General features: G+C 43.0%; 3 protein-coding genes across 9 annotated transcripts in view; 1 reads left to right on the forward strand and 2 right to left on the reverse strand.

Moving 5' to 3' along the window:
- abcc2 (ATP-binding cassette, sub-family C (CFTR/MRP), member 2) overlaps nt 1-6543 on the reverse strand; it is a 130884-nt gene extending 124341 nt beyond the window's left edge. The window contains exon 1 of the mRNA XM_041209599.1: nt 6501-6543. Coding sequence (XP_041065533.1) covers nt 6501-6542 — 42 coding nt within the window. The 5' untranslated portion in view covers nt 6543. The remainder of the gene's footprint in view (nt 1-6500) is intronic.
- A 10105-nt stretch (nt 6544-16648) lies between these two features.
- cutc (cutC copper transporter homolog (E. coli)) lies at nt 16649-41419 on the reverse strand. 4 transcript variants are annotated; one of them, XM_041209523.1, is made up of 9 exons: nt 41217-41419; nt 32696-32771; nt 30332-30391; nt 26698-26907; nt 23379-23414; nt 22397-22530; nt 21270-21297; nt 18098-18203; nt 16649-17142 (listed from the first exon to the last, which is right to left on the reverse strand). In XM_041209523.1, the coding sequence occupies exons 2-9, from the start codon at nt 32763-32765 to the stop codon at nt 17031-17033; spliced, it is 756 nt and encodes a 251-aa protein (XP_041065457.1). In that variant the 5' UTR covers nt 32766-32771; nt 41217-41419; the 3' UTR covers nt 16649-17030. The 4 variants fall into 4 exon arrangements, with proteins under 4 accessions (XP_041065457.1, XP_041065455.1, XP_041065454.1 ...); XM_041209521.1 differs by having other exon boundaries at nt 41140-41226; XM_041209520.1 differs by lacking the exon at nt 41217-41419 and adding an exon at nt 40496-40619.
- On the forward strand, nt 41302-59468 carry LOC121289766 (cytochrome c oxidase assembly protein COX15 homolog). 4 transcript variants are annotated; one of them, XM_041209517.1, is made up of 9 exons: nt 41302-41441; nt 44057-44238; nt 48520-48642; nt 50316-50502; nt 52350-52517; nt 54007-54088; nt 56467-56621; nt 57497-57610; nt 58472-59468. In XM_041209517.1, exons 1-9 carry the CDS (start codon nt 41376-41378, stop codon nt 58601-58603), a joined length of 1209 nt encoding a protein of 402 aa, XP_041065451.1. In that variant the 5' UTR covers nt 41302-41375; the 3' UTR covers nt 58604-59468. The 4 variants fall into 4 exon arrangements, with proteins under 4 accessions (XP_041065451.1, XP_041065450.1, XP_041065452.1 ...); XM_041209516.1 differs by having other exon boundaries at nt 41367-41447; XM_041209518.1 differs by having other exon boundaries at nt 41378-41472.
- The last annotated feature ends 5036 nt before the right edge of the window (nt 59469-64504 follow it).

Raw genomic sequence — 64504 nt, forward strand, 5'->3', positions numbered from 1 at the left:
GACAGTGAGTAACTGAAACACATACACCACGAACATCCCACATTCTATTCCTGGAGTACTCACTGCTCTCAGCCAGGATCGCGGTCAGATTGCTAGAACCCACTCTGAGTTACTGGAGGAGGAAATCAGCCAAAGTTTACACTCGTAGAAATCAGGGTGAAGACAGGATCGAAGTCAACTGTAGTTCCTCCTCTAATCCAACAGTCAGCCAACACCTCAACCTGGTGTGATCAAACCATGAGAAATCTTCCTGAATCCCTCTCATAAGCCTGGTCTCAGTGAAAGAGACGCAGTAGAATTGGCCAAAATAAAATGACAATTCTATGGCAGATGAAAAACTGCTTCCCAAGAAGCAGAAGGAGGTGCTCATCATGCTAAGTCCAATGTGAAAAGACATCTTTATCAACAATCACTAAGTGAAGTTTGCTCTGGTGCTATCACTATTAGTTAGCCTGATAGTTTGAGGAAGATAAATTAGTCATGCATGTTTCTACTTCACTGGATTAATGACTATTAGTGCTTATTGACAGTCAAGCTCAATGAATCATGGAACAAAAACAGAAAATGCTGGAAAAGCTCAGCAGGTCTAACAGCAACTCTGTTTCTCTCTCCACAGATGCTGTTAGATTAGCTGAGTTTTTTCAGCATTTTCTATTTTTGTTTCAGATTTCCAGTATCTGTAGTATTTTGCTTTTACCAATGACTCATGGGCTGAGCACAAATACCATCAAACGTCAGAGACTCTGGTGCTTAATCAAAGGCACTCATGACGATTGAATGTGGACATCTGAGCAGTACAATCGACAATGGGTCCTCCAATAGAATCTCTAGAATGGATTCTGTAGTGTGGGTTAAGCACTTCAATTATCTCATAATAACGTCACCTGCTGATCTCTGTCAATATATTTGATGAAGCAAGCAGGTTTAGGTCAGACATAATGCAATTTAATGCAACATCATGCTCCGTCTACTTAACAGGGGAAGTATCGGAGGAGATCTAATAGAGGTATTCAAAATCATGTGGGATTTTGACAGAGTAAATCAGGAGAAACTGTTTCCACTAGCTGGAGGTTCAATAAGCAGATGACACTGATTTAAAATCATTGGAAAAGAGCCAGAGAGAGAGAGTTAAGAAATTTTTTTAAGCACGAAGTTGCTAACATTTGGCATATGCTGCATGGAAGGGCAGTGGAAGCAGATTCAATAGTAACTTTCAAAAGGAAATCAGGTGAAGACTTGTAGGAGAAAAAGTTGCTGGGCTTTAGGGATGGGCAGTGGAATGGGACTAATTGGATAGCCCCACCAAAAAGCCAGCACGGGCAAAATGGGCTGAATGACTTCTTTCTGCACAATATCATTCTATGATTCCATACATCATGGGGGATTTGCACCATTACCCAAGCTTATACTCTACTGCAGCACTGAGGGAACACTGCATTGCCGAGGAAATGGTGTTTTTAAAAATGGTCCTATTTGCTTTAACTGGTGGGTGTTGAAGATCCCTTGGCACTGGAAAAAAGAGCATAGAGTTCCTCCAGCCCCGTGGTAACATTCCCACCTCAACTAAAAAACTGGGCATTCATCTTGTTGCTCTTTGTTGTTACCTGTGAAGAATGGTTGCTGCATTTTCCTACATATCAGCAGTCACTACACATCAGAAACGTATTTCTCATGTGAAATCCTTTGGGATTTTACAGCATGTAAAGGTGAGACTTTTCTTGCTCAAGGAGCAAAGATGGGTAAGTTGGGTTGAGGTACAGATCAGTCAAGATCTAATTGAATAGTGGAACATTCGGGGGACCAGATGTAATAGCATCCAATTCTTAGACGGACTTGAGTTTTACAGAGAAAAATATTGTTAATTCAATATATGTATCAGGTTTAACAAGCGATACACATTGGGGATGTAATAGGAACATAGGAGCAGGAGTAGGACATTCAGCTCATCAAGCCTCCTCCACCATTCAATATGCTCGTGGCTGATCATTCACTTCAATGCCTTTTCCCCCACACTGTCCCCATATATCATTGTGCCATTGATATTTAGAAATCTGTCAATCTCTACTTTAAACATACTCAGCGACTGAGACAGCCCTCTGGGGTAGAGAATTCCAAAGATTCACAAGCCTTGGAGTAAAACAATTTCTCCTCATCTCCTTGGTCTTAAGTGGCTTCCCCCTTACTTTGAAATTGTGTCCCCTGGTTCGAGACTCCCCAACCAGGGCAAAATCTTACCTGTGTCTACCCTGTCTATCCCTATAAGTATTCTGTAGGTTTCAATGAGATCACCTCTCATTCTTCAAAACTCTGGAGAATACAGACCCAGTTTTCCCAATATCTCTTCATAGCACAGTCCCACCATCCTGGGAGCAAGTCTGGTGAACCTTCGTTGCACTCCTTCTGTGGCAATAATATCCTTCCTAGGGTAAGGGGACCAAAACTGCACACAGTACTCCAGGCGCAGTCTAACCAAGGTTCTATACAATTGAAGCAAGACTTCACTACTCCTGTACTCAAATCCTTGTAATAAAGGCTAACATTCCATTAGCCTTCCTAATTGCTTGCTGCACCTGCTTGTTAGATTTCAGTGACTTATTGACAAGAACACCAGGTCCTTTTGTACATCTACACTTTCTTACCATTTAAGAAATATTCTGCACATCTGTTCCTCCTACCAAAGTGGCTAACCTCACAATATTCCACATTATATTTCACCTACCATGTTCTTGCCCACTCACTAAGTCTGTCCAAATCCTATTTGAAGCCACTTTGCACCTTCCTCATAACACACATTTCCACCTAGCTTTGTGTCATCCATGAACTTGGAAATATTACATTCGGTCCCCACATCCAACAGCTGGGGCCCAAGTACTCATCCTTATGGTACACCACTGGTCACAGCCTGCCAATGCAAGAATGGCCCATTTATTCACACCTCTGTATTTTAAAATTCCACCAGCTGCCATGGTGGGATTTGAACCTGTGTCCCCAGGGCATTAGCCCGGGCCTCTGGATTACTGGTCCAGTGACATTACCACTATGCCAGTGTCTCTTACTCGCCGGCCCACCCTACCAGCTTTTGTAAGAGGACAAAGCTGGTAATTTATTCACACAATTTACTAGCTACGCAAAGGACAATTGCCTCCTCAAAAGGTTCCACATGTAAGTCAACAACGTGATATCTGCCATCTCCTTCTTCTGAACAAATCTTTCTTAATTGAGGCAAAGAAGTAATGTACATATGCCTTTTAAAGAGCAGAGGGGGATATTTTCATACCTCCCCAGTTAGAAATGTCACCTAAGGAGAAATCATCTTTTATTCAGTCATAAAAGACTTGGCTGTTCAAAGGTGCATCAAAAGAGAGACCATCTCCCTAAGATGTGGAGTTATCATTTTCGGGTAGGGCCTCCATGTGCAGGTGTTGAGCACAGCCACAGATACTTTACCATGGGAGAGGAAGGGTAGTCCAAAGGCAGACATTAGAGTTTCTCCCTCACTCTCCTTCCAGATTCCCAGTTAACCAAAGCACAAGCTGAAGGTTGGCAACTGCAGCTTCACACCATCCCAGCACTGCAGTTAGCAAAAGAAATATTAACATTTCTCCTTTCATAATCTCAGGACATCCCAAAGTGCTTGACAACCAATTACCCTTTCGAAGAGCAGTCACTATTGTACTATAAGAAAACATAGCAGTCAATCTGCACGCTGCAAGATCCTAACAACAGCAATGTGATAATAATTAGACAATCTGTTTTTGTGAGTCATATGGACTCAAACTGTTAACTCTGTTTCTCTCTCCACAGATACTGCCAGACCTGCTGAATTTTTCCAGCATTTTCTGTTTTTATTCCAGATTTCCAGCATCTGCAATATTTTGCTTTTATCTTACTATTTTTGTAATGTTGGCTGAGGAATAAATAATGGACCAGGACACCAGAGAGAAAAACCCCCTGCCGTTTTTCAAAATACTGCCATTGGATCTTTTACACCCATCTTCAGGGCAGACAAGGGTTCAGCTTTAACATCTCACCTGAAAGACGCCACCTCTGAGAGTGCAGCACTCCCTCAGTACCTCAAAGGAGCAAAGAGAAAATTATTTTGAAAACAAAGGCTTTAGAGAGGGTACAGTGCAGGTTCACTTGGATGCAGCTGGAGATGAGGAAATATAAAAGTGTGAAAAAGTGAGGGTTTTTTTGTACAAACAACACAGATACAGCAAAAGAATTTAACATTCTGAAAGGATGGTCGATAGAATCAGATTGCTTCCAAGAATTGAAAGATTTAAAAGTAGGGGTATTGATACAAGATTAAATGCAAATGATTTAGAAGAGAGGACAGGATAAACTTCTATACATAGTGAGTGTAGAGATCAACTGTGGAATTCATTTCCGGGCTTACTGATTGAGGCAAGGTTTGTGTCAACATTGAAGATTAGATTCGATAGGAGGATGAAGGAAATGGGGATTAATGGATCTAAGAAGAGGGAAGTAAATGTGATATTAATTATTTGCTCAGATGGAGGGTAGCCATAAACAGTGACTGGTCGGATTGTGAGCTGTCTCCATTTTATAATGTTCAAGTGTATAGAAACTAAAAATACAAAAACCTATGGTGTGATTTTACTTTCCTAAGAAGGTAAAGGCATAGTTAAAAAATAGAAAAATGTTCAATGGGGAAAGTTCATCCAGTATATCAAGTCCATTGCTCATGTATAGTCTACACCATCAGAAACCCTACTCCTTCTAGCTCATCTCCCAAGGTAGGGCACAGGATCTATGAAGGAGTTCATTAATTGCTATAAACAGACTGGTGAAGGAAATTTAAAAAAACAGAAAATACTGGAAGTATTTTGATTCCCATGCTTTCTCAGTCAAACACAGGAAATGAAGGATGAGAGATTGCCATATGGTCCATCAATGCTTCACCTATGCATTTGATGATGTAACCTTGTGCACCACATCCCTCTGCGCCCAACACAACTGCTGGTTCATCCAACAAATCCTGGAGAAGGGAAAAGCTTTATGAATTGCTCCCTGCCTCCAGCATGATGTATCATTGGATATACTTCATATACCCTGTACATCCGTACAGATATAGGACTATACAGGGTAGGAAGAAAACAGTCCAGTACAGTCACTTTTCTCATCCCTCCAGAACTCAACCCTTGCCTACAGAACAACAGTGACCACACTTCACTGTAATGTGTTTTGGGACATTCTTTCCTCTTCTCCTTTGCGCCCCTGTCATAGATAACATTCTACCCCAACCTCTTAGAAACACAGGAACCATTGTTTTTATGGACTATTTGATTATCTCAGTCCATAGCCATGGCTCGTTCTCACCCCTGAATGAAAGGGGAGCGGGTGCAAGTTTCACTCTGGAGATCTGGGCATATAATCTAGGCTGATTGCTCCCAGTACAGAGTACTGCTGTACTGAGGGACTGTGTCACCATCTGAGATGCCATCTTTTGGATGAAATGTTAAATTGAGGTCCCATCTGACCTCTCAGCTAAATGTAAAAGATCCCAAAGAACAGGAGTGTTCTCTCCAGTGTCCTGGTCAATATTTATTCCCTCAACCAACAACACTAAAAAATGTCCGTCCTTGGCCTGCTGCAATGTTCCAGTGAAGCTCAACGCAAACCGGAGGAACAACACCTCATCTTCCAACTAGGCACTCTACAGCCTTCTGGACTTAATATTGAGTTCAACAATTTCAGATCATGAACTCTCTCCTCCATCCCCACCCCCTTTCCGATCCCCTTTTTTCCAATAATTCATTCTTTTTACAACTATTTTTTTCTCTTCCCTATTTTTAAATTTATTTCGATCTATTGTTTCATTTCCACCTTTTAGCCCATTTCGATCTCTTCCCCCCACCCCACCCACACTAGAGCCATTTGCCACTAGCTTGCTTCCCTTAATGTCCCCATTAGCACATCCTTTAGATAACATCACCAACGTCAACACCCCTTTGTCATTTTGTCTATGACATCTTTGGCAGTCTCTTCTTGGCCTCCACCTCTCACTGGCCTATCACTATCGAGCTCTCCTGTCCCACCCCCTTCTACCAGCTTACATTTCATCTCATTTCCATATGTCTTAGTTCTGATGAAGGGTGGTACGGACTCGAAACATCAACTGTATCCCTCTCCGCAGATGCTGTCAGACCTGCTGAGTTTTTCCAGGTATTTTTGTTTTTGTTCTAGATTTCCAGCATCCGCAGTATTTTGCTTTCACCAAAAGAGATGATCTGTTCATTACCACATTGCTGTTTATGGGAGCTTGCCGTGAGCAAATGAGTTCCCACATTACAACAGTGACTACACTTCAAAAAGTACTTAATGGTTGTAACAGGTTTTGGGAAGTCCTGAGTGGGGGTGAAAGATGCTATAGATATGCAAGTTTTTTTTTAATATACCAATCACTGTGACCCCAACCTAACATTTAAAGACAGGAACTGACAGGCAAAGAAATACGATGCAAAGTTGGTACTCACCCAAAACGTGGAGCCGCAGTATTTATCCAGTGTTGATGACATGTCTTGCTGTCTCTCAACAGTTCGCTCAGAATGAATACTTCACAGTGTGGCACCCCAATAAAATGATTCAACATCAAAAACAAGAGCAACCTATATCGTGACTCAGCAAAAACAAAAATGAGCAGGCAGTGGAGATGGGGTAATGAAGAAGGCAGCAGTAAACATCCAACCTGAGTAACATTGCACACTGTCTAGACAATAAAATCTACTCAGGTCCAACCACCTTGTTAATATTTAATTGCAGCCTCTTAGTATTATACACCGATCAACCATTTTTTGGGGAGGAGAAGTTAATTGGGTGGGACTAACGGAACAATCACATTTTAGTTTGGTTCCCAATACTCAGCAATGAAATGGTGCAAATCGCTTTCTTGTATTTTTAAGTGGGCTGTTGATGGACTTTGTGGGTCCAAATCACTCTAGATTGATTTTTTTAGTTCAAAGCCCACTCCAGCAGTGACTAAAACAGTAATCTATGGTTAATTATTAGAAAGTGTTATCATTTTCTTCTGGAGCTAGTTTCTCTTTGTAATCTACCATAATACGCACTTTCAACTGGACTTTAAAACCATGTCACTTCAAATTGCAACATTTGACTGTATATGGCCAGGTGAACTTTCTGCCTTATAACCCAATTCACATCTTTCAATAAATTAAGATTTAGAATGAGGTGAAGTTTGGGATCTTCATGTGGAGTTTGTATGGAGTTAGATGAAGCAGGTTGGGAGGCTTGTATAACAGACAGAGGTCTTTGGACCAATTCAGCTTGTCCATCATCTCAAACTCTATAGTGTAAATAGCAAATAGGCAGGAGGGAGGAAGCAAAAATAGTGAGGTCACCTGTACAGAAAAATAAACTCAACTGGAAAATAAAGAGGAAAATGTGACTCAGAAACATATTGTGCATTCACATTTTGTTTGCTGCATTTCGCAGTAAAACAAGGGTTGTTCAAACTACAGCTCATATGCCATAAGCAACACCCAAACCTTGACAGGCAAAGCACAAATAGGTTCTGAAACTCCTCACCCACTGGGTTTGCCCTATTTTGAATGGTGAACATGGACGTTTAGTTGTCTCATTGATGAAGGTACTTGTAAACAAATGTGGCCCAAAAATCTCAATGGCATGACCATGATAAAAAGTTTAGTCATCTCTATTGTAAGAGATCAAAACCAGTTGGAATTCCCTCTCTAAATCTGTCTCCTCCTTTAAGGCGCTCATTAGCCTACCTCCTTTACCAAGCTTTTGGTCATCTGTCCTATGGTCTCTTAATGTGGCTTGGTGTCAAATTTTTGATGGATAACACTTCTGTGAAGTGCTATGGGGTGTTATTTTGTTAAATATGTTATATACTGTAAGTGCATGTTGTAGTTCAGCAGTGAGACTAGCACACCATGAATGTAGTGGCGAAGATGAAATCTCCTCTCTTGTTCCTCACAAAATCCCAATTTGTCATAGAATCATTGAACTGTAGAATGATATTCAGAATCTTAACTTACCTGATCTCTGAGCAGAGGCCAGGAACTACAATCCCAGCCTGCCCCGGGGGTTTCCATGCACACGCAGATCAGAAGCGGACTGCGCTTCCACACAGTCCAGCATTTTAGAGATCTTCGAGCTGGAGACAAGTGCCCAATGCATGAAGATCCCTGTGTGGGGAAAAACTAAGCACAAATCCAACCACGGGATCCAGAGATGTGAGGGGCGCCATAAAGAAAGGAATCTTGAGACAGGGGACAGGGAGAGAGGACAGGGAGAGGTCCCAGAAAGAGGGAACTGAGGATGGAGCCACTGGGAGGAGGAGAGCACTGGTAGGAACCACCAGGGGAGCACCAAAGAAAAAGGGTCTAAACAGAAAAGAGGCTCCAAGCAGTAAAAGTGCTGTGGTTGACAGGCTTCAAGTAGTGAGGACTTGGGAGAAGGCATGGAGAACTGAGACGGCAACAGAAGATTTTTTTTTAAATTCGTTCTTTCATGGGATGTGGACGTCACTGACAAGGCCAGCATTTGTTTCCCATCCCTAATTGCCCTTGAACTGAGGGCCTTGCTAGGCCATTTCAGAGGGCAGTTAAGAGTCAAGCACATTGCTGTGAGTCTGGAGTTACATGTAGGCCAGACCAGGTAAGGATGGCAGATTTCCTTCTCTAAAGGGAATTAGTGAACCAGATGGACTTTTACAACACTCAAATATAGTTGTAATGGTCACCATTACTGAGATTAGTTTTATAATTCCAGTTTTTTTTTTATTAATTGAATTCAAATTCCACCAGCTGCCATGGTGGGATTTGAACTCTTGTCCCCTGAACATTAGCCCAGGCCTCTAGATTACTAGTCCAGTGACATTACCAGAACACCATCGTCTTCCCCCAAGGTTAGTGATGCAATGCTGCTGTTGTGACACGTTCTGTTCGGAGTGATCGAAGAGTTGAAATTGTGCTTGTGAGCTAGTGCTAGAGTGCAGCCCAGGAATCCAGGGGAATATAGTCTCACGAGATGAGATTGAAAACCTGGGAGGTGAACAGTCATTGAGGCAGTCTGAGCTGGAGTGACTTTTGGAGGGAATTCCTAGGCTAGATCTTCAAAAGAGTGAAGACTTGCAAACCCTCATAAGGGAGACAGAATTTCAATGAGATTGTAAAAATCACAGTGGATACTGATGTCTGGGTGGGTTGCAGAGAAATCCGTGAATTCTGTCTTGATTGCATCTGCCTTTTATTATGCAGTGTGGTGTGTTCGACAACAGTTTGCCTGTTAATTCACATGTACTTCATGTTGATTCTGAACGTTAGTGCATAAGACAGATCTTGTAAATTGTTTTACTTTTCTGACCCTATGTAATAAAGTTTATTTTGATTGTTCAAAACCCGTGGAATCCTGTACCTTTATTCTCCTAGTAAGTACCTGGGATCTCAAATTTTGTCCGCTTTAAACAAAAGGTTACTGGTCCCTAAATGGGTCGTTCCAAAATTTGGGGGTCTGGTCCGAATGATTACAGCAGAGAAGGAAGCCATTTGGCCCATAATGTCCAAGTCGATTCTCTGTAAGAGCTACTCATTTAGTCCCACTTCCCCTTCTTTTCAACGTAGCCCTGAAAGTTGTTTCTTTTTAGATAATTATCCAATTTCTTTCGATATCCACAATTGAATTCGCCTCCACCACACACTCAGGCAGTGAGATTCCAGACCCTAACCACTCACTGTGTGAAAACGTTTTTCCTCATGTCGCCCATGGTTCTTTTGCCAATTGCCTTAAATCTCAACCCTTTTGCCAATAGGAACAGTTTCTCCCTATCTACTCTGTCCAGCCCCCTCATGATTTTGAACACTTCAATCAAATCTCCTCTCAACATTCTCTTCTCTAAAGAGAAAGCCCCTGCTTTGCTAATCCACCCACGTAACTGAAGGCTCTCATCCCTGGAACCATTCTCGTATTTTCTTACCCTTCCCAATGCCTTTCTAAAGTGTGATGCCCAAAATTGGACACAATACTCCAGTTGAGGCTGCCCCAATGCTTTATTAAGGTCCACCATAACTTCTCAGTTCCTTTGCCCCCGTCGCATCTGTTCTGATGATGCCACTTTCAAAAGCAGTTCCTCAGACATGTCTTCCTTCTTCCTTAACCAGGGTTTTCCATCCACGGTGGTTGACAGGACCCTCAACCGTGTCCGGTCCATCTCCCGTGCATCTGCCCTCACACATTCCTCTCCATCTCAGAACCATGATAGGGTTCCCCTTGTCCTCACTTATCACCCCACCAGCCTACGCATTCAAAGGATCATCCTCCGCCATTTCCGCCAACTCCAGCATGATGCCACCACCAAACACATCTTCCCTTCACCACCCCTGGCAGCATCTCGCAGGGATCATTCCCTCCGGGACACCCTGGTCCACTCCTCCATCACCCCCTACACCCCTACCCCTCCCACAGCACCTTCCCATGCAAGCGCAGTAGGTGCAACACCTGCCCCTTTACTTCCCCCCTCCTCAACAGTGAAGCAGCATTTCACTTGCACTTGCCTCAATTTAGTCTACTGCATTTGCTGCTCCCAATGTGGTTTCCTCTACATTGGAGAAACCAAATGCAGACTGGGTGACCGCTTTGTGGAACACCTTCGGTCTGTCCGCAAGCATGACCCAGACCTCCCTATTGCTTGCCATTTCAACACACCACCCTGCTCTCATGCCCACATGTCCGTCCTTGGCCTGCTGCAATGTTCTAGTGAAGCTCAATGCAAACTGGAGGAACAGCACCTCATCTTCCGACTAGGTGTCTTACAGCCTTCCGGACTGAATATTGAGTTTAACAACTTTAGATCATGAACTCCCTCCTCCTTCCCCACCCCCTTTCCGATCCTCCTTTTTCCAATAATTTATATAGATTTTTCTTTTCCCACCTATTTCCATTATTTTTAAAAGTATTTCCATCCATTGTTTTATCTCTACCTTTTAGCCTATTTCGATTCCCCCCCACCCCACCCCAGCCCCCCCCATTAGGGCTATCTGTCCCTTGCTTGTCCTGCTTTCCACCCTTAATGTCCCCATTAGCACACTTCGTTGATAATATCGCCACCGTCAACAGCTCTTTGTCCTTTTGTCTATGACTTCTTTTGGCAATCTCCACCTATCACTGGCCCTCTATCCAGCTCTACTTGTCCCACCGCCCCCCCCTCCCTTAAACCAGCTTATATTCCAACTCTTTTCTATTTTTCCTTAGTTCTGATGAAGAGTCATTCGGACTCGAAATGTCAACTGTGTTCCTCTCTGCTGATGCTGTCAGACCTGCTGAGTTTTCCAAGGTATTTTTGTTTTTGTTCACCATAACTTCTTTCCTTTTCACAGAAACACAGAATCTTAACAGCACAGAAGGAGGTTACTCAGCCCATCGTGTTTGCACCGGCTCTCCAAATGAGCATTATAACTTAGTGCCATTGACTTTCCTTTTCCCCGTACCCCTGCATGTTGTTCCTATACAAATAATCATCTAATGTCCTCTTGAATGCCTCGATTGAACCTGCCTCCACACTTTATGCCTCTTTAAAGCCCACTATCATGTCTGTACAATATTATTAACTGTTTTCTCAACCTCAGTTCCTGCACTCCCTCTGGAAATGTATCCTTTATTTTATATTGTCTGTCCTCATTCTTCCTACTGTTAGAATCATATTTCTCAAGACTGAATTTTTCTTTTACAAAATGGAAGGACATGGCATGATGTGGATATCTGGATGCTAACCTGGGATTTTTTTTAAAAGGTCAACTGTCAACAAGCAGGCCTCTTCCAAGAAATCACCTGACCTTCATTGTATTTGAGGAAGATCTGGTTGTTTGTTTTGAACTGCAATCACCTTAAGTGATGGGGGGGAAAAAAACTAAAAAGGAAGGTTGATAATTTGTTGGAAATCACATGGGAGGGAGGAGAAAAAACTTAAGTTGTGAGCCCATTGGTTTTGAAGATAGTCTTGTTGGGGAGAAGCGGGCCCCACCGCCATTTTATGTGGGCGGGCCAATTAAGGCCCGCCCAGCATGACGTCCGGCGGGAAGCGCTATGTGCTTCCTGTGCGAACGGGGGGAGGGATTCCCCAAAAGTGAGAGTGCACTCTTTCACGCATGTGCTCGGAAGAGCGCACATCTCCCTGAGGCTAAGTGCTGCCTCAGGGAGTTCGCTTACACGTTCAAAAATATGAAAAATAGAAAAAAAAAAATTCCCTAACATGTCCCCCTCATGTGACAATGTCACGTGAGATGGGACATGTCCATAATGTACATTACAACTTTATTAAACTTTTTAAAACCCTACATGAAACCTCATCCTGCCGGTGGATGAGTTTTCATGTTTTATCTATTAGCCGCCGGGGCTCCTGGATGACCCGCCGACCATAAGGTTGGACGAGCAGGTCCTTTAATTGTGTAATTGATCCTGTCAATGGCCTCAATTGGCCATTGACAGGGCGACGGGCCCACAGCTGATTTTGCTGCGCCCCCGCCTTCCTGAAAATTTAAATGGGGCGAGATGATGCAGGGGATTCTGCCCAACGTCGTCCCGAGTTGTCGAGCAGGCCCCGCCCCCTGCTCGCCGACAGCAAAATTCTGCCCTTTCTGTTTGTCTGTGTGAGTGTGTGTGCGTTGAGGCAGTTCTTTAGGAAGAGGTAGATTGTTATATTTCCTGACTACAACTATGTGTTAACCAGTTATTAAAACTTGTTTAAAAGGAGTTTCGTTTTAAAATAATTTAATCATTCTTAGTTTTTTGTAAGAAGCCTGATCAGAGTCTCTTTTTTTTCTGGGTACGAGAGATATAGATAAACAATTGGCCGTTTTGGTGAGAAAATTAAACATTTAAATTAATGGTATGGCCTGCAGAGTGGAGGGGCTTGATAATTCGCGCACTCCTCCCATCCCAGTCGTAACACCACCAAAACATATTACTTTGCATTACTCTGCATTAAATTTCATACATATCCGCCCATTCCACCAGGCTGGCTATTCCTCTTGAAGTCTATCATAATCCTCCTCACAGGTCACAATACTTCTAAGGTTTGCATCATCTGCAAACTGCTCACCCAAGTCTAGGTCATTAACTTAGATCAGGAAAAGCAGTGTTCCTAATAGCAACCCTTTGGAGACCACATTGTATACCTTCCTCCAGTTTGAAAAGCACCACTACACTCTGTTTCCTATCACTCAGGCAACTTCGTATCTGTGCTACCACTGTTTCTTTTGCTCCATAGGCTTCAACTTTGCTGACAAGCCTGTTACGTCAACATTAACGTTTCTGTTTTCATCCTCCCCAATCACCAACTTAAGTTCATCCTCTCCTTAATCTTAAAATCTAGAGGGTCTGAAACCCCAAACCAGGGTTGCTTCATTGTCTTAGCGAATGACTCCTACAACAAGTGCTGCTGCTGAGTTGATAGTTCTTGAAATCATAGAATAATGGAATCTGGTCTGTTCTGAGTTGGATGATCTCAATTAGGGCAACAAGTAAGGTAAAGAGCAATAAATAAGATAGTTCCTCCTCCTGATAGCTGGAAATGTTAGTTAAGGATGGGATGGGGGAGCAGGGTCAAACTTTCACTATCACCTGTACTTGAACATCCTTGTCAATATTTACTGTCTGAGTGCACAAATGATGAATGGTCATACGTGTGTGGTACTGGAGGGTTGTCAGAGCCCGAGATTCTCCTAATGGTGAAAGCAGCAAAGAAAGAGTTACAGAGCACAAAGATCGGAGGTTCAGTTTTCAGACAATGTCACGGTTGCCAATCTCAGCCAGGTTTGGCAACAAATACAGTTGTACCCAGCGCCTCAGGAAGGGGGTCAAAAAAACCACCAGAGCTCAAGCTAGTAGTGGGAACATTGCCTTCAGTATAAGTTGCTTCTTTGACCATCTGCAAGAGATCTCTGAGGTTTCAAGGGGGATTCCCTGCATACTTTCACTCCCCTCAACTAGAGCTACCCAACTGAAGTCCACAACAAGCCCCATTAGTGAGTTCTCCATGGTGCAGTTTGAATTGGCACCTATTCCAGTCACCAACTCGCTGGTGTTAAAACGCGTCAACTAAAGTATAACAGCCACAGTAACACATCCCGTGGCACCCCGTTACCCTCAGTAAGCACTGGTATCAATCTTCTTAGACACAGTCTAATCTCATTGCCTACTTTTTAAGTTAGAATAAGTAAAGGGGGATCAGGTGGCCCAAGGGGTTTTAGAGGAGAAGCTGCTTTTCTCAGAGTGGGACAGTGTAGAAGGAGTTTTACTCTGCATCTAACCCTGTGCTGTACCTATCTTAGGAGTGTTTGACGGGAACAGTGTAGAGGGAGCTTTACTCTATATCTAACTCCGTGTTGTAGCTGCCCTGGGAGTGTTTGATGGGGACAGTGTAGAGGGAGCTTTACTCTGTATCTAGCCCCGTGTTGTAGCTGCCCTGGGAGTGCTTCATGGGAATAAATTGCTGTTGCACTTTCTCCAATGCCAGTTTATCCTTCGAAGAGTGGGCCAACCTATACGCAACACAAAAGGTGCCTAAGCTCTCAAACATGCGCAATATTAATAAATTTAACAGGGTCAAGGCCCCCAGCCAATCTATGGGTGGTCGGGCCTCTGCTAAATTGGTTGCAGCAGTTGGCGGTCCCAGGTAACAGCCTGAAATCTGCCCAGGAACCTTGTGTCAATTTTGAAACAACGTTCCTGCTCTCAGTTCAGACCCAGGTTGGTAACAAGTTAGTGTTCGAGTCAGAGATTATGATCTTTAAAGGGACCATTGGGAAGCAGATTTTAAAAAAGGCCCAAGAACTTTGAAAATGTTTGTATTTTGTGGAATTTGATGGAGCAGCAGCACCTCCTGCTGGTTTCACAAAAAATGCAGGTCACTGCTAATACTCCTCAATTACCCCATTGATTTACCTCTGGGTCTCAGAACAGGACTAAATTGGTAAGCCGCTGATTGGAAAACCTGGTTGACACTGAAGCTCCCCAATTTATTTCAGTGAGGCCGGAGGATGGGTTTAACTCAGTCCTCCCCATTCCGATAATCATGGAGTAGAGCCCCAATGTTCCAAGTGAATGCTGAACAGCATTCTGTACCATGCCAGTAGAACTTATGATGAAGCCCAAATCCCCACTCATCTTTTTGAACATATTTTGCACTGTGAAAAGGTTGCAGGTTGCATTAAACCTTTACAAAACATGGGTTAGGCCCAGGGTGGAGTATCGTGTTCAATTCTGGGCACAACACTTTAGGTAGGATGTCATGGTCTCAGAGAGGATGCAGGAGAGATTTAATAAAATGGTTCCGGGGTGAAGGACTTCAGTTATATGGAGAGACTGAAGAAGCTGGAGTTGTTCACCTTAGAGCAAAGAGAGCAAAGAAGCACAAGGGGACATTTAATAAAGGATTTAAAATTATGAATGGTTTTGATAGAGTGAATAAGACAAAAATGTTTCCAGTGGTAGGAGGCTTGGTAATCAGAGGGCCACAGATTTAAGGTGACTGGCAAAAGAACCAGGGGCGACACGAGGAAACATTGTCTTACGCAATGAGTTGTTATGATCTGAAATACATTGCCTGGAAGGGCAATAGAAGCAGATTCAAAAGAAAACTGGATAAATATTTAAAGGAAAAAGTTACAGGGCCATGGGGAAAAAGCAGGGGAAGGATCGTAATTGGATAGCTCTTCCAAAGAGCTGGCAGAAGCACAATGGACTGAATGGTCTCCTTTGCTGCATCATGTTATACATATTTATTTTTATATAAATACATGAAAAAAATTGACTGTTAAATCCCTTTACTCACCTGTTTCTCTGTTTAGATTGTATTTCCATCTGCCATTCTTACATCTAAAGTATATCAGCTTACACTTACGTTAAGCAGTATTTCACATCATTTTATCCACTCACTCTTTTGCTACTGTGTGCTGTTCTCTGTGATTAACTGGTCCTCCTATCTGCTCCATTTCTATGTAGAGCAATTAATTATGGAGGGGCCGCCTGTCTTGCAAAGTCTCGCTTTTCTCTTTTGGAATGAATCGCAATCAAGATTTTTTTTATGGAGACAATCTCACCATCTGGGCAGAAAACGTGAATGTTTAAGAATGGATGTTTACTTTACTTCCTTCAATTTTTAAATAGAATATCTTTGTTTAAAAACGATTAATTAATATCAAGGAAGGAGGATCTGGCACAATAACAATGCTTCCCTGATGGCTCAGTGAATTTATCATTCAGTAGTGGAGTCAAACAGGACAAGAAAGCTCTAGATTTGGTCTATGTTGAGTTTCCTGATCTTAGCTGGAACAGCAGTAGGAGTGCTACAGCTGATGACAGTGGCCATGGGGTTGAGAGAAGAAATTGGTCAAGGTTTCCAACTCCTGGCCACTATTCAGTGATCTGGACTGGGAAGTACAGGATGTGCAGATGCCACATTGAAGGGAGAATTGAGCGTTGCAATGATGCACCCAACGTGGGCCAACACTCAATGTCTCAGTTCACATTTGTAAAGATTGGCCACTTGAGTCAGATACCAGATAGTGACCATGGAATTATACCCAGCAAGGGATCAAACATTGAGGAGAGAAGAACAATGGTAGTGAATAAAGGAACTGGGGCATTCAGTTAACAATTTTTAATTGTTATAAAAGTAAGCTGTGAGCACTGGCGGTCGATCACACTCCTTGTAAGGAGTGCATGTAGAGCTCCTTCTTCACACGACCAGACACTACAAATAAGGATCCTGGTTGCACTGCTTTGAAAATAGAGCTGATCATTTACAAATTGTACAAAAATTATGTAAAAAGGTTCCTCAGCCAGCTTCCTCTTTAAAGAATTGTGTTCAACCCAAACATCTTGCTTGTTCCTCTCCCAGTTAATAAACAAGTCACAATTGTTGAACTGTACAGACCCGTACTCGATCAGGTAAATGCTTCAGTGTATCTTCCATTTTAGTAGCAGTATTTATTCCCTGGTTTTCTTAGCTGTAAGATTCTTGGTATTTATACAGTGTCCTTGGCAATAGTGATTATTGTTTTTATCCTGCAGATGTCTGCCACTTTCACACTGTACTCTGGCGGAGTGAGAGATGCTCCCATGGAAACAGAGGAGTTTCTAACAAGAAAAGAAGAAGCACACACATATCATCCCACCACAGCTCTGAGCGTTAGAATATTTTTTTTCCATCAGACCATGCTGTTAAAATGTCCTTGTGACGCACTGGCTCTTTCTGTAATAGTTTAAAACAACTGAATGGCTTTTTAGGCCATTTCAGAGGGCAGTTAAGAGTCAACCACATTGTGTGGGTCTGGAGTCACATGTAGGCCAGACTGGGTAAGGATGGCAGATTTCCTTCCCTAAAGGACATAAGTGAACCAGATGGGATTTTTAGACAATCCGATAATTTTAAGGTCACCATCACTGAGACTTGCTTTTAATGTCAGATTTATGAATTAATTGAATTTAAATTCCTCCAGCTGCCATCATGGGATTTGAACCCTTGTCCCAGGGTATTAGCCTGGGCCGCTGGACTGAGCCAGTAACATTACCACTACATCACCATCCAGCCTTTGACATATAAACTGAGCTTACATGTTTTGTTTAGGAACACATTGGGAGAAGCAGACTCTCAGAGAGTACAAAACCTGTAGACCTTACAGTAGGGCTCAGTGGTCAGTAGTTGCTACAGCTTTTAGCACAGTCAAAGGTCAATAGTCTCGTGATGACGGTCAAGCTTAATCGAATTGAAGCCCACGAGGAAATGAGGCTGTATCAGTTGCTTGTCATTTAATGTAATATTGAAGTATAGTTATATAAGAACAATACTATCACTAGTCAATACGTTAAAACTGATTGTTTAAGATAACCACCTAGGCCTAAGTCATGCGGAATGTATTGTTGCAGAACTAATATCCTTTTACTATAGGAACTACAGGAAGAAATTTACCAAGACCGAGCAAAAAGGAATAAATAAGACGTGGATATTTTCACTAATTATTTGTTAGAAGTTGATGGAGATGATCTTCCCATTCCCCACATCGCCTCAAGTCAATCATTCTAAATGACCTACCTAAATTTCATTAAAGAGTCTCTAGAGGATCGGGCAGAGCAGTGAAACTCCTGGGCTCCGGAACCCTCCAGAATCCGCTGCACATTTCTCTCTGTTATTCCACCCCCTAAACAACACACAGGAATAAAAGGGGCACTTTTGTTGAAAAGAAAGAAACTTGCATGTCTATAGCACTTTTCATAATCTCAGTTGCAAAGCTCTTCACAGTCAATGAAGTACTTCTTAAGTATAGTTATTGTCGTAATTTCGGAAATGAATCAGCCAATTTGCACACAGTAAGCTCCCACAAACAGCAATGTGATAATGATCAGATAATCTGCTTCAGTGATGTTGATTGGGGGATAAATATTGCCCAGGGCACCAGGGAGAACCCTCTGTTCTTCTTTGAAATAGTGCCATGGGATCTTTAATCTGAGAGAGCAGATTGTCTTAACACCTCATGTGAAAGATGGCATCTCTGACAGTGCAACACTCTCAGTACTGCACCGACAGTGTAAGCCTAGATTGTGTGCTTAAGTGTTTGGAGTGAGACTTGAACTCATGATCTTCTGACTCAGAAGAAGGAATGCTACTAGCTGATCCATGGTTGATTACTATCAATTGAAAATCTCAGTTATACAATCTATATATTGACACACAAGAGAAGTTACGTTATCTAGCACATCGGAGGGGACACTTTGCTGTGGAATGAAAGGTTTGGAATAACCAAGTCACCAGGTATTGGTTTTACGAGGAACAGCAACATCATCAGCACAGAAATGAAGATAACTAAGATGCCACAAGAGGTTAACACACAAGATAAGGGTTCATGGATTGAGGGTAATATATTAACATGAATAGAAGATTGGTTAATGGGCAGGAAGCATAGAGTAGGAATAAACTGGAGATTTTTAGTTGGCAGGCTGTAATTAGTGGGACTGCCACAAGGATCAGTGCTAGGGCCTCAGCTATTTTCAATCTATATTCATGACTTAGAACAAGAGACAGAATAATGTATCTAAGCTTGCTGATGAAGCAAAATTAGGGGGAATGTAAGCTGTGAGAGGACACAAAGAGCTGAAAAGAAATACAGATAGACTAATGAGTGGATAACAAGTTGGTGTATAATATGAGGAAATGTGAAGTTATTCACTTTGGTATTGAGAATAGAAAAACAGAATGTCTTTCAAAAGGGATGGAACTTTCAAATTTTGATGTCAGAGGGTCTTGGGTGTACTTGTACAAGGAGTATAGGAACTTAGCATGCAGGTAAAGGGAGCAATCAAGAAGACAAATGGTATGTTGGCCTTAATTGCAAAGGGATTTCAGTATAAGAATAAGGAAATCTTGCTATAATTATATAAGTTCAGATCACATCTGGAACACTATGTGCAGCTTTGGTCCCCATATTTATTTCTTTTTTGATTCATTCACGGGACATGGTCAGCATTTATTGCCCATCCCTATTTGCCCTTGAGAAACTGAATGGCTTCCTGAGCCACTTAAGAGTCAACCACATTACTGAATCTGGCCAGACCAGGTAAGGACAGCAGATTTCCTTCCCTAAAGTGAACCAGATAGGTTTTTATGACTATAAAAACAAAAAAACTGCGGATGCTGGAAATCCAAGAGTCAACCACATTACTGAATCTGGCCAGACCAGGTAAGGACAGCAGATTTCCTTCCCTAAAGTGAACCAGATAGGTTTTAAAAACAAAAAAACTGCAGATGCTGGAAATCAGACAATGGCTTCATAGTTATTATTAGACTTTTAATTCAAGATTTTTATTGAATTCAAATTCCACCATCTGTCATGGTGGGATTCAAACCCGGGTCCCCAGAGGATCTCTGGATTACTAGTCCAGTGACAATACCACTAGGCCACGACCTCCCCCTAAGGAAGAATATATTTGCATTGGAGGCGGTACAGCAAAGCTTCACTAGATTGGTCCCTGGGATAAGAAGGCTGTCTTATGATGAGAGACTGAGTAAATTGGGCCTGCACTCTCTGCAGTTCAGAAGAATGAAACATAGAAGATTCTGAATGGGCTTGATATGACAGAGACTGGGAGGTTATTTCCCTTGGTTGTGGAATCTTGAACATGGGAGCACAGTTTCAGGATAAGGGACAGATCATTTAGGACTGAGGTGAAGAGAAATTTCTTCATTCAGACGGTTGTGAATATTCCATTATTAATATATTTAAGGCTCAGGTAAAAAGACTTTTGTTATGTAAGTGAATCAAGTGATATGGGGAGCAGGCAGGAAAGTGGATTTGAGGCAGGTCTAATGAATGGCAGAGCAGGCTTGAAGCACCATATGGTGCACTTCTACTTCTATTTCTTATGCTCTTAAATTATATATCTTCTTCAGACTTGATGTTTATTGACGAATCATGCAAAAATATTGTATGGAACATTGTAGGATTGGCTATCAATCAGCTGCTGCATCATGCTCTGTTCCTTTGTTTCAGTTCAGCTCCTGGTAGGCAAGGGCCTAAAGCAAATAAAACTACTGCTAATTTGACCAATAGTTGGGACTTAATCACTCAGAGAAGGCACAGGATGACTGAAAATAAGAAAATGGTCACAAGTGATCTTGTAAGCTTGTTGCACTGCAAGAGAAGATTTAGTTTGGGTGTAACCTTGCTGTACTTCAGAATGCTCCCAGTTTGTGATCTTTATGAACAATATAGGTGTGTTTCACGAGGCCACTTTTAAAGTTTAATGCAAAGCACTCTCCTCTCTCCTAGCCTTCCTCCCATGCTGCACCTGACCTGGGAGTGCATCAGATTGCCATTGGTTGTTCATGTGCAGGTCTTGTTCACCTGTCAGCCCCTCTACTCACTGCCCTACATTGGTCTAGGTTTAAAGAACATCAACGAAACAGAATGTGTGTAATGTGAGGCAGGAGTTGATTGATAGTTAATTCTAGAGCATCCCATAAACTTCAAAGTATCAAAATAAGCTGGACCACCTTCTATGGGTGAACCTAGTTTTTAACACTGGGTGTACCAGAATAGAGAGAAAATGATCAAAAAATGGTACAATGTAAGGAAAAAAAACTCAATTTTTGGAATAATCTCCTCCTATGCCGATCTGTATCATACCCCTCCAGATTCTATTGTCCACAGAGCAATGAACAAAACTTGAAATCACAAAATAATTGAAAACATAACAGCAAACAATATTACCTGGTACGACAATAATCCTTTGTTTTGCCTAAATGTTGTAAATGGGAAATAAAAAGACCAAAATTAAAGGCTTAAAGAAGAGCATTAGTGCAGGACTTCAGTTACTGCTATACATACACAAAGTTAAGTGCAAGAAATTTAGAACAGAGGGCTTGAGAAACATCTTCATGAGGCTGTGGAACACTTACAGGGTCAGTGATTCAGCTCAGAAATTATAGTAACATTAAAGGTTAGGTTGGATAGGTGAAAAAGTACTACCACATCCTTCTAGCACACTGTAAAACTCTGATGCCTCTAACTTAACTCAAACCAAGACACCCTCAGCCCCGTGCTCATTGAGCCCTTGGCTCCCTCTCTGGCAAAACCTTGATTTTAAGATCATCATCATTGTTTTCAAATCGATCCATTGCTTCGCCCCTCCCTATCACTGTAACCTCCTCTATTCACCAGTCCCTGCCTCCTATTCCTTAGTCAGTTGTACACCCAAGTTACCACCGTTCCTTTACTACCAAGTGCTTCCATTTTCTTAATAAATCTGTTATGTGGTGCTTTATTAAATGCCTTTCGAAAGTCCATATGTATATCATTAGCACAATCTTCAGCTCCTTTATCAAAGAACTCACTCAGGTCAGAGAGACACAATTTGTCCTTAACAAATCTGTGCTGGTTGTTCCTTATTAACCCATACTTCTACAAGCAAGAATTAATTTCGGTCTTGACAATGCTTATCGAGTTTCCCTTTAAAGGCATCTATGTTTTTTGCCTCAACTCCCCTTGTGCTTCATATTCTCATCACTCTCTGGGTAAAGATGTTTCTCCTAAAATCCCTATTGGATTTATCAGTGACAGTCTTATGGTGATGGCCCCCAATTCTGATTTTCCCACCACTGGTATTAGGCTCACTGACCTGTAATTACCAGATTTATCCCTCTCCCCTCTTTTCAACAGTTGAGATCATATTTCGTTGCATTGAATCATATTTACAGCACAGAAACTGGCTAGTTAGCCCAGCGGGTTCGTCCTGGTGTTTATGCTTGGCAGTTTGTAATCAGTCTTTCTCAGTGCCAGCGGCTCAATAGAAAGCTGTGTGCATTCAAAGAAAAAAGCTGCCCGCACCACAAACTTACTTGTTCTACCAGGCACTTGATGGTAGGCAGCCCCTCAAGTGCCGTGCTGTCGCACCCGCTGGTGAGAACCCGCTCAAAGCCCAGCGAGATGAGGCACTCCAGGGCCGTCATGGGGTCATGCACCATATCAAATGCTGTGGGGACACAAGCAACAGCTGGTGTCAGATGATCAGTACAACTACCAGAAAGAGAGAAATCAGGGAATGTCAACTTGGCAAGTCAAAGCCACCTCCTTCTCCCAATCGCGAAATCTACACGATCATGGACTCTAACCCAAACCTTTCACTTTCTAAGGGAAAATACTTGTGAATACTGTGAAGTTCAAAGGCAAAACTCCAGAATATTCATTCATCTCCACAGCTTCACTATTCAACCATCATTTGCCTTCCACAGAATTACAGCACAGAAGCAGGCCATTTGGCCCAACTGGTCCATGCTGGTATTTATGCTCTACACAAACTTCCCCCCATCCTACATCATCTCACCCTATCACCATATCTGTCCATTCTTTTCTCCCTCATATGTTTATTTAATTTCCCTTTAAAGCCATCTAAGACTTTTGCCTCAACTATCATTGAGTTCTACATTCTCACCACACTCTGGATGAAGAAACTTCTCCAAAATTCCCTATTGGATTTGGCTGTCTTATAATGATGGCCTCTAATTCTGGTTTTCCCTACAATGGAAACTCTCCTCCTTTTCTGCCCTATTGAACTCCTTCATAATATTAAAGACCTCTATCAGGTCACCTCTCACTCTTCAATCTTCTACAGAGAAGAGCTGTTCAAACTTTCCTGATAATTATAACTTTTCAGTACTGTTATCATGCCATTAATCTTTATGCACCTACTCTAGTATCTCTCCAGAAGCAGTATATTCCCCTTCTCCCAAACGTACCCTTGCATCCTTTGAAGTATTTGATCACCTCAGGCTATACCTATCTTATCCACAACAGTCATTCTCTTTATTCAGACGTACTCACCTCTGTGAAAAGTCACGGACAAAGGTCGTGATTCAGCTGCAACAGAGGAAGGAATATTTAAACATCCTATATAGTTATCAGTTGACTTAAAAAGAAAAAAGTTTACACATAAGAACTGCTGAACAAACCTTTATTGTTGATCTTAAACCCAACTCCCCATCATCTGATCTATTCCTTCACTCTATAGAAACACAAATCTAATAATCTTATTTCTACATCATCTTTCTTAACCTCAAGACTGTCCAAAGCAAATTACAGCAATGAAGTACTTTAGAAGTGTAGTCACTGTTATAATGTAGGATATGTGGCAGCCAATTTGCACACAGCAAGCTCCCAAAAATAGCACTGAGATAACGATGAGCTAATCTGTTTTTAGTGATGTTGGTTGAGGGATAAATATTGTCCAGGAAATTAGGGATAAACCCCCTGCTCTGCTTCGAAATAGTATCATGTTTATGTTCACCTGAAGGACAGATTGGGGTCTCGTTTTAACTTCTCCTCCAAAAGGTGCCTCCAACAGTGCAGCAGTCCTTCAGTACTGGAGCGTCAGCCTTGATTTTTTGTTCAAGTCCTGGGGCAGGATTTTTAGGTTGGTGTGTGGGTGTGATCGGAGCACCTGGGAGTGGCTGGGGAACAGACTGCCTCCTGCGATTAACCCCCTCACCCCCCCGACCGTGATTTCATGCTGGCTGGCCAATTAACGGTCAGCCACTGTGAAGCGCGCGCTGAAATGCTTAACGGTGCCAGGGTGGGGCAGGAGGAAGACATAAGTGTGGGCATTTGGGGGGGGGGGGTGGTGGTGGTGGTGGTGGTGGTGGAATGAAGCTCCCTAAAGACAGAGAGCTGCCTCAGGGAGCTGAAGAATTTTAAACCAATAAATAAAGACCTTAAAATCCAGCATCAGAATCAGTCACCTGAACATATACATGATGAAAATTCTGTCCATCCATTTTTATTTTTTTAAGCTTAATAACAGAAACCTCATCCTGCCCTTGAATGAAGTTTCATCAAAAATGCAAAGTCCGCCTGGCAGATTCGCCCGTCCGCCAACCGTTTTGGATGGACCATGAAAAATCGTGGACAATTGGAACTTTAATGGGCTTAATTGCCCTCTTAATTGTCGGCGGGCATGCTTCCCACTTATGCGCTCACCCGCCAACCGAAATATCACATGAGCACGGGATGACGTCAGGACACTTGCCCAGCGTCATCACAGGTTATTTTACGCTCAACTGGGTCGGGTCGTGCCCACACGCCGAGCTAAAAATTCTGCCCCTGGAATGGGGGGTAAACCTGGAACATTGTGTTTTAGAACTTGCTAAGTATAAATTGGTTGTAGCATTTCCTACATTACACTAGTGACTACTGTTCAAAAAGTACTTCATTGTCTATGAAGTGCTTTGTGACATGTGGTGGTCGGGAAAGTGCTGTAGAAATGCAAATCTTTCTTTTTTTTTTGACTGGCGACTGGTAATTCAGTTCCTCAAATCTGTTCTCCTATCCAATTAGATTTTGGATAGGTTGCTGTGTAACAATATACAACAGATGGTCTCAAAGGTAGGTCCCAATCAATGGGACCTCTGGGAAGCATTACCCCAGCACAAGTCAACGCCTCAGGAAAGAGGGAGAACACTGAAAGAGGGAGAACACTGGAAGAAAAGCAACAGGGTAACTGTTTACACCAAAAGGCACTCTTGAATGCCCTGGAGTCCTGAGGAATATACTAACGGAGGAGTCCATTCAACCCCCTTGAGCCTGTTCCATCATTCGATTAGAACATGGCTGATCTGTATCTTAACTTCATCTACCTGCCTTGGTTCTGTAGTCCTTAGCCAATGTAAATCTATCAATCTCAATTTTGAAAGCTCCAACCGACCCTCAGCTTCAACACGTTTTTGTGGGGTGGGAAGAGTTCCCGATTTCCATCACTTTTTGTGTGATGAAGTGCTTTCTGACATCTTCCCTGATCAGCGTAGCTCTAATTTTAAGATTATGCTCCCCCACTTATCTGGATACTCCACCAGATAGGGTTGCCAACTCTGCTTGGAATTATTTCTGGAGGTTTCATCACATGACATCCACTCTGCCCTGGCTCCCATTATTGGTCACTGGATACAAACACACTGGCACATTGGCCTTCCCGTTTTATTGGTAAAGCCAACAAGCTCCACATTATTCAGCTGGATGACGTTTGACTGTTGATCAAATAGTTCTTTTAATCCCATCCCAACCGTTTTGAAACTAATAAATGTTGAAAGAAGATGAAAAACAATAATCACACAACATTTTTTTTTTGCCCCAAGACTTTCTCCCTGAATGGTTCATAGCAATGTTCTGGAGACTGGTCCTGGAACCCCTATCACCAGAGGAAATTTTATTTTTATTTTTTCACAGGATGTGGGCATCAATGACAAGGCCAGCATTTGTTGCCCTAGTTACCCTTGAATTGAGTGGCTTTCTAGATCAGTTCAGAGGGCAGATCAGAGACAACTACATTGCTGTGGATCTGGAGTCACATGTAGGCCAGGCCAGGTGAAGATGGCATATTTCCTTCCCTAAAGGACATTAGTGAACCAGATGGGTTTTTATAACTATCAATGATAGTTTCATGGTTACCATTAAAGAAACTAGCTTTCAATTCTAGATTTATTGATTAATTGAATTTAAATTCCACCAGCTGCCATGGCAGGATTTGAACTCGTGCCCCCAAAGCATTAATAATAAAAACATTTATATATTCTGCTATTAACATCTACTCTGGACCAAGGCAAGGATTTTCTGGTCCTGCCCACAGTGGGAATCTTCACGGGTGGACTAAAAATCTGACGGACCAGCCAAAGATCCGTTGATTTCAGTTGCCGAAGGATCGGAAAATCCCAGTCCAAAGCTTTAGTCCTTAATACTATTATTATCTCTCCCTTTGGCTTGTGTTCCATGACATTTTTGTCATTTAATCTCCCTCTTCTTTTGACCTATCCTTGACCTATTTTGCTCCACCTGCCACCGCTCCCCTCCCCACCCCTTTTCAACACCATAAAATCCATCACAATTCTACCTCTCTCCAGTTCCAAAGAAGAGATTTGTTTGAATTGAAAAGTTAACTCTGTTTCTCTCTCCACAGACGCTGCCAGACCTGCTGAGGCTTTCCAGCATTTTCTGTTTTTATTTCAGATTTCCAGCATCCGCAGTATTTTGCTTTTATCCCCAAAGCATTAGCCTGGGTCTCTGGGTTACTAGTCCAGTGACATTACCACTATGCCACCGTCTTCCATCTTATACACTTTGAGCAGATCACCTACATCTAATGTGAGGCTCATACCAATTAAATCCATGCACACTTCAGCGTTGACTCTTCCATCCTCTGTCAGAACCCCAAACACAGTGCCGTCCGCACCGTTGGCTTTGGCCATCTTGATGTCAGCTTTCATAATTTCAATCTCGCTGTCAGAGTACAGGAAGTCCCCTCCCCGCGGGCGTATCATGGCAAACACTGGAATCCTCACGTACTGTTTCACCACCTGCAGCAGACCTGTCGTGATCAACCAATAACAGGAAATAAACAAAATAAATGAGAGGAGGCCACATTGAACCTGAATAGGAATTTTCTCCATTCCCCTAGTCAGATCGTGAAACAAATCCACCCTGTCCATCCCCAAATCTCCACTTTTCAACCCTGGCAGCTTATGTTCCACAGGTGACACGTCCCAGACAGTCACACAATTCTACAATGCAGAAGGAAGCCTTTTGGCCCATCATGTCTGTGCTGGCTCTTTGAAAGAGCTGTTCAGTATAGTTCTACATCCCAGCTTTTTTCCCTATAACAGCTGCAATTCATTCTCTTCAAGCCTATATTCATTTACCTTTTGAAAGTTCTTATGGAATCTGATTTCACCACTCTTTCAGGCAGTGCATTCCAGATAGTAACAACCCTCCAGGAGAAAAAATTCTCATTTCCCCACTAGTGTTTTTGTCAATTATTTTAAGTCTATGTTCTCTGGTCACCAACGCACTTGCTAGACAAAACAATTTCTCTCTACTTGCTCTATTAAAAGCAGGACCAGAGAGAGAAATCAAGGGCCCTGATGTTTCTCCTGCTTCAGGCCCCTTAGACATCCGTCCGTTTCAGAAGACAATGGACGATTCCAACGGAGAGTCATATTCAACTCAGAGCATTAACTCAGTTTCTCTCTCCACAGATGCTGCCACACCTGCTGAGTTTTTCCAGCACTTTCTGTTTTTATTTCAGATTTCCAGCAGCCACAGTATTTTGCTTCTACGATTCTGGTTTAACAGGTTGGTTTTGAGAGGTGTTTAAAGGCAAGGAGAGAAACGAGGCAGCTTTAAAAGGAGGAGGTTCCACAAGATAGGGCCTGAAAACCCCTCCAGTGATTTTAGGGTGAAGGGAAGGAGAATGCATAGGAAGGCAGGAATTAGAGGAACAAAGATCTTGGGACAGGAACAACCACAGAGGAAGTTACAGTTTACAGAACAGAGCAAAGATTTTGAAATCAGTGAGTTGGGGGATAGAAGTCAATGGTCAATGTATGACCGTGAGGATTGCAGCATTGGGCAAACAGGATGTGGCTACATCAGGATGGAGGCAGAATAATTTTGAATGAATTAAAGAATTGATACAGGGTGTATCTTGGGAAGCAGGAAAAGGGAGCTGGGGGCATTTCAGAAATCATGCTGATGACGGAAGCATGGATTAGTATTTGGTTGGGGTGACAGTGAGGTGAGCACAGAGATGGGAAACATTATGGAGAAGAAAATAAGTTGTCTCGGTGTTAGCTAAGAAGTGGGCTTAGAAACTAAAATCTGGGTTGGGCAGGATACCAAGGTTGTGTGTTAAATGAGTCTAAAGCCAGATGGTGAAGTGAAAAACTGGACAAAAATCCCCTTCTTGATAGTTCCTTTATTACAGAAGACAGCATTGCCCCATCAGCCTCCTACCCACTAACCCAGTGTTTCCACCAGTCTTCCTTTATACTCTTTTGGTTAAACAAAATTAGACTAATTAACCAATTACAAAGTTAAATTAAAGTGATAGCCCTTTAAAGAGACATTGTACCAAAAGAAGTCTCTCTTTATACTATTTTGAGTACAACTTGAACAAACTGGCAAATTAACAAATAGACTAATCAAATAGCCCCTTAAAGGGACACTGTTGACCAGGAAGTCTCTCTTTATAAGTTCTTTAAGCATTTAATTAATCAATGCACTTCTGTGTATCTTAACAATATAATTAACATACCACTAACATTGTGAACTCTGGTATTTGCCTTGGTGAGCAGTCAATGTGGGAGATGAAGTTTGTAAAACCACAATGTTTTATTATGAGTATTCAACTGGAGCAATGCCAATTGTATTTGCTGGAAATCTGTTCCACACTTCCAGTATTGTGTGGGAAGCTCTTCTGATTTCTAGTCTTGCTTGAGCCACATTAGTTTTCTTTTGACTGCTGTATAATTATTCTATTTCCCAGTCTCTCACTATTTCAAAGATCTATTTACACCACCCCCTCATCTCTTCTCCAAAGAAAATAAATCCAATTCCTTTGTCATGACCTAAAAGTTCTTAAGTTGTGTCCAAATCAAATTAGTGAGGGTACTCCTTCCATGGCTCAAGGTGACTGCGCCTCATTATGTGGATTGGGCTATACTGACCAAAACAAGTCCCATATTTGTTGGTACAATGTAATTTTTTTTCCCCCTTTTAATGTGAGAAAGAGGAAAAAAAATCAGTCAGGGTGGCTATGCCAAATCTCCCCTGGTAGGCCTCCCTTCTTCCACCCTACCTAAACTCGAGCTCATCCAAAACTCTGCTGCCCATCTCTTAACTTGCACCAAATCCCGTTCACCCATCACCTCCTGTGCTAATCTACATTGGTTCCCAGTCTATGAACAGCTTGATTTAAAAAAAAGCTCATCCTTGTTTTCAAATCACTCTATGGCCCTCATTCCTCCCTATCTCTGTAACCTCCTCCAGTCCTACAACCTCTGAGATATCTGCACTCTTCTAATTCCTGCCTCTCGTGCATCCGATTTTAATTGCTCCACCTACTGGTGCTGTGCCTTCAGTTGCCAAGGCCCCTAAGCTCTGGACTTCCCTCCCTAAACTTCCCCAATCTCTCTCCTCCTTTAAGATGCTCCTTAAAACATTCTGTTTTGATCCAGTTTTTGGTCACTTTTCCAGCATCTCCTAATGTGGCTCAGTGTCAAATTGTGTTTGATAACCTTAATGTGAACTGCCTTGGGACATTTTACTATGTTAAAAGTGCTATATAAATACAAGTTGTTGCTGTTGACTGCTATCCAGTGGTTAGCTGAAAAATAGGTTTGGGGGATTGCCAAGCAAATACAGAATTGCCTCCCACAGCTGATTATCCTACAAGCATTTTCTGTCTCAACTCATGCCATGAGGAAAGGCAACATGTGCGTGGTACCAAAGGACTCGTGGCATCTGTGGAAATGTACCCCAGCGCAAACTAGTATCTCTGGTTCACTATCAGAAAGTTTTCAAACCTCAAAGAACAGAACTCTCAAGCAAAAGAGAGTCTACAGGGTCTTTCACAAACACTTAGCTTAATATTATGTGTCAAAGTAAATTGCTTTGTCTACAGCAGTCGCCATTGTTAAGCCTGCATTGCACAAGTGGCCTCTTTTGAAAAGGCGCTGGGCAGTTTCTGACTGTGAAGCAGGGCACTTGATGGGCGGTTACTCTTGCTACTGATGCTTCACTAACTGCAACAGGAAATATTGCAAATCCCCAATCAACTGGATAGCCAGTGGAACGAGGAGAGCGAATTATATTGAGTCTACAGCTCAAAGAGACCATTCAGCCCTCCTGGTCTATGCCGGCGTTCATGTTCCACATGATAGAGATGCATCTCCCAGTGACTTTGCTTCATCCTGCACAGATCAGTTAGAAACAACAGAAGCTCTGGCACTCACCTATACTGGGGGTGATGCCTCCTTCCATTAGGCCAGAACACAGTTCAATCCGAGATGCTCCTGAAAACAATCACAAAAATTAACTGGTTAAAGCAACTCAAAAAGGCATACAGGCCAAAAGAAAAGCTGTGACCTCCAGATAATTCTGGAAATACTCAACAGGTTGTACAATAATTGGACTAATTCTTCCAAGAGGATGAAAGGACCCAGCTGAAATTTAACCTTACATAGCATCTACGGCAAAGAAACAAACTTTTGACCCAACAGGACAATGCCAGTGGTACAAGCAAAATACTGCGGATGCTGGAAATACGAAATAAAAACAGAAAATGCTGGAAAAACTCAGCAGGTCTGACAGCATCTATGGAGAGAGAAACAGAGTTGATGTTTTGAGTCAGCATGACTTCTTCAGAGCTAAAGAGAAGTAGAAATGTGGTGAAATATATACTGTTCAAGGGGGGTGGAGCAGGTGAAGCTGGATAGAAGGCCAGCGATAAGGGGGCTAAGAAGAGATTGACAAAAGATGTCATGGACAAAAGACAAAGGGAGTGTTAATGGTAGTGGTGAAGACTGAAAAAGGTGCTGATAGTGGCATAAAAGTAAGTAAGCAGAATGTGACAATAGCAGAACAAGGGTCAGCGCTCTGTGAAAGAACAACATGGAACAAGTGACAGATAGCCCTTTTGGAGTGGCGGGTGGGGAGAGGGGCAGTGGTTGGGGAAAAATGATGAAAAAAGGGATTAAAAAAGGGATAAAACAATGAACGAATGAATAAAAATGAAAATAAGTAAATAAAAAGTAAAAATACATTTGATAAAAGAGGATTTAAAAAGGGGTGAAGATAGAGGAGAGAGTTCACGGTCTGAAGTTATTGAACTCAATGTTAAGTCCGTCCCACCCCTCTCCACACCCAAAAGGACCATCTGTCACTTGTTCCATGTTGTTCTTTCACACAGCGCAGACCCTTGTTCTGCTATTAACACATTCTGCTTTCTTACCTTTATGCCACTATCAGCACCTTTTTTAGTCTTCACCGCTACCATTAACACTCCCTTTGTCTTGTGTTCATGACATCTTTGTTAACCTTTCCTTAGCCGCCACCTATTGTTCACCTTCTATCCAGCTTCACCTGCTCCACCCCCTTTAAACAGTATAAATTCCATCACATTTTTACTTCTCTTTAGCTCTGAAGAAGAGTCGTGCAGACTCGAAATGTTAACTCGGTTTCTCTCTCCACAGATGCTATCAGACCTGCTGAGTTTTTCCAGCATTTTTTGTTTTTACTAGGACAATGCCAGTGTTTATGTTCCACACTAGCCTCCTCCTAACACTCTTCTTCCAAACTTATCAATATTCCTTCTATTCCTTTCTCTTGGTAGTACAGAACTTGAATATTGCTGAAAAGAGAGACATGTCGAAGATTTTCGTCTTGCACTCATTAGGACAAACACAAGAATGCCAAATTTCAAACAATCACAATACATTTTGTATAAATTGCTGTGATGGTTTGAAATTTGACATTTTTGCTTTTGTCCTGATAGTGCAAGACAAAGAGCTTTGGCAACATGTCTCTTTATTCCTTTCTCCCTTGTGTGCTTATCTAGCTTCCCTTTGAATGCATCTATGCTATTCACCACACCCAGTGATTCAAGCCTTGGTAGACTTGACCAACTCTCTCCATTTTCCTCCCTCCACGTGAGTTCATTCAAAACTCTGCTGCCCGTATCCTAATTCGCACCAAGTCACATTCACCAGTCACCTGTGCTCTCTGGCCTACATTGGCTCCTGGTTTGACAATGCCTCAGTTTTAAAATTCTCATCCTTGCTTTCAAATCCCTCAATGCCCTCCCCCTCTGTAACATCCTCCTGCAACCCTTCAAGATATCTGTGCTCCTCCAGTTTTGAACTCTTGCTCATCCCTGATTTTAATCCCTCCATCAATGGCAGCTATCCCTTCAGCTGCCTAGACTCCAAGCTCTAGAATTCTGTTCTTATACCTCTCTACTTCTCTCTCCTCCTTTAAGAAGCTCCTTAAAATTAAGATTTTGGTCACCTGTCCTAATGTGGCTTGGTGTCAAAGTTTGTTTGATAACACTCAATGCAATGTGAAGTGCATTGGGACATTTCATTATGTTAAAGGCGCTATATTAATTCAAGTTGTTGTTATTGTAGTGTATTGGTGCAAACTGTAACTATGTGATGCTATCTGGGTACAGTCCAATCCCAGTTAATATCCTCAGTTGTACTTATCACTCCAAGTAAGGTTGGGACAAGATGAGTTAAGACTGAAAGTACGAAGAACAGTTTATGGTTTAAGCAATAGTCTCAGTCTATTGAAAAACACAAGGTTAGTAAAGTACATACCTCCCCTCTGAGCATTGATAGCAGATTCCACTGAATCCACACACACCTCCATTAGAACCCTTGTTGTCATCCAACCCTATGGATCAATAGATGGTATTGTTAAAGCGATAGATAGCAAGTTTGGAAGCACAGTTATGTATGCATGGAAATGTTTTAGCATCAACCGGCCGTCAGAATCATTGTTTCCCAATGGACACAGATCAGTCTCCAAGGCAGTCCCTTTTCTGATAAGGTAAAGGCCCATAGCATAAGAAACTTCCCCAGGAGGAGGGAAGGCAAGGTAAATCAACTAATAGTGATTAGGTCTGGCCAACCTTGGGTTTCACCAGGCTGCAGGAGGAAAAGGAAATCTGAGTGAGGTGAAGAGCACCACAAGTTTGAGGTCTGAAAGAATAAGTTATCGTCAGAAATGCTGCAATAAAGGCTTGAAAGCACCACAATGCCCATGATAGTACCAGCAGAATAGAAAGATCAGATAGGGAGACTGATGGACAGATGCTGAGATTGATTCTAAGAAGTAAGAGAGAGGGAGATTAGCCATCAGGCAACAAAATGCTAACCCCTGTAGAAATAGATGGTCCAGGCCTGGCAGAATGTGATCCCAGAAACATATGCCACTGGAGTAGCTTGGGCTGTGAGCAGAATTCTGAATTGTTGGTTTCAAAGGGAGGGTAAATATATTGCTGAATTAATAGCATTTGCAAACAATGAGGAGATGTAGGAGATACCCCTTTCAAAATGAGAGAAATTGGGAGTAATTTGCACTGAGAGTTCTCCCTGTAGTAATTCCATCTCCTCCAATCTAGCCCACAGTATCTTTAGTTTATAATCATGACCCAGTTCTTTCCCCATCCTCTTATCTTCTCTCTTCCTCAGGACATTTGATCATTAAGGGAATTAGTCTGTAGTCACTTAGCCTTTTATCAATTTATCTAGGTAATAAAGGTCTGCACAGAAAAAACTTCTCTTTATGTCTCACCTGCACTAAATTGTCCTAGGAGTGTTTGAGGAGGCAGTGTAAATTAGTTTACTCCTCACCGAAACTATTCTATACTGAGGCACTTAATGTCAAACTCATTTTACCCTGATAAATGTGCCTCTGGAATTGGTGCCCCATTGTAAACCTGCCAACACCAGTACCTCTGGAGGCACTGAAACCTCCTACTGTAAAGCTAACCATCTCTCTCACCAGTGGCACTTATTTTCAGGTCAGCCAACACTTGTACTGGGGGCAGGTGAGCTGATCTCTCCTGGCACTTCCACCGTTACCAACCTGTGGAGAACTTTCTCCCTGACATCAGAAAAGTGGCCTGGGCAGAACAAAAAAGTTGCAAGTGATACCTTGTAGTAAAGTAGGTGCATGCAAGATCTATGCATACCCATAATTCCACTAGGATAAAGGCAAAATACCGCGGATGCTGGAAATCTGAAACAAAAACAAAAAATGCCAGAAAAACTCAGCAGGTCTGACAGCATCTGTGGAGAGAAAGGCAGAGTTAATGTTTCGAGTCCAGACTCAAAATGTTAACTCTGTCCTTCTCTCCACAGTATGTCAGACCTGTTGAGTTTTTCCAGCATTTTTTGTTTTTGGCCCAATATTCCACTGCTGCCTTGGATAAACCAGGCAGGCATGGTTGGAATGGAGTTGACTCCATGTAAGAGGAATGTACTAGTACCAGATTTGGAAACTGTCTTTCATTTTCCAGCACTGGCATCCCTCAACTTGATGTAAAATGTCACAGATGGTGCTTCAGTGTCTAGCTCGGATGAGACATTAAACCAATTTGTCCTTTAAGGCAGGCATAAAAAAATCCAAAGGCACTTGTTCAAGGAAGAGTAGGGAAGTTCTAATAGAATCTTACAGTACAGAAGGAGGACATTCAACCTGAAGTGTCTGAGCTGGCTGCCTCCTAAAAAGAGCTGTCCACTTTAGACCCATACCATATTTTCCCCATAACCCTGCAAATTAGTTCTCTTCAAACACATGTTCAATTGCCTTTTTAAAGTTCCTATGGAATCTGATTCGATCATCCTTTGGGGTAATGCAGTACAGGTCCCCAATATCCTGGCCCAACATTTATCCCTCAGCCAACATCGTTAAAACAAGATGACCTTGTTATTATCACACTGCTGTTTGTGAGATCTTGCTGTGCGCAAATTGGCTGCTGCATTTCCTATATTACAACAGTGACTACAATTCAAAAGTGCTTTGTCAAGTACTTTGGGATGTCCAGAGTTCGTGAAAAGGGCTAGAAGAATGCTAGATATTTTTAAGATTAAAATATAAAACTAAACAAAGATTCATCCTTTTAGGTGTACAGAACCCAGCATGGAAAAACGTACAGGACATGTGGTTACTGCTTAGAGGAACACACAGGAATGGGGAGGAAACAAGTCAAACACTGGAAACATGATCCTAATCTGAAACCTGGCTGTCAATGTTTGAAATCAATCAATGTCATTGTTTCAGAGCAAGTAAAAGTGTTAACCTAATCTCTTTAATCTCTTTCCCATTTGGCACAGAATCCCCTGGCAATTGAAGTCTGGATATTGGCAGCACCAGCTGTGGATTTTGCATTGAAGCGCTGTGCAGCATTTCACAAGAACTCATCAGTTGAAAAGTTTGGGGTTTATTTTTGACAGCCACAGCAGAGAAACAGACAAGGATACACTTACACTGACAGTCCAGGCAAGCTTCTTCCTAAACCCCTCAATTAATGGTGTTGAAAACAGATTAGCTGTTTGTGGAAGCTTGCTGCTGGACACAAATTGACTGCATAGTTTCCCTGCAATTGCACAGCGACCTCACTTCAAAAAGGAATCTTCATTGGCTGTGAAAAGCACTTCAGGACATTCTGCAGTTATGAAAGACCCCGCACCAAAACAGATCCCTTCTTAAATGCCTCTGCTTAGAATGAAAAGCTTTCAAAGGGCTGCTGGGCTAGTTACCTGTCAGCGTGGAAATCCTGCTTGGCAGTCAACCTTACTGCTCTAGTAAAAAAGCCTTGGTGTGGCTCACATACAGCAAACAGGAGCAGGAAGTGAACTGAAGTCAGTGTAGGTGCAGCCATTCTGATCATGTGATGAGGGATAAAACACCACCTTCAAATTAAAGAGCAACACATAATATTGTCCCGAACTCTAAGCAGAAGTCACCTGCTCTGCTTCAAAATACTGCAATGGGATCTCTTACTTCAACCTGAAAGGGCAATTTAATGTCTCATCCAAAAGACGGCATCCCCGACAATGCAGCACTCACTCAGTGCTGCACTGTGAGTGTTAGCCTGGATTTTGTGCTCAAATCCCTGGCGTAGAGCTTGAATCCAGAAACTTCTGACTCAGAGGTGAGAGTGCTACCCACTGAGACAAGCTTGTACAGTTGGCTACAATCCAACATCAAACAATATGGCCCACCCAATGAAGCTGCGCTGTATTGAGCACCCAGAACACCAGTTGTACTGATCATCAACTGGAATTCTTGTCATATCATTTGGTGAGTAACATGGGGAACAAATGATGCATGTGAAATTTGTTGAGTACTGTTCATATCACACTCGGTCACATATTCCTGCCTCGCAGCAAGATAAGAGTTACACTGATGTTCCAGAAGACATGGTCCTGGGTAGGTCCTGACAGTGCAGGATCTAATCTCTGATCTGGTTGTGGTCTCAACTGCACTTTCCTGTCTGCCCCCCGTAACCCTTGACTCCCTTGTCTATCAAAATTCTCTCTAACTCAGCCTTGAAGAAGTTCAATGACCCAACCTCCAATGTTCTCTGGGGAAGAGAATTCCACAGACTAATAACCCTCTAACAGAGAAAAAAAAATCCTCATCTCCATTTTATTTTTAAACTGTGTCCCCTAGTTCTAGTCTCCCCCACAAGAGGAAACATCTTCCCAGTATCCGTCCTATCAAGTCCCCCCAGGATCTTATGTTTCAATAAGATCACCTCTCATTCTTCTAAACTCCAATGGGTATAGGCCCAAACTGTTCAATCTTTTTTCAGAAGATAAGCCCCTCATCCCAGGAATGAGTTGAGTGGACCTTTTCTGTACTGCTCCTAATGCAATTATAACTTTTTTATAAATAAGGAAGCAAAAACTGTACACAGTATTCCAGTTGTGGTCGCTCCAAGGCCCTTGACAGTACTTTTTATATTCCATTCCCCTTGCAATAAACACCGAGTTCCCATTTGCCTTCCTAATCACTTGCTATATCTGCATACTAAATCTTTGTGATTCATGTACCAGGACACCCAGATCCCTCTGCACTACAGAGTTCTGCAATCTCTCTCCATTTAAGTAGTATATTGATTTACTATTCTTCCAGCCAAAGTGGACAAGTTCACATTTTCTCACATTTAACTCCATCTGCCAATTTTTTGCCCATGCACTTAACATACCTATATTCTTTTGTAGGGCTCTTTACCTCCTCTTGACAACTTACTTATCTATCTTGGTGGCATCGCCAAAATTAGCAACCATACATTTGGTCCCTTCACCCAAATCCTTGATACAGACTATAAATAGTTGGGGCCCCACTGATCTCTGTGGTACTCCACTAGTTCCAGCTAGCCAACCCAAAAATAACCCATTTGTCCCTAATCTCTGTTTCCTGTAAGATAACCAATCCTTTATCTGTGCTAATATCTTACCACTTACACCATAAGCTCTTAATTTATTTACTAACCTTTGATGTGGCACCTTATCAGATGCCTTTTGGGAATCCAAGTGCACCACATCTACAGGTTCCCCTTTATCCACCTTGTTTGTTACTTGCTCTCAGAATTCTAATAAATTAATTAAACAGTTTCTCTTTCATAAAACTATGTTGACTCTGCCTGATCCCATTACAATTTTCTAAGTATCCTGCTTAATAATGGATTCTAACAATTTCCGTCCAACAAATGTTAGGCTAACTGGCCTATAGTTTCCTGTTTCTTGTCTCATTCCTTTCTTGAATAAAGGTGCACCAGTTGCTATTTTCCAATCCACTGGAACTCTTCCAGAATCTAAGGAATTTTGGAATCACAGAATCACAGTGCAGAAGAGGCCCTTTGACTCATCAAGTCTGCACTGACATGTGAGAAACACCTCACCTACCTACCTAATCCCATTTACCAGCACTTGACCCATAGCCTTGAATGTTATGACATGCCAAGTGCTCATCCAGGAAGATTATAACCAATGCCTCTATCTCTGCAGCCACTGCTTTTAAGACCCTAGGATGCAGGCCATCAGGTCCTAGGGACTTCTCAGTTTTTAGGTCTAATAGTTTTCCCAGTACTTAGTCGCTGGTGACAGTGATTGTTTTAAGCTCCTCCCTCCCTTCCACATCTTGGTTTTCAAATATCTTTGGGTAGTTTTCTAAGTCTTCTAAGAGAACTATATAACTTCTGACAGACACAAAATACATGTTCAACACTCCATTTCCTTGTTTTCCATTATCAACTCCCCAGACTCACTCCCTAGAGGACCAGCACTCACTTTTGTTACTCTTTTCCTTTTTAAATACTTGTAGAAACTATTACTATCTGTTTTATATTTCAAGTTAGCTTTCTCTCATGCTCTAATTTCTCCCTCGTTTTTTTAGTCATTCTTTGTCAGTCATAAACATGGGATTGTGTCATGTGACACTTGCCATTCCTCAGCTGATGAATTAGTACTCCTCCACGTTGAACACCACTTGAAAGAAGTACTGAGGGTAACAAGGACACAGGATATACTCTGGACTTCAATGTCCATTACCAAGGGTGGCTTGGTAACAATACTACTGACTGAACCGGCCAAATCTTGAAGGACGTATCTGCCAGACTAGGCCTTTGACAGTGGTGACAGAACCAATACAGGAAAAAACCTTCTTGACCTCGTCCTCACCAATCGCAGATGAATCTATCCATGACAGTATTGGTAGGAGTGACCACCACACAGTCCTTGTGGAGATGAAGTCCCATCTTCACACTGAGGATACTCTTCATCATGTTGTGTGTCAAATGGAATAGATTCAGAACATATCTAGCAGCTCAAAACTGGGCATTCATGAGGCACTGTGGGCCATCAGTAGCAGCAGAATTGTAAAGAATCATAATCGATAATCTTATGGCCCGACATATCCCTCATTCGACCACTACTATCAAGCCAGGGGGCCAACTTTCAGTCAATGAGGAGTGCAGGATAGCAGGTCAGGAGCAGCACCTGTTGTACCTAAAGATGAGGTGTCAACTCTACTGAATCACAACACAAGTCTGTATGCATGCTAAACAGCTGAAGTTGCATGCTCTAGACAAAGCCAAGTGATCCCATGACCAACAGATTAGATCAAAGCTCTGCAGTCCTGCCACATCTAATCATGAATTAAACAACTAACTGGAAGAGGAGGTTACCTGAACACCCCCATCTTCAAAGATCGGGGAGCCTAGTACATGAGTAACAAGACAAGGCTAAAGTGCTTGCAACAGCCTTCAGCCAGAAGTGCCAAGTGGATGATCCACCTCAGCCTCCTCCTGAGTCCCCTGCCAGTCACTGATTCGATTCACTCCAGTTGGTATCAAGAAACAACTGAAGGCACTGGATACTGCAAAGGCTATTAGGCCTGAAGTACTGAAGACTTGTGCTCCAGACATTAAGGCAATATTTGACCGAGCATGTCATCAAGCAGCCCTAGTAAAATTGAAGTCAACTGGGATAGTAGGAAAACTTTCCACACTGAAATCGTACCAGCACAATGGAAGATGGTTGTGTTTGTCAGAGCCCAGAACATTGCTGCAGGAGTTCCTCAGGGTGGCGTCCTCAGCCATCTTCAACTTCTTTATCAATGACCTTCCCACCTTCATAAGATCAGAAGTGGGAATGTTCACTGATGATTGCACAATGTTTAGCACCACTCGCAACTCCTCAAATATTGAAGCAGTCCATGCGCAAATGCAGCAAGAGCTGGACAACAATCAGGCTTGGGCTTTAAATGGCAAGTAATGTTAGTGCCACATAAGGGCCAGACATTGACCATCTCCAACAAGAGAGAGTCTAACCATCGCCTCTGAGATGCAATGACGTTACCATTGCTGATTCCCCCACCGTCACCATCTTAAGGCTCACCATAGACCAGAAACCTAACTGGGCAGTCACATAAATACCATGACTACAAATGCAGGTCAGAGGCTGGGTATTCTGCAGTGAGTAACTCATATCATGACTACCCAAAGTCTGTCTACCATCTATATGGCACAAGTCAGGAGTGTGATGGAACGCTCACCACTTGCCTGGATAAGCATGGCTCCAACAACACTCAAGAAGCTCAACACCATCCAGGCCAAAGCAGCCCACTTGATTGGCACACCATCCAACACCTTAAACATTCACTCCATCTACCACCAACACACAGTAGCAGCAGTGTGCACCATCTACAAGATGCACTGCAGTATAGGGTTGTCAACCCTCCAGGATTGGCTTGGAGTCTCCAGAAATTGAAGGTCAATCTCCAGGACACTGCTGTGTGCAATCCTGGAGAAAAATCATAAAGGCACTAAAAAAAAAGCTTTTTTTAAAAAAAAAATTCTTGGAAAATTTCTCTTTATCAGATATAAAAATATTAAAAAAGGGGGGAAAGGCTGTTTGGCTGCTAGTCAAGCATCGTCCAATTGGGAAATGAGTCTTTTGCTTTCCAATTGACGTGGGAAGACATTATAATCGCAAGGGTGAATGTGTCGGCCAATGAATGGCTGGAGTGTAGAGACAATTCATGTGATGAAATCGCCAGGAATACATTTAATCACTGTTGGCAACCCTACTACAGCAACTCACCGAGGCTCCTTCAACAGCGCCTCCCGAAACCGCAATCTCTACCAGCTCGAAGGACAAGGGCAGCAGATGCATGGGAACACCACCACCTGGAAGTTCCCCTCCAAGCCTCTCACCATCCTGAGTTGGAACTACATCAGCGTTCTTTCACTGTTGCTGGCTCAAAAACCTGGAGCTCCCTCCCTAACATTATTATGGGTGTCCCTACATCACATGGACTGCAGTGGTTCAAGAAGGCAGATCACCACCGCCTTCTCAAGGGTAATTAGAGATGGGCAACAAATGTCATTTCAGGCACCCAATGTCGCTGCCTTAGTCTCATTAAAAGGGACCGTGAAACTGCTGGATTGTCGTAAAAACCCAACTGGTTCAACGATGTCCCTTTAGGGAAGGAGAAACCCACCGTCCTTGCTCAGTCTGAGTCTGTATGTGACTCCAGACCCACGTCAGTAAGAGAGGTGAAGCTGGTGATGCCCAGAGGGGGGAATGGGCAATAAATGCCACCTGTACCAGTAATATCCACACACCCTGAGAATGAAGTAACATTAATATTATTTCAAACGTCCTCGTTTGTGCTGTTTACAAGATGAATCAGAATGAAATTGATTTTTAATCTATTGCACGAGCTGGAAATGGTGGAGACTCACTTGAACCCCAGCCAGAGCAGGCCCCGCCTCACGTGACCACACCGACACCACAATTAAAAAAAGCAAATTAAACTCACAGCCGCTCCGATTTTGCTCTCTAATTAATATTTTCCCTCAGGCGGCGCAGTGATGGTTATTTTATCTTTTAAAAATCGGATCCGTGTTTATTTACGGTTTTGGCCTCCGGCACCCGGCAATAAGCGGGATTCTGATTGGTCGCTGTGACTGGGTGCGAGATGATGTTGTTGATGTTCGGTTTGTGCGGCCGCTTGGCCCTGAGGGCCCGAGGAGGGGGGCAACCGGTGAGGGTGAGGCGGAGGGGACCCCGAGCCGGTGAGGCCAGGCTAGGCCGGGCCGGGAGTCGGGAGTGGGGCGCTCCGGGCCGGGAGCTGGGGGGTGGGGGGGGGTGGTGGCCGGGAGCCGGTGAGGCCGGGAGCCGGTGAGGCCGGGAGGGGGGCGGGCTAGGCCGGGAGGCGCCGCGAGCCGGTGAGGCCAGGCCGGGAGCCGAGGGGCAGGAGGGAGGGATGTTTCACCCCAGGCCCCGGCGGCGAGCGGGAGGCGCTTTGCGAAGGCCCGAGGCGGCGAATGGACTGAAATATGTTTTTTTTTAAAAATCCAAATCTCTCCCCGGGGTCAGGGGAAGAACCTGCTGCATTTCCATAGCGCCCTTTCGCCCGAACGTCTCAGGAAGCGTTTCACGGCCAAGGGAGCACTTCTTGTTTTGCAGTGTGGTCACAGCTGTGAGAAACGCAGCAGCCCGTTTCTGCACAGCAAGATCCCACAAACAGCAACCTGATACCGAACCAGATAGTGTGTGTCGGTGATGCTGGTTGAGGAATAAATATTGCCCCCCCCCCCCAGAACACTGTTGGGTTAGAGTAGAGGGGGCAAGAGGGTTTGGGCAGGGGAATGGTAGGAATTGGGGTGAAAGGATGTAAGACAGAGATTGTTGCCTTTAAGGCTGGTGCTTTGGAGTCCAGCACATGGCCACATGTCCTTGACTGTTCCACTGGCCCTTAATTGGGCTCTTAAAGGGAAGCTGCGCATTTCCCTTCTGGGAACTCACCATCCCAGGTTATATTCAGTTAGAATGTTACCAGGGTTGAGGGACACTGTAGAACAGCTAATGTGGTTCCGCTATTTAAGAAGGGTTGTAGAGATAAGCCAGGGAACTACAGGCCAGTGAGTCTCATGTCAGTGGTAGGGAAACTATTGGAGAATATTCTGAAGGAGAGAATCTATCTCCACTTGGAGAGGCAGGTTTGATCAGAGATAGTCAGCATGGCTTTGTCAGAGGGAGGTCATGCCTGATAAATTTGATTGAATTTTTTGAGGAGGTGACCAGGTGTGTAGATGAGGGTAGTGCAGTTGATGTAGTTTATATGGATTTCAGCAAAGCCTTTGACAAGGTCCCACATGGGAGACTTATAAAGAAGGCAAATGCACATGTGATACAAGATAGTTTGATAGGGTGGATTCAAAATTGGCTTAGTTGTAGGAGACCGAGGGTGATGACAGAAGGCTGCCTTAGTGACTGGAAGCCAGTGGCGTACCACAGGGATCTGTGCTCGGTCCCCTATTATTTGTCATTTATATAAATGACATAGATGACTATGTGGGGGGTCTAGGATTAGTAAGTTTGCAGATGACACAAAGATGGGCTGGGTGGTTAACAGTGAGGTTTAGTGTCTTGGGTTACAGGAAGATTTAGATGGGATGGTCAAATGGGCAGATAAGTGGCAGATGGAATTTAATCCTGAAAAGTGAGAGGTGATACACTTTGGAAGGAGAAATTTGACAAGGAAATATTCAATGAACGGCATGTTACTAGGAAGTTCTGAGGAACAAAAGGATCTTGGCATGCGTGTTCATAGATCTCTGAAGGTGGAGGGGCACGTTATTGTGGTGGTGAAAAAGGCATACGGGACACTTGCCTTTATTAATCGAGGCAGAGATTACAAAAGTAGGGAGGTCATGTTGGAGTTGTATAGAACCTTGGTGAGGCTACAGCTGGAGTACTGTGTGCTGTTCTGGTTGCCACTTTATAGGAAGGATGTGATTGCACTGGAGGGGTGCAGAGGAGATTCACCAGGATGTTGCCTGGGATGATACATTTAAGTTATGAAGAGAGGTTGGATAGACTTGGGTTGTTTTCATTGGAGCAGAGAAGACTGAGGGGTGACCTAATCACGGTGTACAAGATTATGAGGGGCATAGGGACCAGCTGTTCCCCTTTGTTGAAGGATCAGCCACAAGGGGACATAAGTTCAAGGTGAGGGGCAGGAGGTTTAGGGTGTATATGAGGAAAAACTTTTTTACCCAGAGGGTGGTGACGGTCTGGAATGCACTGCCTGGGAGGGTGATGGAGGTGGGTTGCCTCACATCCTTTAAAAAGTACCTGGATGAGCACTTGGCACGTCATAACATTCAAGGCTACGGACCAAGTGCTGGTAAATGAGATTAGGTAGGTAGATCAAGTGTTTCTCACGTGTCCGTGCAGACTCGATGGGCCGAGGAGCCTCTTCTGCTCTGTGAGATTCTGTGAATGATAGTAGTATTTGAAACCATAATAACAGTGGATTGGGAGGAACTGTTTCCAATGGCAGATTGGTCAGTAACCAGAGGACAGAATTTTAAGATAATTGGCAAATGAACCAGAGGATTAGGTGACAGTGTTGCCTGAAAGTGCAGTGGAAGCAGATTCAATAGTAACTTTACTAGAAAAGGTAAAATTTCCAAGGCTATGGGGAAAGAGGGGTCTGGTGTGGGACTAATTGGATAGCTGTTTTAAAGAGCTGGCACAGGCATGATGGGTGAATGGTCTCCTGTGCTGTAAGATTTTATGACTACTGTGATTTTCATCTGATTGTGTAGGAGAGGGCATTAGTCATACAGTTTTGTTCATTTTTTTTCACAGCTAAGTCGCTCATGGAAACAATGGGGAGCAAGAAAGGGAATAAGTTCTGTTGTTACAAAAGTCTCTGCACGGTCTGGGTCAACCTCTGTACCCAGTGCTGCCACCAACCGAATCCTGGGGAAATGGATGATTGTGTGCAGCGGTACGGTAGTGGGGGCTGTGGTTCTTGGTGGAGTAACCAGGTGAGTGAAAGTCTTCTGTGGTTATAAGTACCCACCGTGAGTCATGTTTGCTTTATTTATGGTCTGTGGGAGTGGCTGGCAAGGCCATTTTTTGCCCATCCCTGTTTGCCCTTGAGAAAGTGGTGGTGAGCCATCTTGCGGATTAGGAGCAGGAGTAGGCCATTCGTCCCTTGATATTCAGCCGCCTTGAACCTCCTGAGTCCAGCTGTTGTAGAAACATCCACAGTGCTGTTAGGAAGGACGTTCCATGACTTTGACCCAGTGACAGAGAAGGAATGGCGATATAGTTCCAACTCAGGATGGGTGAGTGGCTTGGAGGGGAACTTGCAAGTGGTGGTGTTCCCATGCATTTGCTGCCCTTATACTTCTAGGTGGTAGAGGTCATGGGTTTGGAAGGTGCTGTTGGATGAGCCTTGGTGAGTTGCTGCAGTGTAACTTGTAGATGGTACGCACTGTTGCCACTGTGCATCAGTGGGAGTGCATATTTAACATAGTGGATGGGGTGCCAATTAAGCAGATCAGGCTCTGGGATTTAAATCAAAAACAGAATTACCTGGAAAAACTCAGCAGGTCTGGCAGCATCGGCGGAGAAGAAAAGAGTTGACGTTTCAAGTCCTCATGACCCTTCAACAGAACTAGTTGAATCCAAGGAAGGCATGAAATATAAGCTGGTTTAAGGTGTTGGGGGTGGCGGGGGGGGAGAGAGAGAGAGAAGTGGAGGGGGTAGTGTGGTTGTAGGGACAAACAAGCAGTGATAGAAGCAGATTATCAAAAGATGTCACAGACAACAGAACAAAAGAACACATAGGTGTTAAAGTTGGTGATATTATCTAAACAAATGTGCTAATTAAGAATGGATGGTAGGGCACTCAAGGTATAGCTCTAGTGGAGGTGGGGGGAGCATAAAAGATTTAAAAATATTTTAAAATAATGGAAATAGGTGGGAAAAGAAAAATCTATATAATTTATTGGAAAAAACAAAAGGAAGGGGGAAACAGAAAGGGGGTGGGGATGGAGGAGGGAGCTCAAGACCTAAAGTTGTTGAATTCAATATTCAGTCCGGAAGGCTGTAAAGTGCCTAGTCGGAAGATGAGGTGTTGTTCCTCCAGTTTGCATTGGGCTTCACTGGAACAATGCAGCAAGCCAAGGACAGACATGTGGGCAAGAGAGCAGGGTGGAGTGTTAAAATGGCAAGCGACAGGGAGGTTTAGGTCATTCTTGTGGACAGACCGCTGGTGTTCTGCAAAGCGGAAGCCCAGTTTACGTTTGGTCTCTCCAATGTAGAGGAGACCACATTGGGAGCAACGAATGCAGTAGACTAAGTTGGGGGAAATGCAAGTGAAATGCTGCTTCATTTGAAAGGACTGTTTGGGCCCTTGGACAGTGAGGAGAGAGGAAGTGAAGGGGCAGGTGTTGCATCTTTTGCGTGGGCATGGGGTGGTGCCATAGGAGGGGGTTGAGGAGTAGGGGGTGATGGAGGAGTGGACCAGAGTGTCCCGGAGGGAACGATCCCTACAGAATGCTGACGGGGGGTGAAGGGAAGATGTGTTTGGTGGTGGCATCATGCTGGAGTTGGCGGAAATGGCGGAGGATGATCCTTTGAATGCGGAGGCTGGTGGGGTGATAAGTGAGGACAAGGGGGACCCTGTCATGTTTCTGGGAGGGAGGGAGAAGGCGTGAGGGTGGATGCACGGGAGATGGGCCGGACACGGTAGAGGGCCCTGTCAACCACCGTGGGTGGAAAACCTCGGTTAAGGAAGAAGGAGGACATGTCAGGGGAACTGTTTTTGAAGGTAGCATCATCGGAACAGATGCGACGGAAGCGAAGGAACTGAGAGAATGGGATTGAGTCCTTACAGGAAGTGGGGTGTGAGGAGCTGTAGTCGAGGTAGCTGTGGGAGTCGGTAGGTTTGTAATGAATATTGGTGGACAGTCTATCACCAGAGATTGAGACAGAGAGGTCAAGGAAGGGAAGGGAAGTGTCAGAGATGGACCACGTGAAAATGATAGAGGGGTGGAGATTGGAAGATGAGTTCAGCATTGTACCGAGCCCGAAATTCATTGAGATGAGGGTGTAAGGGTATGAAACTAAGTCCTTTGCTCTGCACTGAACGTTCAGCGTCGGAGAGGGGAAGGTCGGGGTATGGTGAATACATGGCCGGGGCTGGGATTGGAAGAGGGGATGGGGACAGAGGGACAGGCAGGGGTGAAGGGTCCTGGATGGGGGTTGGTCTCAATGAGTTGTTGGCGCTTGCGTTCCTTAGCACTTGAGAGAAAGAGAAAAAGTTTCTTGTTGAGGCGTCGGATGAGACAAAGAATAAAATGAAACTGGGGGCACACGCAACTTTGAAAAAGGGTGCAGCGGTGCTGCTGGAGGGAGAGGTCGAGTTTGTTTCTATGGTGGCGCATGGCACTGAGTGTAGATCTCAGAATGCGAAGAGAACAGCAGTCCGAGGAGCGTTGTATGTCCCGGAGATACCTGTAATCCTGGGTGGGTTCGAAACATGAGGGATGGAATTTCAGTTGAAATCCACGTGGGCTAAGTCAGAGATGGAGACAGTCACTGAGAAAGGAGATATGGCTGTGAAAACGGGTTTTAGTAAACACTTTGTCAAACACCAGGAGAGAAATGGAAAGCAATGAAGGTGAACCAGGCAAAAGAGAGATATGTAAATCCTGACAGAAAGAAGAGCAAAACTTCTTCAATGTAGGCATTCCTTCAAAGAAGTGGCAGTCAATTAAACACAGAGGTAAAAGCAAAGAACTGCGGATGCTAGAAATCCAAATCCACAATCCACAGCTAGGTGGAGCTAAATGGTCATTCAAGTTTCTTCCCTCTAACCTGCCACCAGAATTTAGGAAACATTTGGTCTCTGCCTGGGATTTTCCAGCGACAGTGCTGCAGAGTTGGTATGTTGTAACTGGGGAAAGAAGCTGTACTTATGCTGCCCCCCAAGATGCATTCTCATTCCAAAATCTTGTCCTAGTGACCTTCTTGCATGCGTGAACCAAATAGTGGGAATGTCACAGCTCAGCTACTTGTCATGCACTAATTGTTACCTCAACTTAAGATAAACTAATTCAGCACCGGTCAGAATGGACTCTGGACTCTGCCTAGCTCAGTATGAGCCTGGGCCTTGTTTTAATCTTCACTAAACCAGTAAACTTAAAAGTTTGCTGCATTCTCTCTCTTTGCTACTCCTGTCCTAGCTTGTGGAAAATTATTCTTGCTCATTTTCTAATTGTGCTATCAATCTGATACAATATAAACAATAAAAGATGGGAAAAGACATTCTGGCCCCACACCATTGTGATACCTTGTGTATCACAATATATACCTCACAATATATATCTCCTCGCCTCACTCAGAACACTTTTGGATCCCATTCTTGGAAAGTTGAAAAATCGGATTAAAACCCCAGACCAATTTGGGGAAACAAAATCTGGGCTGTTTCCACACAATCATCCCCACCCTCTAGGCAATAGAAACTAGTCCAGAAGATCACTCACCTCATAGAGCAATCAAGTACCTATCTTTTGGACAAGAAGATCTCATTCTTGCCTTGAAGGAATCGGGAGGTGGAGGTGAGTGATAGTTAGAGCCTTGACCTACAAGCAGTCAGGTGTCCTTTCTGTTTCTCATTTCCAGTTAAATGTTTGTTTTCCAGCAGCTTTCAATGTTTCCCAACAATGACTTATTCCATCCCACACTATTTGTGAATATTAATATTAAAATTCTGGAACTCCCTAGCAGCACTGTGTGTGTACCTACATCACATGGACTGCAGTGGTTCAAGAAGACAGCTCACCACCACCTTCTCAAGGGCAATTAAGCATGAGCAATAAATGCTGGCCCAGCCAGCAATGCCCTGATCCCATGAGTGAATAAAAGGAACATTAGGTTGGTGAAGCTAGACAGGTATTTTGAATAACTGGGTGTCTGGCCAGCTTTCTTTATCATTTAGTGGCTAAGCAGCATGCGTGGTGGCAAACCTTTCAACTGCCTAATTTCAGTAGCATGTGTAATCTTGAATGCGAGAAACATAAACCGTTCAACGGTAGATTCAGCACTTCCAAAACGGGATTGTACTTGATAAGCGTTTTGGGTGGTATAACACTAGAGTGTAGTTCTGCTGGATACATTGGGAATAATTTGAGGAGATGAGGTGAAGATCACTGCATGGCAAAGTGTTGATTCTGTGCTGATTTCCAGAGGATATGATGATTGTATGTTTGCTGAGCACTGAGAGAACTGTAAGAGCTTTCCTTCCTTTTCCACAGGCTGACTGAGTCTGGCTTATCAATGGTAGACTGGCACCTCATCAAGGAAATGAAGCCCCCAAGCACTCAGGCAGATTGGGAAGCCGAGTTTCAGAAGTACCAGCAGTTCCCAGAATTTAAGATGTAAGTTGCCATGGCAACATTTCCTATCCCTCGACATGTTTGCCTGCAATGCTTTGTAGATCAATACAGCGATCCTCTCTCGGCCTCAGGCATGCTCCCCTCTAACACCTCACCTCTGAGTCAAAAGATTGTGGGTTCACTTACAACTCCAGAAATTCGCGTGCACAGACCAAGCTGCAACCCCAAGTGCAGTACTGAGGGAGTGCTGCACTGTCAGAGGTGCAGTCTTTCAGATGAGATACTAAACCAAGACCTCACTCTGTCCTTTCTGGTGGATTTAAAAAATTTGTAGCACTGTTTCAAATAAAATCAGAGGAGTTATTCCAGGTATATCCAGGCCATCATTTATCCCTCGATCAACATTATCTGGTCATTGCTGTTTGTGGGATCTTGCTGTATGCAAATTGGCTGGCATTTCCTACATTACAACAGTGACCACACTTCAAAAGTACTTCATTGATTGTAAAGCACTTGCAGAGGTCCTGAGGTTATGAAGGATGCTATAGAAACACAAGTCTTATTATTTATTACCAGTGTGATGTTTTACTTCCCCACTACATTCACGTCTGTAGCCTCTCTGAGAGACGTGGTGGGCAGTTTTTGTTGCCAAGGTATCCTTGCCTGCTTGGATCTGGGTTGAGACAGTACAGAACTGATTTCACAAGGAGATCCATGTAGGCCCTAGACAGGTGAAGTTTCTACTGCATCAGCCTTGGCTGTTATGAACGAAGATCCCTGAAGTGTCAATGCCTAACTTTCAGTCTGAAGAAACCTACCATTGTTCCATATACATAGAAGCTGTACATTTAACTCTGCTCCCTTGTCAATGTTTATTCATGTCACAATTACAGTGTATAGAAGTTTTGTGCATTACAGTAAAAGTGAAGGTCCATGTTATTGCTGGCAATGCACTGGAGCATCAATTAACTCGGCTATAGTGATCAGGGACACGGGTTCAAAACCCCTGTGGGTCTCAGTAAAGAATCCAAATTTCAATTGTAGGATTGTGGTTATATGTCATTACATCACAAAACATCTTATATCATAGAATGGTATAGCATTAGAGGCCATTGTGCCTGTGCTAGCTCTTAGGATTATCCAATTAGTCATTCAAGTGCTTCAAACATATATCCAATTCCTTTTTAAATTGAATCTGTTTCCACCATCCTTTCAGGCAAAGTCTTCCAGATCATCATAACTTGTCACATGAATTCTTTCTGCTCTTGTGCTAGTTACCGTAAATCTTACCTGTATTCTTGCACTCTCCCCACTGTCCCTTCCCCAACCTTGTACCTGACCAAGTTCAGTGATTGAGAGTTTAATTTTTGGACCTCTCCATAGTCCTATAAGTTCCATTATATGCTGGTGGGGGGGTGCAGATTGAGTCTGAACAATGGGTTGGATAATGGAGGCTCCGCTGTTTTCTTCAGCAACCCCATCCCGAAATCCCATCACTTTTCAACATGACCTTTATTATGGCGCTTGACTTTTCCTCCTGTTTCCGAATGAAAAAAATAGTGTCTCTGAAGCTTGCGAAATAATGTGGAGGGTGGTTTGACATTCTTTCTAGCGTCCAAATTAGTAAATGGTCATTATTATTCATCCTAGCAACAGTCTGCAAGCACTGATCTATGTTTCCTCACCCTCACCTGGATCTGTGTTGCTTCCTTCAGATTAAATCATGACATGACTTTAAATGAGTTTAAGTTCATCTGGCACATGGAGTATTCCCATCGGATGTGGGGTAGGGCAGTGGGGCTGGCCTACATCCTGCCTGCCATCTACTTCTGGAGGAAGGGCTGGCTCTCCAGGAGCTTGAAACTGCGGGTGGCAGGTCTCTGTGGATTCGTGTGTTTCCAGGTAGGTGAAGGTCTGAGTCGTGCCTGACTGGGAGACCAGTTACCATCGTGAGAGATTGAAAAGGATGGCCTGGAGAGAGAAAGAAAGTTAATGTTTCAGCTCTGTGACCTTTTGTCAGAACATGGGCCTCTTTCTCTCTCTCTCTCTCCACAAACCTTAGCTAACCTATTGCTTGTTCTCCAGCATTTTCTGTTTTTATTTCAGATTTCCTGCATCAGCAGTGTTTTTCCTTTTGTATTCTAAGGTTGATGTTCAGGTTTTGGCGTTTCCAAAATGAAACCATCTCGGTTCTGATCTTAACTGGGGAGTTGGTCTGTATTACAGAATGTTGGAGTTTCTTTTTACACCCTTGGTGACTAGGCAGCCTCCCCCTGCGGTGATTAGCTGGTAGATGCATTATCCATTGGAGTATACAGCACCGGAAAGTCCTAGATTCGGCTCAGTGGCCTACGCTGAGATAGTTGATCCGGGGAGTTGTTGGGGGAACGCTGGGGTGGTGCTGCTACTGGCACGGGTACACTAATTAGGAGGGGGAAAATTAAACCAGGATTCCGTCCCCTGATTTTCATCTGGTGGTGATTGCTCCCCTGTCCCTTTACTGGAAATGGGTACTCAGGGTTAAACGAATAATTCCACCAAAAAAACAAAACAGTTGAGTTGGCGAGGCTGACCCTCTGAACGTGGAATTTGGAACTGGAGCTTCACCTACCTAAGAACAAAAGAAGAACGAGTAGGCCATTCAGTTCCACCTTTTAATAAGGTTATGGCTGATATGATTGTGGTCTCAACTCCACTTTTCTGCCTGTCCCCATAACACTCAATTCCCTTACAGATCAAAAATCTGTCTATCTGAGCCTTGAATATATTCAGCGACCCAGCCTCCACTGCTCTCTGGGGAAGAGAATTCCAAAGACTAACAACCCGCTGAGGGAAGAAATTCCTCCTCCTACCCTTGAAATGGGAGACCTCTTATTTTGAACTGCACTCCCTAGTTCTAAATTCCCCCACAATGGGAAACATCCTCAAAGCCAGGCTGTACAGTCTAGTTCTTTAAAGGAGAACAGCAAGTTCCCTTCCATTGTCCTGACCAACATTCTTCATCAGGGAATAGCATTAAAAACAACTGGTCATTTATCTCATTGCTGTTTGTGCAAGTTTACCTTGCTTTTTGCACTCCAAAATTAACGTGGCTTGTAGGAGATTACTGCATTTTGATAACATTATAAATTACTAGAAATACAAGTGTTTTATGTGGGATTGTGAAAATGGATTGTGCTTAGTCAGGACAGCTGTGGCATGGAGGAATGGGGAGAACAGATAACGGCAGAAGACGAGGCTTTGAGTTCTGTTGTTCGCTTTGAGGCTTGTTGAAGATGTATTGCAAACCTTAGGAACATTGTGAGATAGAAGTGGGGGAAAAAAATTGGCCTTTTTATTTTTAAAGGCACAATGTCGTGTCCTGACTACATTTCAGAAACCTGGGGAGTACGGGAGAAAAAACAAACTGTTCCGTACAAACAGAATCAAATGTGAACTGGTGCCAAAAAGGATTTATTTGAGATCTGAATGAGCCTGGGCACGGTGCAGATGTGCAAAGCTGCTGGAAATCTGAAACGAAGGCAGAAAACTACACCGCAACTCGCTCAGAATCCAAACACAAAATATGCATGTTTATCAGAATTTTGTACTCCACCCAATGCATTACTGCCTTCTCTCTCATTTGGTTGTTGACAACCTGCTATGCATCCTCAGCATCTTTCTGCTTCTAATCCTAGAAAACTGTTTTCCCTTTCACAGTCATCTGATCTCTTGGTGTTTTATCGCCTCGCATTGTTGTTTCTCCTTAGGGTTTGCTGGGTTGGTACATGGTGAAGAGCGGTTTGGAGGAAAAGAAAGATTCGCATGACATACCCCGGGTCAGCCAGTATCGCCTGGCTGCACATCTTGGATCTGCACTGATACTATACTGTGCCAGTCTGTGGACTGGCCTGTCTCTGCTCCTGCCCCCAAACCAGGTACTGCTTCTCTAACCAACTCCCAATCTCATTTACAATTTTAAAATAAAATAGTCAAAAATCATGCTTTGATATTTTAGAGCAGGTGAGGCAAGGATGTTCTTTTAAATTCATTCCATGGATGTCACTGGCCAGGCCAGCATTTATTGTCCGTCCACAAGTGCCCTTGAGAAGGTGGTGGTGAGTCATCTTGAACTCTTGCGGTCATGTTGTGAAGGTACACCCACAGTGCTGTTAAGGAGGGAGTTCCAACATATTGACCCAGCAATAGTAAAGGAACAGCCAATGCATTTCCAAGTCGGGATGGTAAGTGTGAGAGGTGGAGGGTATCTTGCGTAGTGGTGGTGTTCCCATCTGTCTACTGTCTGTGTTGTTCTTGCTAGAGGTCATAGGTTTGGAAGCTGCTGTCAGAGGAGCCTTGGCGCAGTGCCTTTTGTAGATGGTGTGCACAGCTGCCACTGTGCGCCAGTGGTTGAGGGAGTGAATGTTTAAGGTGGTGGATGGGGTGCCAGTCAAGCAGGTTGCTTCATCTTAGGCGGGGTTGAGCCTCTTGAAGGTTATTGGAGTTGCACTCACCCTGGCAAGTGGAGAGTAATCCATCACACTCCCGTGCCATGGTGGACAGGCTTTGGGGAATCGAGAGGTGAGTTACTCACTGCAGAATTTCCATACTGTGACCTGCTCTTGTAGCTGCAGTATTTATGTGACTGGCAGAGTGCTGGTGTAAGCTGCACTGGTCTATTCCATGATAACTGGGGCTTGCACCCAGGAAGAAGACAGAATTTGTTTTTTGTTTTTTTTAAAACATAAAGCTGCAAGGTGGTATGTGCATTGAACTTGTTGAGTTTATTAAGTTTTAATCGCTTTATATTGAAAAATTCTTTCAGATTTAGTTAATGGGAGAAATGAGATCAGAAACATCACAAATAGAAAATGAAAAGAGAAAAGCAGGGATATCCAACGTCTTTGGGCTGAATAGATATGCCTCCATTTTTAAACTTTTAAATCCATGTTTCCATTAATTTGCTTTTTTCTCCAGTTACAGGTGTGAATAGTTCTTTGATCTAGGGAAGTGTTGAACAGCACAGATCAAAGGCCTTTGTAACCCTCCAGAAATGTGAAATTTCATACAGGACAAATCAGCAAGTTTGTGATATCAGCACAAGTTGAAACCAACTGGTCATTGTGGGCTATGTTGTCGGGAATGCATGCAGGGAAATAAATAGAATAATGGAAATGACACATGGTTCTAGAGTTAAACATCAGGCCCATCTGCATCCCTATACACTGCCCCATCAATGTGCATTTGTTCCAATCTCAGAAGAGCAGCTTCTACTTCAGCTGTGTGACATTTCTATCGCCTGTGCCTCTTAAGTGAAACTGGCAATTAGAACTAAATTACGGAATGAATTTTTATGCCTGGATTTAGCTGAAACATGTTGCTGTCGGTGCATGTGCATGCTTTAATTCAAACTCTTTGTTAACACAGATGCCCAATACTGGCCGGCTGCTATTGTTGAGGAGGTTTGCTCGTGGGACTGCGGGATTGATATTCATTACAGCGCTGTCAGGTAACGAACTGTTTGTACTGGTGACTGGTCCAACTATAAAAAGATGAGGTAGCTTTGGCATTCGATAACATAAAATCAAATGGGCTGAAAGACCACCTTCCACCTGATTCACAAATCTCAGTGGAGGATGAACAGGCTGAGCTGAAGAATCTGGAAATACCAGCAGAGAGCCAATTGATGGGTTTCAAAAAGTGGAAGAGACAATATACAATACAAGGACTGCATCTCAGTCAGGTTGGGGGAAACGGGCACATGGTCAGAACACAAGAAGTCATCAGTAGGAGAAAGGGATATGAAAAGAGCTCCAAATAGAAGGGAATTACTGGAATATCACTTGGGGAATTAGGGAGATAGTTCCATGATGATGCTGTTTCTTCTGCAGAGTCTTTATCACCTACTTCTGGTCAATATCCTTTGATCAACCTCTGCTCACCCCCCGACCAACCACCCCACACACACACACCAGCTAGAAGTGCAGGTGTGTGAATGGGCAGTGTCCCCAAACTGGGCATCTGGGTGTTCGCTAATACTCACTAAATGCAGCCACACGTGAAAATGCAATACAGTGGGTAAAATTTCACATATAACTACTGGGTAGATATAGAGAAACTATTTTCACTGGTTGGGGACTCCAGGGACTAATCTAAAAATTAGAACTAGACCTTTCAGAAGTGTGGTAGAAAGGGTGGTAGAAGTTTGAAACATTCTTTCGCTAATGGCTTTTGATGCTAGATCAATTGTTAGTTTTAGATCTATGATTGATGGATCAAAGATATTAAGGGATATGGGGCAATGGTGGGTATATGGAGTTAGGATGAGGATCAGCCATGATCAAATTGAAAGGTAGAACAGGCTCAAGAAGCTGAATGACATCCTGATGTTCCTATGGACCAGTTAGAATTGGTGCCTTGCAGAGAGAGCTTCAGGAAATTAGCGGATTTTACCTGCTGTAGGTCAGGTAAATTCAGGGGAGGGGGATCTGCTCTCGGACTGAAGTCAAACTGATTACGCTGGTGTATTTGTTTGCACTGATGTTTATTACAATAATGATAACTGAAGACAAGGCAACAATAAAGCACTTAATAAATACATGAAGCGCCCCAACTTTTGATTTTGAAGGTATTCACTTTTGTGATGGTGGCATCAAGAACTGCAAGGACGGTTTCATGTGGTTTACTTACCCTCCTCCCATTTCTTCTGTCACCAATTCCTGCTCAAAATGCTGAATTTCACCAGAGTAATGGTTCCAAACTGTCCCCTTGGACCTGACCCAATCCATCCTTCCCAGTGACTGAGTATACATCGCAGCGATGTGGCTGCACTTGTCCAGGAGAAAGGAGTATAATGGAAAACTCACCAGACTCGAGCCTTGTAAATGGTGAAAAGGCTTTGAGACAATCAGGAAGTGAGTCCCTCGTCAGAGTACCCAGTTTCTGACTTGCTGTAACTTACATTAACAGTGTTGAAAAGATTTCAAGTTAAGTTTCTGATCAGAATGACTTCCAACTAATTGATGGATACAGACTCGTTAGTGGTATATTGTGTGGAAGAAATATTATTACTTGTCATTTGTCAGTCCAGACCTCAGTGTTGTACTACTATGGGCTGCTCATTTTCAGCAGAGTTATGAATGGAGCTATACATTAGAATTATCAACATGTGGCTTATGATGGAGAGGTTATTGGTGATTGTTGAACTGAAGACAATGTCCTGAGGAATTTGTGCAGTGATATCCTGGGGCTGTAACCATTGGCTTCCCAGCAACCATAATTGTCTTTCTCTGTACCACAACCACAGGAGTCATCTCCCTTTTACTTCCATTTCCCTCAGGTTTGCAAGGCTCATTGTTGCCATCCATATATAATGGTGGTAGAGTGGTTATATTACTGGGCTGGTAATCCAGATGCCTGGGTTAATGATCCAGAGACATGAGTTCAGAATCCACCATGACAGCTAGGGAATATAAGCTCCCTTAATAAATAAATCAGCAATAAAAAGTATCAGTAATGATGACCATAAAACTACTAGACTGTCATTTAAAACCCATCTGGTTCACTAATGTCCTTATCCGTCTGGCTTACGTGTGACTCCAGACCCATAGCAATGTGGTTGACTCCTAGCTGCCCTCTGAAATGGCCTAGCAAGCCACAGAGTTATCAAGGAGGTGACTCACCACCACCTTCTCAAGGGGCAATTAGGGATGAGCACTAAATACTGGTCTTTTAATACTGCCACTGCCTTGTTACTTTTGATTCTGAAAATAGTTCCGGGGGTATGAAATGCAGAGTGTAGTGGGAGTCTGGTCTTTGGAAGCCCTACAGCAGGACTTGATTTGTGGTAGCCTGATTAAATGTGTTTTCTCTTCAATCTTTCTGTAGGTGCTTTTGTTGCTGGACTGGATGCTGGACTTGTCTATAATTCTTTCCCCAAGATGGGAGAGCGTTGGCTGCCTGACGACCTTTTAGCCTTTTCCCCAGTTCTCCGAAACTTCTTTGAGAACCCAACCACTGTTCAGTTTGACCACAGAATCCTGGTAACTATTATTAAACTGAATGTAAGCTTGGCATCAGATTCTTCCATGACCGATTCACTCCCACCCAATAGAATTTTGTAATTATTAAATGGTAAAGTAGATCCTAGTAGGACAGCATGAACCAACGCCTTCTCAAATCATCCAGTTGCCAACCCTGCAGATGGTTTCTTGAATCTTTTCCTGGTCTGAGCTGCTCCTGCCTAAGCTGACTGTACAAGGCACTATAATTAGCTTTAGTAGTGGGATGGAGAGAGAGAGAGAGAGAGAGACAAGACCCACCAGGGACCTTGCTCCTGATCTCTGTCCAGTGATCTCTTGTGGACAAATTTGGCTCGGTTAATGCTCTCCACAAGTTTCAACCAAGAAGAGATTTCTTAAAATAAAAGTTACAATTCTGACTTGCATGCTGTCATCAATGCAAAAGTGTCACAGCCTTTTTTGCTGATGTTGCTGTGTAATGTGTTTTGCAATATATACAGGGTGGATGCAGATGTTGAGAGCCTCAGCTCCACAATCCTGAAGGGTGCATAATTAGCATGCACTCCAGGGAGAATGTTTAAAGTTGTTGCAACAGTAACTATTTTAAATGTAAAAACACCTAAAACAAGTATTTTGCCACTGGCACACATCACGGAAATGGAATGGTGCAGATGAATGCTTTTTAGTACTGAATACCTCTTGGAACTTGTACATATGCTAATTTCTGTAGGTTGTTGGGTAAGGTGTGATCTGCAGCACAGACTTCAGTTATTGAGTCCAATCCTGTTTTTTTTTTCAAGCTCCTCCTCCTAATAATGAGTGGAGAGGTGTGTGTCTTGTCGGGGTGTTGCCTCAGTGACCATTCTAACTCTGTAATTATCCGTGTGTCTTGTCAGGGTGTTTCCTCAGTGATGGCAGTGACCATTCTCTACGCGCTTTCTCGCAGGATACCTATGCCCCGGAGGACTAAGGTGGCAATATCATCCCTGCTGGCCATGGTTTACATGCAGGTAATGGGGGCAGTGACAGTCTTTAGGATTAGCTTTTTAAAAATTAATTCTTAGGAGATGGGTATCACTGGCAAGGCTGGCTTTAAAGCCCATCCCTAATTGCCCTGATTTGTTTCAATTGAGTATCTTGCTAGGCCACTTCAAGGGGCAGTTAGGAGTTGACCATATTGGTGTGAGACCGGAGTCACATATTGGCCAGATTGGGTAAGGACAGCAGGTTTTTTTTTCCTGGAGGGAGTTAGTGAACCAGTTGATCATTTAACAATGATCTGATGTCTCCATAGTCACTCTTACTGCAGACCAGCTTTTTACTCAACAGATGTTTTTGAAGTAAATTCAAATTCTCAGTGTCCACGTTGGGATTTGAACTCTCAATCTCTGGATTATTGTCACCAATAATGTAACTATTACTGTACTGTACCCAGTAAACTCATTGCTGGGGGTTGGGGAGCAAGAGCTGAGGCAGGTCTCCACATTCTAGCATTTGATGCTTAAAGCAAATGCCTGTGTAATTTCTAGAATTGCTGTAGATGGTGAGCTGTCTGTTATGGAACCAAGCCATTGGGATCACCGACTCTATCCCTGAGCTTTGCTCTTGACTCTACTCCAGTTAGTCTCAGCACCTATGGGTTTGAAGGGACATTGGCAAGAAATGCGCTCCTTGTTATTCAGTGAACCACAACCTGGACTCTGAGCGGGTGCGGGATCTGTTATGGGCTATTATACCCTTTGGGCAGAATTCATTAGGCTCAGAAGGAGGGTGAAAATCAAGAGAATATGTAATTGATGGTGTGTGTGGTTTTGCATTCTGAAATTGCATTGCACTGGTTTGAGAATTGTATCTTTCTGGTCCTGTTTTAGGCTGCTCTGGGAATCAGCACTCTGCTGCTCTACGTCCCCACTCCTCTGGCAGCCGCACACCAATCAGGATCCCTGGTGCTGCTCAGCCTGGCACTCTGGTTGCTCCATGAGCTCCGCAGGCTCCCAAAGTGAAGCAAGAGACTAGCTGAGCCTGTTCCTTTTAACAAACGAGATCCCGGGTCAGGATCCGACAGAAATGCCTACTGCAACACTTGTGCACTTTCATTTCTACAAAGTTTGTTTGTGAGAGCAATGATCGATTGAACTATTTACTCTATACTTGAATATTGGAGAGTGGGTTGGTATCTGATTGAGATTTTTATAGCCTTGGTCTGGTTGTAAAGCTGGTCATTGTGCTCTGGTTTCTCCCTGGTGGATGTCACTATTATTACTTCAGGTGGCCCTGCCTTTTGCATGGGGGTGAGGAGAGAGATAGAAAGTATTTAATGCTGTTATGTTCTTTTCTGGCTCAAATCATTGACCAACACCTGTGTGTGGACCACATGGTCAGACTAGAAATGCTATGGGCCTGTTGCTGTTCTAATTATATTAATTTTGACCCAGGTAATGTTGCACTTGCTACCAGTTGGTCACTGGTTTTTATTCCGTTGTACTGTAACATACACTACAATCACAAGCCTTACATGCTTTAATATTGCTTTCAATCCATTCCTCCCTTTGAACTGCTCCCACTGCCCTCAGCACCACTGAACTGTCCCCACCAGTAATCCACCTTGACATTTGCAACTAGAAATCATCTCCAGACACAACCCAACTTTAGCATTATTGAGTGTTTGTTTATTATTGGGTGTTTTGCATTATTCTAAGAAAGTATCACACACCACACAGAAATACAACAATAGTTTAAGGATTAATTAATTGGAAAGTAACCAGAGATCAATAATGCCAATGCTCCTTTTATACATTTCTTGTGTATTGTGAATAATCTAACATTTCAAAAGCAATATTTGATTTTAAATTAAACTTTTCTCTCCAATATGTTCTCAGAGAATAGTGTTCTTATTCTGGGCCCTGACTTCTTTTGTTTTCTCCTGACTAGCAGCAACATCCTCAGTATTTACGAAATCAAAATACGACAGATACTGGAAATCTGAAAAAGACAAAATGCTGGAAATACTCAGCAGGTCTGGAACCACCTGTGGAGAGAGAAACAAAGTTAATGTTCAGGTCAATGGCCTTTCATCAGTGCTCTCAGTATTCACTCTGTCCGAACCCTTTGAAGAGCTTCAGTCACCTCTTTTTCCCCTTAACCTTCTCTGCTGCTGTGAGAAAAAGTCCAAACATCTCTACTCTTTTTTTTTCAGAACTAAGTGCCCTCAAACCTGGTATCATTCCAGCCCTGCAACTTTTTCCTTTTTCTTTTAAGTCCTTCCTGGAATGGGGGTGTCCAAAACTGTTGACAGTGGTTCAGCTACACCCCAATGTAGTCTTGTACAAGTTCAACATTAACTCCCTTTGCATTCTGCACTTCCAGGTACAAAGTCAAGGATTCTGTTCAGCTTATTTATCCACTGCCAACTTCAATGTTGTATGCCTGTACATCAAAGTCCCTTTGCTCGTGCACTCCATTTTAAACAAAATCTGACAAAAAAACATTTCCCATTATATCAATTCAATATTTCACTAAAGACCTTTGTCTACAAATTGTTGCTGCCATTATCAGTGGAGTCCCTCTATTACAGACATTGAGCCAGTGACCAGATCTATACCATGTGCTGTATTTTAAGGGAGCTCCAATTCAGAAGCTGCCATTTTTCTTGCCCACTTTTCAGGAATTTTTGCTTAAGTAACAAATGGCCTCTGTTCACAAAGCGCAAAGGCCACTCTGCTTCACCCCACTCTGTCAGCAAGATTACATAAGAAATTGGAGTAGGCCTTACAGTCCTTCAAGTCTGCTCTGCTAATCATTAAGATCCTCTCTGAGCCTCTCCGTATCCCTTCATTCCTGTAGTTTCCAAAAACTCTATCAATCTCTGTCTTGAATATACTTGACAACAACAACCACCATAGCCCTCTGGGATAGACAATTCCAAAGACTCAACCTTCTGAGTGAAGAAATTTCCACTCAATATCCCCTCAGGACAGCCCACATCTCAAGAATCTGTTTAGGGAACCTTCACTACACCCACTCCAAGCCAAGTATATCCTTCCTTAGATAAGGAGACCAAAACTGAACACACTATTTATTCCATTCAGCGTTTTGTTTCAAGTTAAAATGATGAGAACAGTCCTATTGTTAATTTAATTTGCAGGCTTGTTTTTTTCAGTGCCAATTGCAGAGTTACAAATCCTCAGATTGCTCACCACCTGTTCGAGTAATCACTACATTATTTGTTTTTAAATTATGAGAGTGATTCTATAACGATGCAGGAGAAAGTCCATCAGAGTAAAAATTGTTGTGAAAAAGAAATTAATAGAGTTTGGAGAATTCTATATACTCGATCCTTTCAGAAATGGAAAGGTAAGTAATGTGCTGTGTAGTGAAGCCATACCCTGATGGCAGAGCACATTGCCAACAAGATATTTTGATTTGACAGCAAAATACTGCAGATGGTTAGAAATTCAAATAGAAAATGCTGGAAATATTCAGGTCTGGTAGCATCTGTGGGGAGGGTTAATGTTTCAAGTTCATGAATTTTCAAAACTGAGTTTTAAGTGATTTTAATTGTTTTGTTGAAAGAAAAAGCTATTAAATTTGCAAAACAGCAGGACTTTGTTTTCTGTTTATAAAAAAAAAATGCGGTATGGAACAAACTATTATGACTTGAAAGTTGTCTGATTTACTCTTGCTAGTTTATAGCATGCAAAAGTTTACCATTCCCCACACTATCTCATACTTGACCTGAAAGTTCAATGATATATTGTAAAATATATGGCTGTTTAACTTATTATACTTTGCACTGTGTGAACAGTGTAAGGACAAAAGTGAGGCCCCTAATGCAATGTTATATTACTAAAGGACTTGGAACTCAACATGTTCAGCTCCTAGAGTAGAGCAGTTGGAAGGTTTCACATCATATCTGGTCAAACTGCACCTTGAATACTGCAGCTGTTTCTGTTCGTTAAGACATCAGTTTTCAAAGTTTGGAGTAGATGTGGAAAGGAGCTGCTATTCAAATCATTGCCGTCAGCTGATTGAGTTATGGGAAAGACTGAAGAAAGCTGAGTTCTGAAGCCTTGTGGCATGACTGGGGGAATCCAGAGAAGCAACAACAACTTGTATTTATATAGCACCTATAATGTATTAAAGTATTGCATGACGATCCACAGAAGCAATCAATAGCAAAATTTAATGCCAAGCCACCATCACAAAAGTTGATCAAAGAGGTAGGTTTGAGAATCTTGAAACAGTTGAAGATCAGAAAGGTTTGAGGTGAATTTTAGAGCCAAGCCAGTAGTGAGATGATTAAAATCAGGGATGTGTAAAGAATCAGATGTGGAGGAGCATGGAGATTCCAGAGTTGTGGAGCTGGAGGAGATTACAGAGATAGGAATGGATGAGGCCTTGGAAGGATTTCAAAACGAGGATGAGAATTATAAAATTGAGGTGTTGCTAGCTAATCTGGGAGTCAATGTAGGTCAATGAGCAGGACTTGGTGCGAGTTTGAAAATGGGCATTAGTATTCTGAATGATGTCAAACTTATGGAAGGTAAAACACGGGAAGCCTGCTAGGAGTATGCTGAAAGAGTCATGTTGAGAAGTAACAAAGACATAGATGAGGGTTTCAGCAGCAGATGAGCTGAGTCGGGGCATAGTTGGATGATGTTAGAGGCCATTTTAGTGATGCATGGATCTGGGGTCAGAAGATCATTTTGGGGTCAAATATGATATGAGGTTGGTAACATTTTTGCTTAGTCTCAAAACAGTTACCAGGAAGGGGGATGGAATAGGGACTGAGGATAATGTCTTTGGTCTTTCCAGTATTGAAGGAAATTTTTGCTCAACCAGTCCTGGATAGCAATAAGCTGTCTGTTAGTCTAGCAACAGTGGAGGAGTTGAAAGGTTGTGGTAAGTTAGAGTTGGTGTGGTCGGCATAAATGTGAAAATGACTTTGTCAAGGGACAGCATGTAGATGAGAAATAGAAAGGGCCTGAGGATAGATCCTTGGAGGACACAACAGGTAATGGTGTGGGAGCAGGAGGAGAAGCCATTGTGAGTGTTGCTCTGGCTGCAATTGGATAAGAATGAAATGAGGTGAGTGCAGTTCCACCCAGCTGGACAACAGTGCAGAGGCGATGAAGGAGGATGGTGGTGGTCAACTGTGTCGAGGGCTGCAAACAGATCAAGAAGGGAGCGTGTGCCTTTGTCATAGTGACATAGGATGTTAGCCGTGACTTTGATAAGAGTACTGTATCAGAGGTTATAAACCCCCCAGGTAGATACAAACATGGAATTCCAAAAGATCGGCATGGATTTGGGAGGTGACAAAACATTCAAGGAGTTTAGAGTGGAAAGGGAGGTTAGAGATGGGGTGATAGTTTGCAAAGCAATATGTTGAACAATAAAGATAAGTTCAATTTGGAACACTACTGTTAGGGGGAAATTAAATATATTAGAAAACACAGTAAGAATTTGCTGATCTCCAGGCGGTCATTGATGCTAAACTTAACAGTTGAGGAAAACCAGATGGACATTGCACAGCCTTGAGAGCCAGGCTGGAGATAAAGTATGACTTAGATTAAGTGTGCTCTTCTCTCGGACAAGAGAAGGGACAAAATGGTTTTAGTTTAGATATGGGAAGATGAACAATGGACAAAGAGGGGGCTTTGATGAAACATAAACAGTCTTGAGTTGAAAGAACCAAGGTCCTTGTGTAAGTGTTTTAACTTTGATTGGATAATATAATGATGTATACATTCTTTAGAATAGTTGGTTAGCAAAATCACATGTTTATGTACTCACTAGGATAGAGATGGTTTGGAGTCGGTTACCAGATGGATGTATTCAAATGTACTCAAAGGTACATAAGAAAAGGTACAAAAGTAGTGAAAGGTAATCAATCAGGAAGCTGGGTCTTCATTCTGAGGAATGATTGCATCTCCCTTGCAAATGCTTGAATAAAACCAGTTAAAAGGAAGCCCGAGTCTCGTGCAGTCGTTGCGGGATCGGAGAGTGTAATATCTCCACTACTTTGAGAAAGAAAAACAGTTGGGTTCAGACCAAGGTAAGGCAAATTTAGGGGGGCATCAGAAAGCTTCTGCATACATTCTTCAGTGTGTGGAAGGATGACTGGGTGTAGCAGTGGAGAAATTATACTGGGGTGCAATGTATGTTTTACTAGATGTGAGTTACAACAGGCTGATTGTATTTCCCTGGTGGGCACTAGCTTAGGACAAAGGGACCCAGTAAGAGACTGGGAAATGTTTGTATTGAAAGGGACCTGAGTGTCCTTGTAAATAAATCACAAAGTTAACAGGCAGGTACAGCAAGCAATTAGGTAAATGGTGTGTTAACTTTTGTTACAAAGGGATTAGATAAAACAGCAAAAACGTATGAATAAAGAGTAAGTGTGGTGAGACCACACCTGGAGTATAGTGTGCAGCTTTTGTGGCCTTACATGAGGATATATTTGCCCCAGAGGGAGTGCAGCTAAGGTTCACAGGACAAATTCCTGTGATTGTCCTATGAAGAGAAATGAAGCAGCCTCGGCCCATATTAGAATTTAGACGAATGGGAGGTGATCTAACTGAAACATAAAATTCTTAAGAGGTTTGACAATGCACAAGCTGAAAAATGTTTCCCAGGCCAGAGAATCTAAAACATGGAGTCACAGAATAAGGGGTCGGCCATTTAGGACTGAGATCAGACATTTCTTCACCTAAAGGGTTGTGAATTGGAATGTTCCCTTCCAGAGAGCTGTGGACACTCCATTGTTAAATATATTCAAGACAGAAGTTAATAGATTTCGGAGAATTAAGGGGCCTGGGGATAGTGCAGGCAGATGGAGCAGAGGCAGAAGATCGGGGGGTGACCTTGTTGAATGGTGGAGTAGGCTCCAAGGGTCGAATTGC

Source organism: Carcharodon carcharias, chromosome 17 (assembly GCF_017639515.1).
Source record: "Carcharodon carcharias isolate sCarCar2 chromosome 17, sCarCar2.pri, whole genome shotgun sequence".
Taxonomy (NCBI): domain Eukaryota; kingdom Metazoa; phylum Chordata; class Chondrichthyes; order Lamniformes; family Lamnidae; genus Carcharodon; species Carcharodon carcharias.

Coding starts and splice junctions, on each gene's coding strand:
- cutc (XM_041209520.1), bottom strand. CDS start 40,567: ATGCATCTGCTGCCCTTGTCCTTCGAGCTGGTAGAGATTGCGGTTTCG. Junction 23,415..26,697: donor AGTGTGCATGGATTTAATTG/GTATGAGCCTCA, acceptor CCTCTGTTGCAG/CTGAATCACGACCTTTGTCC. Junction 21,298..22,396: donor TCAAGTGCCTGGTAGAACAA/GTAAGTTTGTGG, acceptor TACAACATTTAG/GCAAAACAAAGGATTATTGT.
- LOC121289766 (XM_041209516.1), top strand. CDS start 41,376: ATGATGTTGTTGATGTTCGGTTTGTGCGGCCGCTTGGCCCTGAGGGCC. Junction 48,643..50,315: donor CAGTTCCCAGAATTTAAGAT/GTAAGTTGCCAT, acceptor TGCTTCCTTCAG/ATTAAATCATGACATGACTT. Junction 57,611..58,471: donor TGGCCATGGTTTACATGCAG/GTAATGGGGGCA, acceptor GTCCTGTTTTAG/GCTGCTCTGGGAATCAGCAC.